The sequence below is a fragment of the Puma concolor genome, chromosome B2, assembly GCF_028749965.1.
Source record: "Puma concolor isolate L17-30 chromosome B2, mPumCon1.1.hap2, whole genome shotgun sequence".
In the NCBI taxonomy this organism is placed as follows: domain Eukaryota; kingdom Metazoa; phylum Chordata; class Mammalia; order Carnivora; family Felidae; genus Puma; species Puma concolor.
The window spans coordinates 51306382-51377366 of NC_141671.1; the positions used below are offsets into that span (position 1 = coordinate 51306382).

The window sequence follows — 70985 nt, forward strand, 5'->3', positions numbered from 1 at the left end:
TGAGTGACTTAAAATGAATATTGAAAAGATGTGATTTTATTATATGTACATCAGGCTCATAGAGCAGGGTGTATGGCTGCACTTCAGTGGCTCCCTATTTTCCTTGGAACAAAATCCAAACTTCTTGCCATGGCCTTCAAAGTCCTTAGACTCTAGGCCTTGTTCCCTCATCTCACCTCATCATTGCCCTTCCCCACCTGTGCTGTCATGCTACACCCAGACCTAATGACTTCTGTTTCCTCCAATACAAATACTCAGTCTCTCTCTTGCATGGTCAGTGATCCTGCTGACCTCCTGCCTGGATTCCATCCCTACTGCCCAACCTAAGCTCCCCCGACCTTACCTGCTGCAACTTGGCTCCTCAGATCTCACATCAGCTATGACTGCCCTTCATGACAGACCATGAAGGACTCATAGATTCAGGCAAAGGTGTCCCAATTAGGTTCATGCTCAGCATTATCTTGTGCCCCAGCATGAGGTTGTAGATTAAATTATGTCCCCCAGAAAGGATAGGTTGAAGTCTTAACCCTGGGTACCTGTGAATGTGACTTTCTCTGGAAATAGGGTCTTTGGAGTTTCAGTCAATTTAAGATGAGATTATACTGGATTAGGATGGGCCCAAATTTGATTACTGGTGCTCTTATAAGAGGAGGAAAATCTGGATAGACACACACACAAATGTGTATGCCATGTGACAATAGAGGCAGGAATTGGAGTTATGCATCTACAAGCCAAGAAATGTCAAAGACTGCCAGCAGCCACCAGAAGCTAAAGAGGCATGGAAGGATCCTTCCCTAAGCCTTCAGAGACAGCATGGCTGGCTCATACCTTCATGTCACACAAAGAACCTCAAAAGTGTGAGGGAATACACTTTATGGTTCTTAACACTAAATTTGTGGTCATTTGTTACAACAGCCCTAGGAACATGATATACAAGGTATGCAGGATTTTGGATTAGAATTACCTTTTTTTCTTTTTTTCTATCACTATAGTAACCTCCCATAGGCCAAAGACTATATCTGGCTTGTTCATCATTAATAACCCAGCTCCTGGCACACAAAATGTTCTATATTAAAGGTAAACTAAATATATGCTCCATAACTAAACAGGAAAAAAGATTCATCAACTGAGGGAAAATGGTTCTGTACAAAAAAGAAAAGAGAGAAAGAAAGAAAGAAAGAAAGAAAGAAAGAAAGAAAGAAAGAGAGAAGGAGGGAAAGAAGGAAAGAGGCAGGCAGGAAGGAAGGAGGGTGAAGGGAGGAGGAATCTTTTAGGCTGCATCACAAAAACAGCAAATACAGGGGCGCCTGGGTGGTTCAGTCGGTTGAGTATCCAACTTCCCCACAGGTCATGATCTCACACTTCATGAATTTGAGCCCCATATCAGGCCCACGTTGGTCTCTGTGCTGATAGCTCAGAGCCTGGAACGTGCTTCGGATTCTGTGTCTCCCTCTCTCTGCCCCTACTCTGCTTGCATTCTCTCTCTCAAAAACAAATAAACATTAAAAAAAAATTTTTTTTTTTTCCCTTGTATCTTTAAAATTTTTTTTTTTTTTTCAACGTTTATTTATTTTTGGGACAGAGAGAGACAGAGCATGAACGGGGGAGGGGCAGAGAGAGAGGGAGACACAGAGTCGGAAACAGGCTCCAGGCTCTGAGCCATCAGCCCAGAGCCCGACGCGGGGCTCGAACTCACGGACCGCGAGATCGTGACCTGGCTGAAGTCGGACGCTTAACCGACTGCGCCACCCAGGCGCCCCAAAAAAAAATTTTTTTTAAGAAATACAGCAAATACAAAGGAAAAAAAAGCATTTTTTGTGTTACTAAATATAGGTCACATGAAACTTTCTACTTCAATCTTTTTGACAAGGTATATGATAGCTGTTATGACAGTTTTTTAATACATCAAAGAATCCATTAAATTTTTTTCTCCCTTTATTTATTTTTAAGTCCAAGAGATGTCCTAGGGGCTGATCATGATTTGATATTTGGTAAAAACAAAATAAATTGCTTTGTAAATCTTCATGTAGATGAAATTATATACTTTTGAGAACTTTACTAGCCTCACAATCATCAGCATCTTACATCAGGTAACGCACGTAATTGTTGGAAACCCCAGATGCAAGTGCTGGCCATCCATGCCCGCTTCATTTAATCCTGAAAATCTTCCTTGCTTTTTCTAAATCTTCCTCACTGATAGGAGGCTTCCTCTGGCTGCCAGGCTGCAGAAACTTCTTCACGGGAGGGAGATTGCTGATTCTGGTCTTCAGGGCCTGCAATACACAAGGGCACAGCCTCAGACGGAGCCAGGGGAGCCCCATCCGTGGCACAAGCCAGAGACGCTCCTAGACAAGGACCAGCTGAGTGCCCTCCATCAGCACCAGTGTGAGGCTGGGAAATGCACAGCCAGTGAGACACGAAGACAGGAGGAAGAAAAGACAGCTCGATCCCATTTTCCCCAAAGATGTCTTTCTTTCAGGCTCTATTGTTTCAGGTCTTCCCTATCTTCTTCCCTACATGAAAATCCTGTAGCTTCATTGCTTTTGTGCAATACAGGGAAGAGGATTGTGTCTGTCAGAATCCACACACATCAAGTCTCCAAACAGACAATGAAAATGTAGGAAAATTGCCCTGGACGAGAGACAGAAAATATAGAAAGCTGAACCATGAGACTGGTCAAAACCAGGCATCCCACTGAGAGAGGGGCCGAGAGAGGGAGACTCTGCCCAGGGAAACATGATGTCTGCTCTTAGGAGCAGGTGCGGAGGGAAGAAATCAGAAGGCAGGAAACCTGCTCAGACAGGCACAGGAAGGAAAGAGAAGGACACAGGTGGATAAGGGAAATCCCAGAGAAACCAAGGACAAAAGCCACAAAGCAATGGGGATGGGGAGACTGATGCCGAGCCCTGGGTCCTTCTCAGGGTAAAGACAAAGTGTTCTTCTTGGGGAAGCATCCACCTCAGATGTTCTGGGCATGACAAGATTCTCTGCATGCCTCGACCAGCACCCAGGAGGTAATTAATGCTGGAGACGTGGGGACAGCCAAGTCCTGGGCAACGATGGGACCCGAATGTAAATGTTAGATTCTGGAGGGGGAGATGCGAGCCTTCCCTCCTGAAGGCTGTGAGAGAGATTACCTTCAGCAGAGGGAAGTTGGCCATAAGGCTGGGGTCAAGCTCTTCCACATAGTACAGAAGTTCAACCAGGTGAATGTCAGCCCTGCTCAGCCTGTTGCCAACAAGGTAGTCTTGTCCGTGGCTCTTTAACACCTGGCAGGTTTGAGGAATTACATCATGAGCACAGGCATGGTCAGGCTGGGTCCCTCTGCCCCTCCCCACACTCTCCAACCCAACCTCCCCACCTCTGCTGCCTCACTGAGGGAGTGTTGGCTGCAGACCCTCTTCGCTGTGCTCTGACTCAGTGTGACAGCAGGTCTCTGCTGTTCTGTCCCTGCTCCTCAGCTGAAGCCCCAGCTACCATTTCCCTGAAACGTGTGCTCCTGTGTATCCCTTTCAACTATTCTGATGTATGCAACTTTTCCTAATAAAATGTTGGGGAAATTCACAAAATTTATTAAAACATCCCAATAATATGCAGATGATAACGTGAAGAGAAAACCCCACGGCATCACCAGCTTAAGGCAATTTGGGTAAATACCCTTTCACACTATGTACACATACAGAAACATGGATAATTGTTATGCAAAGAATATAAGACCACTTTAAATGCCCTATGGTAACATATGTTTTGCATTTAACTTACCATAGGGCGCTTTGATTTCAAAGTATAGGCTTGCTCAAGTGGGATGACTGTTCAGGTCTTTGCAATGTGAATGCGCCCCAACTCTCAGCACCACAAAGGTCAGGAAAGAGAGTATTTTTTTTAAGTTTATTTACTTACTTTGAGAGAGAGAGAGAGAACGTGCACGAGTGGGGGCAGGGGCAGAAAGAGAGGGAGAGAGAGAATCCCAAGCAGGCCCTGGGCTGTCAGCACAGGGCCCAGTCTCACCAACTGTGAGATCAGGACCTGGGCTGAAATCAAGAGTGGGATGCTTAACCAACTGAGTCACCCGGGTGCCCCAGCCCATAGTTTCCATTTAGCATGATTTCAGGTAGTTTGGATCTTGAAACATTCTCCTCTTACGTCCAAGGAGAAACATTAACTGAGATAAGCACTGTCTATAATGATGGAACCTTATTTCCTTAGTTTGCATGGCTGTCCTCTGAAGTGTGAGAGCCATGCCTTCAAGTAGGTCAATTCTTTTCTCCCTAACATCTCTCCATCTGTATCTTCCTCTTCATCACACTGCCCCCATCTCTGACTAGACACACCTCATCTGTCCACCCCCAAGACACTGCCACTTTCTCCTGAAGGGCAGCTGGCCTCATGTCTCCCTATCTCCCTACGCATGTTGCCACAATATCTCCTGATGCATTGCTCTCACTGTGTTCCTCTTGGATCAAAGCCCCTACGTGGTGCTCTGTCTGCAGCACCTACTCCAATGTCCAGTGTGGCTCTCAGAGCCTTCAGCAGCCCAGGCTCTAACTATGACCATGAAAGTCTGCCAAATAGAGAATTCTCGATTGGCTCCTGGTAAGTTGAAGTCTTGCTGGAAAATTAAAACTTGGGTATCACTGGTGCAATTCTTCCTGCGTTAGTATTCAGGAAGGCTCACTGGAAGTGAAGGTAAAGGTTCAAGGGATGCCAGACGCTGTCTTTGTTTGTCCTCTATGTCCAGCACCCAAAGTGCTCAATGACTGTCCACTTACTTTTTCAAACACGGGGAGATAACGATCTGTTACTTTCTCTTTGATCTGGGCAATCTTGGCCTCTTTCTGATCAGGTGGACACAGAGGCAAAACGAGGATCATTTCATTCAAATCTGCCATACCTTCTGTGTACATATCTATCCTGAAAGACAAAATGACCAAATTGTCAAATGTCTTCTGCCTTGATTTTAGAGTTGAAAAATGTATGAGAATGGGGCATCAGGAGGTGGCAAAGTAATTCAGCTCCATTTTATGCATTTTTATATACCAGTCATTCAGTCAAATCAAATTTTTACTTGATTTGAACATTTCATCCTAGAATAAGCCATCAAGGTAGATATGTGTCTAAAACTTTCATTATACACATGATGAAATAGAGGGACAGAGAGCATTGGTGACCTGTCCAGAGTCACAGGGAAATTGGTGGAATCCTGCAAATACCTACTGGGACCATACCTAGGGTCTGTCACCTCCATGGTGGCTTGTTCTGGGCACAAACGGAGTGTGACTCCATGTGGCTGACCTGCCCCCTAAGTGATCTCCAGAGAGAGTCCCTGGCACAACCATCTCAGTCATGTCCCCTTCCTCTCTCATCCTGTTACACCACCCAGGCCTGTTTAAACCAATGTCAGCAGGTTTTCCAATAATTTCCCACAGCACATGTTTCTACACTCTGTCCACATACAGTTGCCCAACTCTGGCCTTGTTCGCATTTCTCAAGTCTTCACCTAAAATATCTCCTGAAATGGTGAAATACTTTGTACATTCCAAGTAGCACATATTCCAGCAGAGTAGTTTTGAATGTTCCAAGTTGGGCTTTCTGTAAGAGTTTTTTTTTTTAATAAATCTTTATTGGCACATAATTCAATACCATAATGTGTATACTTCAAGAGTGTTTAAGTTTGTGATTTTTATAGTAAAGACACAGAATTCTGTACCATCACCACACACTAATTACAGAATATTTTCCTAGTCCCAAAAGAAATGCTGTATGCTTTTACACCCATTCTAATTTCTTCCCTCCTCCACCCCTGGCAACCACTAAACTGCTTTCTGTTTCTATATATTTGAATGTTCTGGATATTTCATACAAATGGATTCACACAATATGTGCCCTTGTGTCTGGTTTCTTTCATATAACATGATGTTTGCAAGGTTTATCCATGTTGTAGCATGCATCAGTACTTCATTCCTTTTCATGGCCAAACAATATTGCATTGATAAGTAGACTAACCACTCATCAGTTGATGCACATTTGTGTCATTTCCACATTAAGAATTTTAAGAACACCACTGCTATAAACATCTGCGTACAAGTTCTAGCGTGGATGTGTTTTCAGTAGTCTTATTTGCATACCTAGTAATGGAGTTGCTGGAATATGGCAACTCTATGGTTCACTTTTGAGCAACTCATAACAGTTTCTGAGATTTAAATTTCAATCATGTGGTCCCATAACCACAGAGAGAACCCACAGATATGGTTGTATTGACTAAATCTGGCTACTTCGGTCCTGTATCAAAATGCTCGTGATAACCCTGGCATCTTGAGGACCATGCTTTGCTAACCCTTGTCAAGCGGCCAGTCCATATAACAGGCTGATAAGTGAGGTTCTTGATCATCATTTTGATCATTTCTGAACCTTCAGAGTCAGCGCCTTTGGATCCTTCTGTTCCCTAGTCTTATCTGCCGGACACTCAGACTCATCCTTTGTCTCTAGCTGTTGGCTGATATCCAGCTCCTAAAGGCCTGAGTACTGAGAATAGTGACTCCACCATCTTTCTGGCTTCCTAGTTCATCAGCGTTAGCAAAAGACTGTCATCATATGTGCTCTATATGTGGACCACTTCCTTTTCTGTAATCCCACTTGGTGAATCCACTCCTAGGGGAATCCCTCATCCTCACAGCTCTCTGTGGTTTTGGACCTCAATCTATACCGCCAAGTCCTGTGCTGCTGCTGGCCATGATCCCCCCAACGCAGTCCTGCCTGCCCAAGAACCCAAATTTTTACATTAATTGCTGATGAAAGAATAAAAAAAAAGTACTGTACAGAGCTCTCTCCTTTATGTCTTTTCCATAGAGGTTGTATTTGGTGGCAACGTAGTTGAGAATGGCTCTGGTCTGGACCATCTTCATTCCATCAATTTCAACCATTGGCACTTGCTGGAACATCAAATTTCCATCTTTTGAAAAAAGAAAGAAGAAGCAGAGTGACATATTTTATGGATCATACTCTCTTAACATGAAAAACGTTTGTTGCCATGACCGAAGATATAAAAGGAAACAAAAATTATTGCCTGGTAACATTTCACCATATCTGTATTTTGGTTTTTGCATCCTCTAATCCTCTTTGATCTCAGTCTGCATTTTACTTTTCACCTATTATTTCATTTATCTTTTTTGGAAAAATTTTTAATTTTTTTTTTTTTTGAGAGAGAGAAAGAGAGGTGAGCGAGAATGGGGGAGGGGCAGAGAGAGAGGGAGACACAGGATATGAAGCAGCCTCCAGACTCTCAGCTGTTAACACAGAGCCTGATGTGGGGCTCAGACCCACGAACAGTGAGATCATGACCTGAGCCAAAGTCAGACGCTCACCGACTGAGCCACCAAGACGACCCTCATTTATCTTTTTATTTACCATCCAGATACATGGTAGGTTCCTGTATTTTTTGTGGTTGATTTACTTTCATGGTGTTTTAGGAAATGTTGAGAGAGGCTACACCAGGGCCAACATCGCATTCAGTTCAAATGAAACATTCCAAAGTAAGTCTCTGGGTTCATGCCATTAAGGCGAATTTGAAGGGAGATTTCTATGTAGGGTGTTTTGCTTGTTCCCCCAGTTCTACCACTGGACAGTGTGTATCGGGCAAGCCCTGGTTTCCTGACTCTGCTGATGCGAGTAGTGCTTGAACTTTGTTCTTCATCTCCATCTTCATACTGTCACCTGGCCTTTCAATTAATCCAACTAAACCATCTTATTATCTGAGTCTATGATATTGCTAGGATATAAGCTTGCAATAATCGTCAGAGAAAAGAACTCACACAACTGCTGGCCTATTTCTACTCTTTTCATTCTACTGCATGGGTTTGAGAGTCCTTGCCTGGGCAGGCTATGTGGGATCCTGAACTGACCCAGCTCACTTGGGGGCAGAAAAGCTGGAGAGTGCAAGGAGAGGGCATTCACAGGACATGGCGGGGGGGGGGGGGGGGGGGGGGGTGGTAGGGGACAGTTCCTTTAGCAAACACTCAGAGTTCAAGCCCCCCCCCCAGCCTTGAGTGAGGTGGAAGATCTGCCCAAGGAGCCCCGCCCCTTACCTTGGAGCCACTCCTCTTCCATTCCACCACCCCCAGCTCCCACCACACTCACAAGTAGGTGTTCAAACCCTAACTTATAACTTCTACCTGATCCCCTCATCTGAGAAATTAGATACTTGGTCTTACCATTCTTTAACTTATCCAAGTCTTCTGGAGTTTCTATAAATTTCTCTTCAAACTGGAAAGCAGAAACAGTGAATTAGCATATCTAAAATATCAAGGATGCTTCTTTAAAATCATCTGATATTTGAAAAAGATTCATGTTTCTAATTATTGCACAAATGTCAAAAATGATATTTTGTAGATTGCTTAAATCAAAATCCAGATAAGGCTTACACATTATGCTTAGCTTCTGAGTTTAAGTTCTTTGATGAGAAGAAATTTAATAATATATTAGGTGAAATCTGTTCATCTCTTAATAGCTGACAATTTTTCTTTTAACATAAAACTCTTGACAGGTCATTTATAGAAGTAGAAGAATCTCCTAGCTTATGTGAGAAACGTATTCTGATAGAGTCAATTTTTGGTCTAACTTAGGATGACAAAACTCAAATCTAACCTCTACTCCGGCTGAAGCCAGGAGCCACCGGATGGACTCCATTCTGCCACGTCCATTAAAGTAGTGAAGCTTGGGCTTCCCTGCCATGATAGACTCTGAATGTCTCTAAATATGAATGAAACAACAAACGAATGAATGAATGAATGAATGAACAGATGAGCGATATCACAGAAGCAAAAACATACTTTTTGATGTTGGTCAAATAGCACCAACAGTGCTTAAGGAGTACCTGCCTTCCTCATGGAAGAATTAGAAGAGACCCTAGAATGTCTTTCAAGGCCCAATTCTCATACATCATTAGCCAGTCCTGGGAAACTCTTCCAAACCCTGCTTGTTACCTCCACTAGGTAAAGTCTGATTCTCTTGGCAGGCTAATAGGTGAGAGTGTGTGGTAAGGATGCAGGTGTGGGTGTAAGGAGGAGGGAGAAGGATTAGAGAATTGTGATTTGTTGAAACTCTGCTAATGATCCTGACCCAATGCCAGTCCTTTTGGATACATTATACCTTCAATCATCATAATGGCCCCATGAACTATTTGTTATCAGACCCATTTTTCAGTTAATGAAACCAAGGCTCAGAGGTGAAAAGGCTTGTCCATAGTCTTCTCTAGTTAGTGATGGACATGGAAATCCACACCTAGGACTAAAAAGAGAGCAGGCTTGGAATCCACTCCAGTGCTGGCGCTGGGAGCCTATGAGGGACACTGAAAGCAGAGGACATCTCTGACAAGACCAGGATGAGGAGCAGAGTCAGGCTTCCACTCCTGACTGTTATGCTGCTTTTGTTTAAAACAAAGTTAGGACTAAGACTCGCTTAACTGCAGCTCAAAAGACCCTGGTTCTTTTTAAAAAAAAAAATTTTTTTTTAATGTTTTATTTATTTTTGAGACAGAGAGAGACAGAGCATAGCGGGGGGGGGGGGGGGGGGTGGGGGCAGAGAGAGAAGGAAACACAGAATGCGAAGCAGGCCCCAGACTCTGAGCTGTCAGCACAGAGCCTGACACGGGGCTTGGACTCAACGAACCGCAAGATCATGACCTGAGCCGAAGTCGGAGGCTTAACCAACTGAGCCACCCAGGCGCCCCGACCCTGGTTCTTTCCATAGACACAGGATGCTAATTGCTAATTTCCTTCGATTCCCTTCGATTTCCTTCCTTTTTTTTTTTTTTTTTTTATTCTACATTCTGCCTTTACTTGGTGCACTTTATAATCTGAAAAATGGGATATTACCTTATTAACATTACAGTCAATGGAACAGAACTAACATTTCTTCAATGTCTATCATACAATGGGTATTCTCGCCTATTTATCTTCAATTAATCCTACAAAAATCACCTGAGATACATTCTGTTATTAGTGTCATTTTAAAGTTGAGGATACTGAGGTTTCTTGAGTAACTTGCCCAAAGTAAGTGGTGAAGTTGGGACTCAAACCTACCTCTAACTCAAAGACAAAGGCTTTATTTTCTACACTGGTGTTTTTAAAAAATGTGTGACAATCCTTCAGTGGATTGTGAAATCTACTAATTTTTAAAATGAAGTAGGAGAAAATAGAAAATATCAGAGTGCATTCATGTAGAAACACAAACTTTGTTTCATGAGGCCTTAGCTTCAATTATGTGTTTGTTGTGTATAGGGGCCTGTGCATGAGTACACACTCATTTGATCAGTATAATGGTACTTTGTGATACTTTGTGTCTGGTCAATGAAGTTTGAAAGCCCTTGGTCCATCCCAGGCTGGGTGGAAAGTGAACAAAGCAGGGAACCAGATAATAAAACTCAGTGGCTCAAACAATGGATGTGCTATCATAGGTGTGAATGGAAACACACAGGACTCATTAAAAGGTGAAGTCCCCAAGGCAGGTCTTAAGGAGGAACAGTTGCCTTTTCTATGCAAATCCCAAGCTCTGTTTGCAAAACGTTAAGATTGTCTTGCAAAATTTTGTTGTGGAGTTTGGGACAAAAATATACCTCCCTTACCCAGTGTATACATCTTTGAAAAACTGTGTGACTTGAATTTTAGAATTTTAGATATCAAAATGTTTTTCATGTCCACATTTTTCATTTGGGACTCAACAGTCAAATCTTTAGAAAGTAAAGAACCATTTGGAAACATAGTTACTCAAGTCATCTGTAATTAGAGATTTTGTTTATTGTACTTTTTTACCACAGGGAATAGAGGTACTATGACTCAGCAGAATGAAAAGAATAGCGCTCATGCTATGTGTGTTTTGAACTACAGGTCACAGAGCTGTGATTCAAACCCTCACACTGCTTACCCATGGACTGAGGATCAGGTTACTAAAGGAAATGATATTTACCTTACGTAATATTTTATCATAGGACTCCCCCTGATAAGCAACTTTGTTCACCTTCTGAAGGGGAGGTCTCCAGAGGCCTGATAAAGGCTGGGGCAAAGGTTATCAGAGAACTTCGCCTGATCAAGACAACAGCAGATTTCTGGTTCTGCCCCAGCCATGTGCATCCCTTATGTCTTCCGTGTCTGGCCCATCCCCCATGCCACTGGCTCCCTGATCCAGGCACTATGGAGTCTTTCCTGCCCCAGCCCTTTGCATGGATTCCAGCCACTGCTTCTCCCTGCAGCTGGTCACAGCACTAGCACAAGGCCTCACTGTCAACTCGGGTTGAAAATGATCCCTTCTCTCCCAACATCCTGTTTCTTACCTGGTAACAGACCTTTCACTGCTCCTTCTTCAACACTTTGTTTCTGGTGACATGTAACGTATATCCTGCTTTCAAAAAGTTTCCTTCAAACTTTCTCGACTAACATCATTGATCAGTTTCATGTACTAAGAAATGATGGTTCACAGGAACAAGACAGGAGCCTGATTTGGTGTCTGCCCTAAAGGGTTTAGAGATAACTGGCAGCACACAAAAGGCCCAGTGGTGACTCCAGTTTAATTGGGTCCAACCCCCAAATCATGATTGTCTTACCCAAGTAATTCAGAGCAAGGTGAAGGTTGCCAGGCTGAAAGCCAAGGCTCCTGCCTCCCAGGACAGCATGACATGTTCATGCTCATTGCCTCTTTGACCACCATTTGTCTGTTTTCCTGCTCTTCAAATTAGGATTGTGCCTTATCCTTGTCAACCCTGCTCTCTTTTTTTTTTTTTTTTTTTTTTAATTTTTTTTTTTTCAACGTTTATTTATTTTTGGGACAGAGAGAGACAGAGCATGAATGGGCAAGGGGCAGAGAGAGAGGGAGACACAGAATCGGAAACAGGCTCCAGGCTCTGAGCCATCAGCCCAGAGCCCGACGCGGGGCTCGAACTCCCGGACCGCGAGATCGTGACCTGGCTGAAGTCGGACGCTTAACCGACTGCGCCACCCAGGCGCCCCAACCCTGCTCTCTTGAGCATCTTGCAAAGTGCTTTTCTTCACTGTCATTTCAGTGTCTTCTGCCATACATGCTATATCTTTTCCCGTGGATTCTGTTATGCCTGGACAACTTCTGGATTGTTACAGTGATGTCACTGAAACTCTAGTCTCGCCTGTCCAAACCTGTCTTTCCCCACCAATGTTAACACTTAAGACAGCACATCGTTGACTCTTATATTCTGATTGCAATGACTTGTGCATTCTAGCTAGGTGAATTTCTGTGCCTTTTAAAGGTGAATTAAGTGTTCTGCTGATTACCTACTTTTCCCATCAAGATTTCTTGAGTTTGGGAGTTGGAGAAGTCACATAATCTAGTGATTCTTAAGTAGGGGTGATTTTGCTTCCCCACACCTTGGAAGACATCTGATCATGTCTAGAGACGTTGTTAGGTATCAAAACCAGAAAGGAGAGTGTTGCATTGTCAGCTGGGTAGGGATCAGAGATGCCTCTGATATGGCATGAGACCATGCTTGATGTGCCTCCGAATGCTTTTTGTCTCCTACTAGTCATTCTGCATTTTATCTGCTTATTTTTCATCAACGTGTTATCCTAACAGACACATTTAATGGATACTTAGTTGAAAATGTCTTATGGTTGATTGCAATTAGCTACTGTACCTATGTAGTCTTTCCAGGATAGGATGCACTGCCATTTTGGGAAAACACAGTAATTCTCCATTATCCATTGGCACTTATTCTGTTCCACAGGCTGCCTGTCACTGGTCCTAGGGTGGAGCCTGACCCCTGCACTGTGCTCTTTCTAGAAGTACTGGGTGAAACAGAAAGAAACCATGAGAATCTTTTTTTTTTTTTTTTTTTAATTTTTTTTTTTTTTTCAACGTTTATTTATTTTTGGGACAGAGAGAGACAGAGCATGAACGGGGGAGGGGCAGAGAGAGAGGGAGACACAGAATCGGAAACAGGCTCCAGGCTCCGAGCCATCAGCCCAGAGCCCGACGCGGGGCCCGAACTCACGGACCGCGAGATCGTGACCTGGCTGAAGTCGGACGCTTAACCGACTGCGCCACCCAGGCGCCCCGAAACCATGAGAATCTTAACTGTGTCAACAGTACTGCTGAAGTAACCATTTCTTGCAAAACTTGTAAATAAGCTCTCATTGTAGATATTTTAAAGGTCGAAGTTCACAAATTTGAGAAAATATGTATGTTAACACTATTGACAAGTACATTCTTTAATTAAATGTACATTTCTATAACAAATATTTTTAACTAAACAACAATGGCAACAAAAGAACAATTAACAGGACAGCTCCCCCACAACACAGAATAAGCCAGCCTAAAGTGTCAAGAAGTCCAAGCTTGTGAAACCCTGTTCCAGCCCTTCTCTAGGTTTGCCATGAGTTGCCCAGAAAGAGAATGGGGCTTGCCAGTCAGCTAATCAGAGCAGAGGCTGACTTAGAATCTAGTTCTGCTGACATTCAGATTAATTTTTTCTCTTATATTAAGTCTTAATTTTTAATTTTTACAGCCTACATCACATCACTGTATCATAATTCACAACTATTGCGTGTTGACTATAATGGTTCTCTGTGTCTGCGCGGGATACATTCCAAGACCCCCAGTGGATGCCTGAAACCGAGGAGAGTACCAAACTCTACATATACTATGTTCTTTTCCTATATATACATACATACGATGAAATTTCATTCATAAATGAGGCACAGCAGATGACCAACAATGACTAATAATAAAATAGAACAATTCTAATGATACACTATAATAAAATGATGGGCAATTTATAACATACGAATATTTTTCTTTCTGGAATTTTCCATTTAATGTTTTCAGACTGCAGTTACCACAGGTAACTGAAACCGCAGAAGGCAAACGACACGTAAGGGGGCCACTATGCTTCCACAGAGAAAGTAAGTCTGGCAAAACACTCGCACTCTCTCCTGCACTAGTCATATTCTCAGATTGCTGAAATGGTATCGTTCTTTTTTCCCCTTATATCATTCAGTTTTTTCTACCTAAATCCTTATGTCCTAGGTTTCTAATCTCTTTATTTTTATATTTCTGTAAAGATGTATCCAACAGCAAGTGAATAAACATCTCTTGGGGCACCTGGGTGGCTCAGTCGGTTAAGCATCTGACTTCAGCTCAGGTCATAATCTCACAGCTCATGCTTTTAAACCCTGCATCAGACTCTGTGCTGACAGCTCAGAGCTGGAGCCCGCTTCGGATTCTGTGTCTCCCTCTCTCTCTGCCCGTCCCCTGCTTGTGTTCTCTCTCTCTCTCTCTCAAAAATAAATAAACATTCAAAAAACAAAACAAAACAAAACAAAACAAAAAAGCTCTTGAACTGTTCCCCAGACACACCAAAAAGTGTCATGTGAGTATAAAACAGGCTTTTCCTTGTCCTAAGGACACATTTGAACGCAGTTTTCTGGTGACCTAGAGAAGAGGATGGAAGGCAATGTCTGAAAACTTAGAAAAGCAGTACTTACCTTACTGAGGTCTGTTTCCCACTAGGCTCAGCAGCTGCGTGCCAATCCTTCCTGCGTTTATAAGCTCTTTGATAGTTAGTAACTCCTCCTCTGTGAGGTGGGTAGAGTTCAGTGGGGGAAAAGTCACTCCCACAATGTTCAGGGCCTTGGCTTCTATGACAGATTTGAAGGAAATGGCGAGTCACCTTCTTATGAAACAACTATTTAATATGTTCCTTTTCAAGGTTGGCAATTCAAAGATTAAACAATTTCTGACTGATTGGACTCTCTCTGCTAGTTAGTGAGGTATGGCTTTGGGAAGAAATTTACAGTGAGGCTTTCATGAATTGCATACTAGGACCAAGACAGATGAAAAACCTCTACCACGAGGCTAGCAGATCTCGGGAATGCCTTTTATATTGGGGTTTTTTTTTTTTTTTTTTTTTCAACGTTTATTTATTTTTGGGACAGAGAGAGACAGAGCATGAACGGGGGAGGGGCAGAGAGAGAGAGACACAGAAGCGGAAACAGGCTCCAGGCTCTGAGCCATCAGCCCAGAGCCCGACGCGGGGCTCGAACTCACGGACCGCGAGATCGTGACCTGGCTGAAGTCGGACGCTTAACCGACTGCGCCACCCAGGCGCCCCTATATTGGGTTTTAAATAAAATACAGGGCACCCAATTGAATGTGAATTTCAGATACATGATACATTATCTTTTGGTACTGGCACAAAAATAGACATATAGATCCATGGAGCAGAATAGAGAGCCCCAGAAACAAACTCATCATTATATGGTCAGTTAATCTTCAAAAAAGGAGGCAAGAATATACAATAGGAAAAAGAGTCTCTTCAACAAATGGTGCTGGGAAAACTGGACAGCTACATGCAAAAGAATGAAATTGGACTACTTTCTAACACCATTACAGAAAAATTAACTCTCAATCGATTAAAGATCTCAATGTGAGACGTGAACCGGGAAAATCCTAGAAGAGAACACAGGCAGTAGTTTCTCTGACATCAGCCTTAGCAACATTTTTCTTTCTTTTTTTTTTTTTAATTTTTTTTTTTAACGTTTATTTTTTTTTGAGACAGAGAGAGACAGAGCATGAACAGGGGAGGGTCAGAGAGAGGGAGACACAGAATCTGAAACAGGTTCCAGGCTCTGAGCTGTCAGCACAGAGCCTGACGCGGGGCTCGAACTCGCAGACCCTGAGATCATGACCTGAGCTGAAGTTGGCCGCTTAACCAACTGAGCCACCCAGGTGCCCCGCAACATTTTTCTAAATATGTCTCATAAGACAAGGGCACAAAAGCAAAAATAAACTGTTGGGACTGAATCAAAATAAAAAGCTTTGCACAGAACAGAAACAATCAACAAAACAAAAAAGCAACTTCCTGAATGGGAGAAGATATTTGCAAATGATACACCTGCTGAGGGGTTAATATCCAAAATATCTAAAGAACTTATTTATACAACTCAACACCCAGAAAACAAATAATATAATTTAAAAATGGGCAGAAGATACCAACAGACATTTCTCCAAAGAAGACATCCAGATGGCCAAGAGACACATGAAAACCTGCTCAACGTCACTCATCGTCAGGGAAATACAAATCAAAACCACTATGAGATATCATCTCACTCCTGTGAGAATCGCTAAAATCAAAAACACAAGAAACAATGAGTGTTGGTGAGAATGTGGAGAAAAAGGAAGGCTTGTGGTTGGTGGGAATGCAAAATAGTACTGCCCCTGTGAAAAACACTATAGAGTTTCCTCAAAAATTAAAATTATAATTATGGTATGAGCCAGTAATTCCACTGCTGGGTATTTACTCAAGGAACATGACAGCAATGCAAAAAAAAAAAAAAAAAAAAAATATATATATATATATATATATACACACACACACACACACACACACTCCAATGTTTATTGCAGCATTATTTAGAATAGCCAAGATATGGAAGCAACACAAGTGTACCTGGACAGATAAATGGATAAAGAAGATGTGGTGTGGGGTGCCTGTGTGGCTCAGTTGATTGAGGGTCCAACTCTTGATTTGGACTCCGGTCATGATCCCAGGGTTGTGCGATCAAGCCCTGCATCAGGCTTCACACTGAGTGTGGAGCCTGCTTAAGACATTCCCTCTCTCTCTCTCTCTCTCTCTCTCCCCCTCTGCCCCACTTCCCCACTCACCCTGTCTCTCTCTCTCTGCCTCTCTAAAATAAAATAAATAATTAAAGCAAAGATGTTCTGTGTATATACACAAAAAAATATTACTCAATCATAAAAAGAATGAAATTTTGTCATTTGCAACAGCACAAATTGACCTAGAGAGTATAAAGCTGAGTGAAATAAGTCAGTCAGAGAAAGACAAATACCATACGATTTCACTCATCTGTGGAATATAAGAAACAAAAGTAAAAAGAGAAACAAAAAAAACAAAAAAAACCCAGACTCTTAACTATAGAGAACAAACAGATGTTGATCAGAGGGGAGGTCAGTGGGGGATTAAGAGTATGAGTAGTGTGATGAGCACTGAGTAATATATAAAATCTTTGAATCACTGTATTGTACACCTGAACCTAATATCACACTGTATGTTAATGATGCTAGAATTAAAAAAAATTTTTAATTACAAAAATAAAAGCTTTCAAAAAATAAATACTCATTTAGTATAAGTATGCCCTTAATGTTGTTTGGAACATACTTAACACTAAAGAATTATTGTTTAGGGGCGCCTGGGTGGCGCAGTCGGTTAGGCGTCCGACTTCAGCCAGGTCACGATCTCGCGGTCCAGGAGTTCGAGCCCCGCGTCGGGCTCTGGGCTGATGGCTCAGAGCCTGGAGCCTGTTTCCGATTCTGTGTCTCCCTCTCTCTCTGCCCCTCCCCCGTTCATGCTCTGTCTCTCTCTGTCCCAAAAATAAATAAAAAACGTTGGAAAAAAAAAATTAAAAAAAAAAAGAATTATTGTTTACTTGAAACTCACATTTAACTGGTATCCTGAATTTTTTCTGCTAAATCTAGAAATCCAGTTCATATGCTTTTTTCTCACTGTCACACTCCAACCAGCCTTCCTAGCCTCTGGGCCTTTGCACTTACTATTTGTTCAGTTTGGAATACTCTACCTAAAGCTACTGTATTTATCCAATTATGTTCTTTCTAACAGTATTTTTTTTTTTAACTTTTTTTTTTTTCAACGTTTATTTATTTTTGGGACAGAGAGAGAGACAGAGCATGAACGGGGGAGGGGCAGAGAGAGAGGGAGACACAGAATCGGAAACAGGCTCCAGGCTCTGAGCCATCAGCCCAGAGCCCGACGCGGGGCTCGAACCCACGGACCGCGAGATCGTGACCTGGCTGAAGTCGGACGCTTAACCGACTGCGCCACCCAGGCGCCCCGACTTTCTAACAGTATTTTGACATTATATGTTTACTACCAGTTTCCTCCATGGACTACGAACTCTTGGAAAAGAGTCTTCATCTTGTTTTCAGTCAAGCCCCCATTGCCTGGCACAGCATCGGACACACATTGGCATGTAGAGCTCAATAAATAATATGCTGTTTTAAAATAATTAAATGGAAAATTTCTAGCAAATGCAAAAGTAGAGAGAACAGAGTAATAAATCCCGATGTACTCATCCCCCTGCTTCAGCAACTGCCAACAATCTTTTTTCATCAACACCCTGTAATGGGTGGTACACCAGCCTCCTAAAAGGATAGGTCCATGTCCAAATCTCTGGAACCTGTGAATGTGATCTTATTTGGAGAAGAGGTCTTTGCGGATGTCATGAAGTTCAGGAACTTGAGATGAGATCATCATGGATGATCTAAGTGGAACCTAAATCCAATAACACATGTCCTTATAACATAAGAAAAAATACAGATATGCAGAAGGTGAGGTGGTACAAAGATGGAGGCAGAGATGCAGACGATGTGGCCATGAGTCAAGAAAAGCTGGGAGTGCGAAAAGCCACCAGAAGCTGGAAGAGGCAGGGAAGGATTCTCCCCTAGAGCCGCTGGAGGAAGAGCAGCCCCGCCACCATCTTGACTCTAGACTTCTGGCCTCCCAAAGTGTGAGTTCTGTTGTTTTAAGCCTTCCCTCTGTAGTACTTTGTTAGAGCAACCATAAAAAACCACTGTATGCTCCCATCTACTGCCCCCCAATATCATGGGAGTTTGTGAAGAAAACCCTAGACATTGTATCACTCCATCTATCAAACATTTAATACATTATCTCTAAAATGTAAACAGTTCTGGGGTGCCTGGGTGGTTCAGTCAGTTAAGCATCTAACTTCGGTTCTGGTCATGATCTCATGGTCTGCAGTCCATGGGTTCCAGTCCCACTTTGGGGTCTGTGCTGACAACTCAGACCCTGGAGCCTGCTTTGGATTTTGTGTCTCCCTCTCTATGCCCCTCCTCTGCTGGCATTCTGTCTCTCTCAAAAATAAATGAACACTAAAAAAAAATTTTTTTAAAGAAATACAGCAAATACAAAGGAAAAAAAGAGCATTTTTTTGTGTTACTAAATACAGGTCACATGAAACTTTCTACTTCAATCTTTTTGACAAGGTATATGATAGCTGTTATGACAATTTTTTAATACATCAAAGAATCCGTTAAATTTTTTTCTCCCTTTATTTATTTTTAAGTCCAAGAGATGTCCTAGGGGCTGATCATGATTTGATATTTGGTAAAAACAAAATAAATTGCTTTGTAAATCTTCATGTAGATGAAATTATATACTTTTGAGAACTTTACTAGCCTCACAATCATCAGCATCTTACATCAGGTAACGCACGTAATTGTTGGAAACCCCAGATGCAAGTTCTGGCCATCCATGCCCGCTTCATTTAATCCTGAAAATCTTCCTTGCTTTTTCTAAATCTTCCTCACTGATAGGAGGCTTCCTCTGGCTGCCAGGCTGCAGAAACTTCTTCACGGGAGGGAGATTGCTGATTCTGGTCTTCAGGGCCTGCAATACACAAGGGCACAGCCTCAGACGGAGCCAGGGGAGCCCCATCCGTGGCACAAGCCAGAGACGCTCCTAGACAAGGACCAGCTGAGTGCCCTCCATCAGCACCAGTGTGAGGCTGGGAAATGCACAGCCAGTGAGACACGAAGACGGGAGGAAGAAAAGACAGCTCGATCCCATTTTCCCCAAAGATGTCTTTCTTTCAGGCTCTATTGTTTCAGGTCTTCCCTATCTTCTTCCCTACATGAAAATCCTGTAGCTTCATTGCTTTTGTGCAATACAGGGAAGAGGATTGTGTCTGTCAGAATCCACACACATCAAGTCTCCAAACAGACAATGAAAATGTAGGAAAATTGCCCTGGACGAGAGACAGAAAATATAGAAAGCTGAACCATGAGACTGGTCAAAACCAGGCATCCCACTGAGAGAGGGGCCGAGAGAGGGAGACTCTGCCCAGGGAAACATGATGTCTGCTCTTAGGAGCAGGTGCAGAGGGAAGAAATCAGAAGGCAGGAAACCTGCTCAGACAGGCACAGGAAGGAAAGAGAAGGACACAGGTGGATAAGGGAAATCCCAGAGAAACCAAGGACAAAAGCCACAAAGCAATGGGGATGGGGAGACTGATGCCGAGCCCTGGGTCCTTCTCAGGGTAAAGACAAAGTGTTCTTCTTGGGGAAGCATCCACCTCAGATGTTCTGGGCATGACAAGATTCTCTGCATGCCTCGACCAGCACCCAGGAGGTAATTAATGCTGGAGACGTGGGGACAGCCAAGTCCTGGGCAACGATGGGACCCGAATGTAAATGTTAGATTCTGGAGGGGGAGATGCGAGCCTTCCCTCCTGAAGGCTGTGAGAGAGATTACCTTCAGCAGAGGGAAGTTGGCCATAAGGCTGGGGTCAAGCTCTTCCACATAGTACAGAAGTTCAACCAGGTGAATGTCAGCCCTGCTCAGCCTGTTGCCAACAAGGTAGTCTTGTCCGTGGCTCTTTAACACCTGGCAGGTTTGAGGAATTACATCATGAGCACAGGCATGGTCAGGCTGGGTCCCTCTGCCCCTCCCCACACTCTCCAACCCAACCTCCCCACCTCTGCTGCCTCACTGAGGGAGTGTTGGCTGCAGACCCTCTTCGCTGTGCTCTGACTCAGTGTGACAGCAGGTCTCTGCTGTTCTGTCCCTGCTCCTCAGCTGAAGCCCCAGCTACCATTTCCCTGAAACGTGTGCTCCTGTGTATCCCTTTCAACTATTCTGATGTATGCAACTTTTCCTAATAAAATGTTGGGGAAATTCACAAAATTTATTAAAACATCCCAATAATATGCAAATGATAACGTGAAGAGAAAACCCCACGGCATCACCAGCTTAAGGCAATTTGGGTAAACACCCTTTCACACTATGTACACATATAGAAACATGGATAATTGTTATGCAAAGAATATAAGACCACTTTAAATGCCCTATGGTAACATATGTTTTGCATTTAACTTACCATAGGGCGCTTTGATTTCAAAGCGAGTGGGGGCAGGGGCAGAAAGAGAGGGAGAGAGAGAATCCCAAGCAGGCCCTGGGCTGTCAGCACAGGGCCCAGTCTCACCAACTGTGAGATCAGGACCTGGGCTGAAATCAAGAATGGGATGCTTAACCAACTGAGTCACCCGGGTGCCCCAGCCCATAGTTTCCATTTAGCATGATTTCAGGTAGTTTGAATCTTGAAACATTCTCTTACATCCAAGGAGAAACATTAACTGAGATAAGCACTGTCTATAATGATGGAACCTTATTTCCTTAGTTTGCATGGCTGTCCTCTGAAGTGTGAGAGCCATGCCTTCGAGTAGGTCAATTCTTTTCTCCCTAACATCTCTCCATCTGTATCTTCCTCTTCATCACACTACCCCCATCTCTGACTAGATACACCTCATCTGTCCACCCCCAAGACACTGCCACTTTCTCCCGAAAGGCAGCTGGTCTCATGTCTCCCTATCTCCCTACGCATGTTGCCACAGTATCTCCTGATGCATTGCTCTCACTGTGTTCCTCTTGGATCAAAGCCCCTACGTGGTGCTCTGTCTGCAGGACCTACTCCAATGTCCAGTGTGGCTCTCAGAGCCTTCAGCAGCCCAGGCTCTAACTATGACCATGAAAGTCTGCCAAATAGAGAATTCTTGATTGGCTCCTGGTAAGTCGAAGTCTTGTCGGAAAATTAAAACTTGGGTATCACTGGTGCAATTCTTCCTCACAGTCAGTTTTTATGAAATGCCTTGAGAGTCAGGGTGCTGCATCAGTATTCAGGAAGGCTCATTGGAAGTGAGGGTAAAGGTTCAAGGAATGCCAGCCACTGTCTTTCTTTGTCTTCTATGTCCAGCACCCAAAGTGCTCAATGACCGTCCACTTACTTTTTCAAACACGGGGAGATAACGATCTGTTACTTTCTCTTTGATCTGGGCAATCTTGGCCTCTTTCTGATCAGGTGGACACAGAGGCAAAACAAGGATCATTTCATTCAAATCTGCCATACCTTCTGTGTACATATCTGTCCTGAAAGACAAAATGACCGAATTGTCAAATGCCTTCTGCCTTGTTTTTAGAGTTGAAAAACATATAAGAACGGGCATCAGGAGGTAGCAAAGTATATCAGCTCCACTGGATTCAATTTTTAAATGTTTATTTTTGGGAGAGAGAGAACAAGTGGAAGAGGGGCAGAGAGAGGTGGGAGAGAGGATCTGAAGCAGGCTCTGTGATGACAGCAGAGAGCCCAATGTGGGGCTTGATCATGACTGCGAGATCATGACCTGAGCTGAAGTCAGATGCTTAACGGACTGAGCCACCCAGGCACCCCTGGATTCATTTTTATATGCCAGTCATTCAGCTCTGATTTTTACTTGATTTGACCATTTCATCCTGGAACAAGCCATCAAGGTACATATACATGTCTAAAATTGTCATTATACTCATGACCAAATAGAGGGACCGAGTCACAGACAAATCAGTGAAATCCTGCAAATACCCACTAGGACCATACCTAGGGTCTGTCACCTCTGCCTTGGCCTATTCTGTGCACAAATGGAGTGTGACTCTATGTGGCTATGACCAGCCCCCTAAGTGATCTCCAGAGAGAGTCCCTGGAACAGCCATCTCAGTCATGTTCCCTTCCTCTCTCATCCTGTTACACCACACAGACCTGTTTATGTGCCCAACGTCAGCAGGTTTTCCAATTATTTTCCACAGCACAAGTTCCACACTCCGTCCATATGCAGTTGCCCAACTCTGGCCTTGTTTGCATTTCTCAAGTCTTCACCTAAAATATCCCCTGAAATGGTGAAATTCTTAATACAGTTTCAACCAGTGCATATTATAAGGGATCTCTTTTTCTTTTGTTTCAAACTGGCTTTTCTATCTTACTTATAAAAATACCAGTTCTTGGGGCGCCTGGGTGGCGCAGTCGGTTAAGTATCCGACTTCAGCCAGGTCACGATCTCGCGGTCCGGGAGTTCGAGTCCCGTGTCGGGCTCTGGGCTGATGGCTCAGAGCCTGGAGCCTGTTTCCGATTCTGTGTCTCCCTCTCTCTCTGCCCCTCCCCCGTTCATGCTCTGTCTCTCTCTGTCGCAAAAATAAATAAACGTTGAAAAAAATAAATAAATAAATAAAAATACCAGTTCTGCTGAAATATATTCACTAATTGTCACCCTTTACAATGTATTTCTGTAATTTTTAGTACATTATGAAACCATCAACACATTCTAATTCCAGAACATTTTTATCACCCCCAAAACAATTCTGTGCCCGTGACAGCCACGCACCATAATCTCATCCCTCTAGCCCCAGGCAACCACTCAACTACTTTCTGTTTCTGTTGATTTAAACATCTGGACATTTAATACAATTGAAATCATACAATATGTGGCCTTTTGTGTCTGGTTTCTTTCATATGGTATGTTTTCAAAGCTCATCCTTGTTGCAGCAGGCATCAGTAATTTATTTTCTTTGTGGTTAAATAATATTCCATTGTATGGATATTCCACCTTTTGCTCATCCATCAATCGTTGATGGACATTTTATTTATTTCACCTTTGTGACTACTAAGAACAGTGCTGCTATAAATGTTTGTGAACAAGGTCTTGCGTGAATATTTTTTTTAATTCTCCTGGGTGCATATGCAGCAGTAGAATTACTGAAATATGACAACTATGTGTAATTTTTGTGTACTTGCTGAGAGTCCTTTATAAGATTTAAATTTCAATCATGTGGTACCATCACAACAGACAGGAGATTGCCCAGACAGCATATTGACTAAATCTGGCTGCTTCAGTCCTGTATCAAAGTGTTCAAAGTAACCGTGGCACCTTGAGGACCAGCCTCTGTTAACTTTTGTCAAATGGCCAGTTCATGTAACTGGCTGATAAGTTAGGGTCCTAGTCATTATAATTTCTGTAATTTCTGAAACTTGTAATTTCTTAATTTGTAATTTCTGAAACTTGAGAATCCAAAGGATCCTCCTTTGGATCCTTCCTTTCTCGAGCCTTATTCTCTAGACACTCAGACACTTGTCCCTTGTCTCTAGTTGTTGGCTATCTTCAGCTCCTAAGGCCTGAGTACATGAGTCATGTTGCACCATCCTCTTGGTTTCATAGTTCATCAGTTTTGGAAACCTCTGTCATTCTGCTATACCTCTAGACACACCCCCTTATATAACCACACTCACTTGAGCCCACGCCAAGTTTACTATTTCCTCTCCCTGGTAGGTCTCTCCTGTGCTAGACCTCGGTTATACCACCAAGGCCTCTACTGCTGTTGGCCATAAAACCTGTGAGCACAGTCTTGTTCATTCAGGGAAGGAACTAGATTTTTCCTCTTAACTGTTGCTGAAAACCCAGAAAATGTACCAAACAGGGCTCTCTCCTTTATGTCTTTCCCTCAGAGGTCATATTTGGTGGCAATGTCGTTGAGAATAGCTCTGGTCTGTACTATCTTCATTCCATTGATTTCGACCATTGGCACTTACTGGAACTTACAGACTTCCATCTTTTGAAAAAAAGAAAAAAAAAAGCAGAGTTAAATGTTTTATGGATTATACTCTTTTTGGATGAAAAAAAAAGTTTGTGGAAATGACTAGAGATTTTTTTAAAAATGAAACTAAAATGACCTGCTAACACTTTAACAGAATGGCATTTTATTTTTAGGTTCCTAGAGTCCTTGTTTTTCCTCTCAGTCTTTTACTCTTTACCCTATTATTTCATTTATCTTTTGATTTCTCATCCAGGTCCATGAGAAGTCCCACATAATTTTGTGACAATTTATCTTCATGGAGACTTTAGGAAGATGTTGGAAGAGGGCTACAAGGCTGCCAACCAGATGTCATTTCAGATGGGAAGTTCCCAAGTAAGTCTGCAACAGCACTCCAGCCCGTCCTAAAGGTTAACTTGCTTTGAGTTAATACATTCCTTCCTTGCTGACCTAAGTCCCTGGATCTGTGACAGACTGGCCACGGGCCTTGAGGAGTGAGGGATCAGACCTTTCCCAGGCTGCAGAAGCCAGTGGGTTTGTTTGAAGATGCCTTGGCTTTCTGATTAACACAGCAATTTGTTTTTTTCAGCAAAATAATTTTTATTTTTTAGGTCATACAAATGATTTTACTAACCTCCCTTTGTGTATCTGTAGACCTTAACCTCCTCTGCAGAAAGAACAGCACTCCTGCGTATTATGAAACAGGAACTAGACCCGCTCACACAACTCTGAGCAGTGAGATGACATTTGCAGCTGGCATCAAGTCTGTGCGTAATCGAGAAATGTTGCAGACTGCTGCATTCCCTTTACTGATTAACTACCCTGACCCCCCTGAAAAATTCCTTTGGAAACCTTGGAGTCGGCTTTTGGACAAGAGTCTGCTTCTCCCCATGTGTCCAGCCTCCTGAATAAAGCTCATATTCCTTTCCAATCAAAACCCACCTCTTGAGTATTGGCCTTTTGAATGACAGGCTTGGAGCTCATAAACAAAGCTCATGGTGTTCATGGCACTTAAATGAGTTTTGAAAGAGAGTTCTACGGAGGGGTTCCTTTCCCTGCTCTTCAAAATCTGCATTATTTGATAGGATATTAGCTTGCAATAACCCATCAGAGAAAAGAACTCACATAACTGCTGGCCTATTTCTACTCTTTTCATTCCACTGCATGTGTTTGAGAGTCTTTGCGTGGGCAGGCTATGTGGGATCCTGAACTCAGCTCACTTGGGGGCAGAAAAGTTGGAGAGTGCAAGGGGAGGGCATTCACAGGACATGGTGGGGGGGGGTAGGGGGGTGGGGATAGTTCCTTTAGCAAACACTCAGAGTTCAAGCCCACCCAGCCTTGAGTGAGGTGGAAGATCTGCCCAAGGAGCCCCGCCCCTTACCTTGGAGCCACTCCTCTTCCATTCCACCACCCCCAGCTCCCACCACACTCACAAGTAGGTGTTCAAACCCTAACTTATGACTTCTACCTGACCCCCTCATCCGAGGAATTAGATACCTGGTCTTACCATTCTTTAAGTTCCCCCAAGTCTTCTGGAGTTTCTATAAATTTCTCTTCGGACTGGAAAGCAGAAACAGTAAATGAGTTCTTGTTATTTCATTCCATAACATTATAGAACTTTGAAACCTGAATGGCGCTGTCTGGTACATACTATGGAGAAGGTAAGATTTCTGAGTGTGGCCAGGAATGCAGAGGAGCATGATCATGGCCATTTGGAAATTTAGATTAGACCCATCAAGACAACAGCATGGGCTGCAGCACGTAACAGCTTATTCTTGTCAGTTCAATTGACCTCCACCCGCTTGGCGATGGGGTTGTCACTGGCAATGATTAGGTTGTGATTGGGAAGGGGGATGTCATTTTGGAGGGAAGGAACTGAGAAGTCCTTCTAGTTATGAATTTAATACCTCAGAAAAGCCAGTCTCACCACATGAGACAGACAGGACATTGCGTGTGCCCCAGTGTGGGCTATGCCACTGGGAGCCGTGACCAACTCAGATGTTGCCACCAGGGGCCTCTGAGGCCATTTATATCACTACATTCCATTTTATATTGAAAGAAAGAAAGAAAGAAAGAAAGAAAGAAAGAAAGAAAGAAAGAAAGAGAGAGAGAGAGAGAGAGAGAGAAAGAAAGAGAAAGAAAGAAAGAAAGAAAGAAAGAAAGAAAGAAAGAAAGAAAGAAAGAAAGAAAGAAAAACAAAAGTATCACCTGGAGAACTTGTAGAAGCACAGATCCTGGGCCTCCTTGAGGCAAGATTCTCATTTAGTTGGCTCAGATGGAGTTCAGGAATTTGCACTTCTACCCAGCCTTTCCACCTCTGGGTATATACTCAAAAGAATTGAAAGCAGGGTCTTGAAGAACTACTTGTATGCCCACGTTTATAGGAACAGTATTCACAACAGCCAACAGGTGGAAGTACCCAATGTTCACTCAGAGATGAATGGACAAACAAAATATGCTGTGCACACCCAATAGAATATTGTCTAGCCTCAAAAAAGAAGGAGATTCTGACACATGCTACAGCATGGATGAACCTTGAGGACATTATGCTAAATGAAAGAAGCCAGACACCAAAAAAGGCAGGTACTGTATGATTCCATTTACATGAGATGCCTAGGGTAGCCAAATTCAGAGAGACAGTGGTTGCTCAGGGTGGGGGAGAGGAGAATGGAGAGTTGTTTCACAGGTACAGAGGTTCAGTTTTGCAAGATTAAAAGGAGTTCTGGAGATGAAAGCTGGTGATGGTTACACAACAATGTGAATGTGCTTAATGCCACTCAACTGTACACTCAGAAATCAGTAAGATAGTAAAGTTTATGTTATATGTATTTTGGCAATCAATCAGTCAATCAATCAATAGCATTCTAAGCTCCCTGATGGAAATGCGGCTGGCCAATGAACCCACACAGTGGAGCAGCCTTACAAAGAGGACTCCACCAGCCATAAAAACATTGGCTCTGTATACAGATTAGCTCTTGGGGATATCAGCTTCCCTCTTTATCACTTGGTAACTTGGTGTTTGCTCTCAATAGAGCAAATCTCTTAATCTCTCTGGGTCTTTGTTTTCACATCCATAAAATGTATGAGAGCCTGGACCAGGTGATCCCTGTTTCCTTTGGACTAGGTGAGTGCATTCTTCGAATCTAAAAGTGCTTCCAGGAAAGAGCTCCAGTCAGCAGATGGAAAGCCTGTGTAGTATATACAGTGTGGGTCTAGGACAGTCCAGACTTAGTCTACAGGGAAGAAACAAATTCTTTAGGAAAATTTGGTTCAGTCAGGTTCTGAAGGTTTTGGATCATCTTCAACATGCCTGGAATCTGACAGCTGGTCACTGGAATCTCTGATTTCAATGTTTGGTCATCTCCAGAAATGTAGAAGTTTAGTACAGAAGGAAAGCTACAAAAATGACAAATTACCATTAAGGAGACTTTTATCCAACATTTTTAGAGACATATACTAAGGCAAAAGCAAACAATGGCCTCATTTGATCACTTTTTCCCATTATGTTTAAAATTCAACTTGTCTGCTCATATTACAACAGGAACAAAAAATTCCAAATTCATTTCAATGAAGCGAGTGTTTATTTCAATACATCTTCCCTCTGCTACAGCCTTCTACTTTGAACACAAACCATTTGAAACTCATCAACAATGAAGTTGCACCTCTGTTAAAGCCCAAATGGCTTTAGGTTAAGATTAACCATCGGATCTCTGCACACCAGGTCTGAAGCACTGTGAAGAGGGCCTCTGTCCCTCCTTAGAACATGTCTGGAATTATACAGAGGGTAAAAGTGGCCTACTGGCACAGAAGGAGTATGTTGGTAATGATGAGCAATGCAAACCTATGGAGACAAATATCTGTGTGGACAAAAATACAGCCAGCTGAAAGCCAAAAACCACAACCAAAACCTTAAATGAGGAAAAGCAAGCAGATATAATTTTAATTTTGTTAATTTTAATTTAAAATTTTTTTTTTAATTTTTATCTTTTTTTAATTTTAATTTTAGTTAACATGCAGTTTTTTATTAGTCTCAGGTATACAAACAGAATTCAATAATTCCATATATTACCCAGTGCTCATAGCAGATGTAACTTTTAAATCCCACCTCCTCTTTCTCATTATTGTGAAATATTGTTTCTTTAACTGCGATGAGACCCTTACACTGCATGTGCAACAGTAATGGTTGGGGCTAGGGCTTGCTGCTAATTTGACTTTAAAATCCAAGTGAGGGGCGCCTGGGTGGCTCAGTCGGTTAAGCGGCCGACTTCGGCTCAGGTCACGATCTCACACTCCGTGAGTTTGAGCCCCGCGTCGGGCTCTGTGCTGACTGCTCAGAGCCTGGAGCCTGTTTCCGATTCTGTGTCTCCCTCTCTCTCTGACCCTCCCCCGTCCATGCTCTGTCTCTCTCTGTCTCAAAAATAAATAAACGTAAAAAAAAAAAATTAAAAAAGAAAATCCAAGTGAACTTTCAGGGCACCTGGGTGGCTCAGTCGGCGAAGTATCTGACTCTTGATTTTGGCTCAGGCCATGATCTCACAGTTGGTCAGACTCTGTGCTCACAGCTGGAGCCTGCCTGGGATTCTTTCTCATTCTCTCTCTGCCCCTCCCCTGACTCACTCTGTCTCTCTGTGAAAATAAATAAATAAACATTGAAAAAAAAATCTTCTTAAACTTTAGAGGCAACACACTTCATAAAATTGGTACTTCTTTGCCTTTTTGATTATTCAGCCATATCAGATATACATACAGCTTGTGTAATAAACCTAGTAAAAATAACTATTGTTTGGATACAGCCATTTAGAAAAATTCAACTTCCCCTCTCACTGAGCTACCAACAGGCAAAGATCATTTGAACAGAATGTGCCTTCTTACTTCTGCTGACCTCTAGTGATGTCAACAGTAGTGCTTCAAGGAGCAAACAAAAGTGGAAATGCAAAGGGAGAAAAAGTATGAGGTGTTTGTGGAATGCATGGAATTTATAATACCCCAAACATGTTTTTGTTAGACATGCAATTTATACCACCAAAATGAGGGGGTGCCTAGGTGGCTCAGTTGGTTAAGCGTCTGACTCTTGGTTTTGGCTCAGGTCATGATCTCAGTTTGTGAGTTTGAGCCCGGTGTCTGGCTCTGGGCTGCCAGGGCAGAGCCTGCTTGGGATTCTCTGTCTCCCTCCCTCTCTCTCTGCCCCTCCCCCACTAGCGCTAAATAAACAAACAAACAAAAAATGATGAAAACTCATCCATTGGTGATGGTTAAATACTGTTTCCTCTCAAACAAAAAGTTGCCACAGCTGCCCATACCAACCATATGATTACCACACTTTGCTTGTAAGCAACTTGAGTAAAGGATCTCATCCTAAATTTGCAACCCGGGAACTGCCACAATCAGAGCTGAATTCACGGCAGCCCAGTAATGGAAGCCACATGAGGATGGCCCAGGTCTGTATGGAATTGTTCACATCTGATTCTCTGGAGTTGATACCGGAAAAGGGTAGAGACTCAAGGACAGGTGGGCCGTGCCTGCCAAGGCTCTGGTTATCAAGAGATAACTAAAGCCAACCAAGGACGTTGGGCAGGCAGATGCATTCTGTCCCGGAAACTCTCTCTGTGGTACTGAGTTTACAGATAAGGAGACAGGCTTAGAAAGAAAACTTGCTTAGTCACGGGGTTGGCACAGCCAGCCCCAGGTCTTTCTGATGCCAAAGTCAATGCTATTTTCACCATCTGCCTCTCACCCAGAGTGGAAAGAAGGAAGCAAACCATGATCTGGGGCTTGAAAACATGAACCAAAGCCACCACCACTGGAAGCAATTGAGGGTCTGAAACCTAAAGCAGGCGGCGGAGGAGGTGGGAAACCGTCAGAGCAGCCTAGTACTTTGACTCCTACATAGTGTTGCCAGATAAAATACAGGATATATGTAACATTTGGAACATACTTATACCAAAAACCTATTCATTGCTTATCTGCAACACAAATGTAACTAGACATCTTGTATTTTTATTTGGTAAATTAGCAACCCTATTTCTGAATGCCTTTTGTATCTGGTTTGAGTTGGAGACAAGGCCTTGAGGTTGTTCTTATTAAGTAAATGTTTGATTACACCCATGGTATAGACAGCAAGTAGGGGATGAAAGGAAATAGAACATTCTCACACCTGGGAAGGATAGCATTCTACATGTGGAGCCAAGACTGTGTTTGTTTGGAAAGACAAGTATTAGTACAAGGCCATGTCAAAAACTTTAGTGAGCAGGGGCGCCTGGGTGGCTCAGTTGGTTAAGCGTCCAACTTAAGCTCAGGTCATGATCTCACAGCTCGTGAATTCGAGCCCTGCATCAGGCTTTGTGCAGAGCCTGCAGCCTGCTTCAGATTCCCTCCCTCTCTCTCTGCCCCTCCCCTGCTTGCACTCTGTCTCTCACGTCTCTCAAAAATAAAAAAAACATTAAAAAAAAAACTTCAGTGGGCACACAGATCACCCAGGATCTGGTTAAAATCCAGATTCTCATTCAGTGGGTCTTGGGTAGGGCCCACGACTCTGCATTTCTAACATGTTTCCAGGTGCTATCTATAGTGCTAGTCTGGTTCCATACTTTAAGTAGGAAGTGTAAACCATGTAAGCTGAACGAGGAGTTCAGACACAAGTGCCCTCTACAGATGGAGCCTTCCACACTAGGATGGGGGATACAGGCACTAGGGAACAGCCACTGAAGTGCCACTGGAATCTCTGCTTCAGACACAACAGTCTAGAGTATGTCTGTTATTTTCTGCTGCTGTTACAGTCCAGCTGTGGGCTTAATTGTTTACTTTTGGCAAAAGACCTACAAGAACTGTTGACCTTGGAGGTTTTATCTCTTTTCTATCAATGGAAAGGTTTCTACAGTGGTTGGGCTGGCCTTGGGGTTTTGAGGGGTTATTTTTGTCAAAAGATGAGGAGGGTCTAATCTTTCCAAATCAAAGGAACTCCTTTCCCACAATCTCACTTTTCAAAGCTTCATTGTTTTTGACATAGGGAGTGGCACCAATTGTGGGGCCAGACCCAGAGAGGCTGGTAAGAAGCCAGCTGTACCAGGACTGAGCCAGCATCTGGGAGCAGAGAGGTTTCCCCACCCAACATCAGCAATGATGATGCTACAGAGTGTAACTCTGTTCTGGATTCCAAGACCTCCCACCTCATATTTGGCAAACTCGAAAACAGATATTGGCTTTGGGGTTATCAGAAAAATCTCTACTTCTCCTTTCTCCGTTTGGAAAGAAGGAGAAAAACTGCAATGCATCAAGGGGCTGCTATGTGCAGGCATTGTGCCTAAATCTGTCACTGGATTCACACACATATAAACACACACACACACACACACACACACACACACACACACACACACATCCATGTCAAAGTAAGAGGCAGAAAGCAGCTGGTTTTTAATTTTTGTTGAATTCATTTCATTTGTGAGAATAAATATCTATCTTTAGAGTCTACAGATGGACACACTCTCCAAATCTTTTTGCTTTTGTTGATGTGGATGTCCTGATTAAATAGAAAATTTGATTTTGGAAATTGGTCAGGTAGGGTATAAGCTTACATGAGAAAAAGACTTTGCAATTCCATTCCGTAGAAGAGACTGGGGCTGCCCGCCTATTCGAGGGGGCCTGTCTCTGGAGGCATCATCCAATTCAATTTAACTCCAGCATCTCTTCTTGTCCCTTGACTCTTGTTTGCTTCTTTCACACTTGACCAGATGCTTTATGACTATATAAAGCTGTTCTCTATGATGCCTTCTGGGAATAAGAAATACAACTAAATTATAGTTTTTAATTTGGCCACAAAGACCCAAAAGGAAAAACAATCAAATTAACTAGATTCTTGAATTCTTTTGCAGTTGTAAAGAGACAACAGGGGCCTTCAGACTTTGGGGAAATAGCAGCTACTTCTAGGTATGCATTACAGGCCTGTGAAGAGGTGATCCGGCTTTAAGTAGAACCTGAGAGTTCTCCACACACCCCTTTCCACTGGACTGGTTTCCCTGGTATGCACAGTCTAATAACAATGGCGGTTCTTCCTGCCCCTGCCCTTCCCCTACTAGTGAGACTGACAATATAAGGTGTTTTTGAAGATTAAGTAACAGATAAAAACTGCCTTGCATGAAGCTAGACACAAGGAAGGCACTCAAAGACAGTAGCCATTACGATGACTGCATCAGTATAAATAGCAGAGGTTATGGGAAGAGAATTTAAAAGCACTGAGGAGAGAAAATAAAAAGTGGAGATGAGAGAGGAAAGTCAATTGCCTCCTCGAATGGCTGCTGTCTCAGGTAGTTAGAAATCTAGACAAGAAGCCAACCTCAGTCTACCAGGCAGGTCTTGGGGGATACCACCAGTGAGAATGGGGCCACATACACCCACCACCCAGGATGCCCATAGTTAGGTACCATCACTACCAGAAAAACAAAATAGAATTGCCTCTCTGGCCCCTTCTGGGGTCACTGGCCTGGTGGACCTGGCTTGTTAGAATGCTCTCACCAGAAGGCTTGTCTGACCAAGGGTATCCCTGCAGGACTGGATTCCTTGATGGTATTAGAGGCCATGCAGGGAAATAAGATGAAGTAATCTCTCCCCAACCAGGGTCTGGATCTTTTTAAAGCCTTATATTTTAAAATCATTTGCTCTCAACCCTGGAAAAGGAAGGCACCTTGGGCCTGGGATGGGCAGGCCTGGCTCTTACACTAGTCCTGGTCCTGTCTCTGGGAACCTGGGTCCTCCGGCTTCTCAGGGCCTCAGTTTCCTCGCTGTACAATCTCAAATGACCCTATGTCTCCCTAAAGTTGTCTAAGGATTAAATCACATAATGAATGTAAAGCAAGTAGAAGAGAGCCTGGTCCGTAGAAAATGCCCAGTAAATGTTACTTTTCACTCATGACAGTTGTCTAAAGCAATCTCTATGCTGTGTAGTTTCACTATGAAGGAACTTTGATCCCTGATATATCCATACCTGTTTCCTGATACCTGAAATTCCTCTTAGAAGGGACAATTTTTTTACAATTAAGTACGAGGTAGAGCATACAAATTGTGCAGAGGGAGGTTACATAAAGCTGAGAACTAGTTGTGGAGGGGAAGAGTGTTGTGGCCAGAGAAGCCAGAAAGAACAGGATCCCAGCCTGCTTCTCAGACAAAGATGGCGGCGTCTTGTATGATCATGAGCCCAGGGTCTGTGTATCAGCTCTTCAGGTCCTAAAATACAGTCGTGTAAATGTGCCTCCAGAGGTAATACAACAGGAGAAAACTTCCTTTCATGAAAAATACACAAGACAGCCTTTAAAAGAATGAAATTCTGACACATGGATGAACCTTGAAACCAAACACAAAAGGACAAATATCGTATGACTCCACTTATTTGAGGTACCTAGAGTAGGCAAATTCATGGAGACAGAAAATAGAACAGTGTTTAACAGGGGCTGGCCTGATGGGGCGGGGAGGGAGGGGGGATAGGAATTTATTATTTAATGGGTATACAGTTTCAGTTTGGCATGATGAAAAAATTTTTTTAATTATTTTCATGTTTATTTATTCATTCTGAGAGAGAGAAAGAAGAAAGCACAAGCAGGGGAGGGGCACAGAGAAGGAGAGACAGAATCCCAAGCAGGTTCTGCACTGTCAGAGCAGACCCCGATGCAAGGCTCAAACTCATAAACTGTGAGATCAGGACCTGAGCTGAGATCAAGAGTCAGATGCTTAACCAACTGTGCCACCCAGGCTCCCCAGGATGATGAAAAATTTTAGATATGGATAATGGTGATGGTTACACAACTATGTAAACGTGCTTAGTGCCACTGAAATGTACACTTAAAAATGGTTAAAATGGTAAATTTTATGTTATGCATATTTTACCACAATAAAACACACCCAGGAGACATATATACAAACCAGAGATACCTGTTACTTTACAAGAAGAAAATTATTGCCCGGAGGATCTGAAGGTTCCTGATAACTGGCCAACACACCCACACCCAGAGGGGGGAAAAGAAGTCTGTAAACGAAGCTCTGATGAAAGCATAACCCAAGGTAGGAAAGTGGGCTGATGTTGAGAGCCGGTTTGACTCATGACACTATGAACTCAGAGTCTACCACCTGCACTCCCCAGGGCAATTTCTCAACCTTTCACAAACCAGTAGAGAGAAGAAATGGTGGTATTTGTAAGCCCTGGAGGTAAACCACCACATGGCTCCAGCAGCCCCAAGGACTGAGCTGATTAATTCCTGGCTTCCTGCAACCCATCCAGGACACACAGATTGGGAAGCTCTGTGCCCAGCGGGCCCAGAATAGTCATGTTCAAGTGTTGGAACAGTGTGTGAATTCCTGTTCTATGCACACTGCTATATAAAACTGCTAAGTGAATTATAACTCACTTTTGCATTAAATCCTGTTTCCTTGAGGTTACACCTCAGCATCCTTAATTGACTTAGTGTCTGAGGTTTCCTCACAGGACCTTGACATTCTCTCTTTGCCCAGTGATGTCTGTACTACCTTACTTCATTCACTGTTGAGAGAAGGAGATACCGATTCGGGTAGGACAGCCTCTCACTGAAAAGGGCAGGTCTGCTGGACCTTTCTGCAGGAAGAGACAGTCACAGGAAGATGACCCAGGATTATTACCTTTGGCATTGGGGGTTCATGCCAGTTTTATCTTGGAGAAGCGAATGGGCTGTGACAGAAAGCAGATTAGGGATGGCCTGGCACTGGAATGGGGGCAGCCTTTGACTAGGACAAAGAAACTTTGTGGAATGGGAGCATTCTATGACTAGAATGAGAGTCATTAGAGTGAGGTGATGTTTGCAAGATTATATAGGCTAACTAAAACTCATTGAACATTTCATATACAGTATCCTCAGCACTGCTTCCTATTAAAATACAGAAATGTGACATTTGTAAGAACAAAAACAATGGACATTGAGCTGTAAATGTAAGATTTGCCTCCTTCACTTCCATAAAAAGCTTTACAAAAATAATAATACAGAAAGAAAGAAAGAAAGAAAGAAAGAAAGAAAGAAAGAAAGAAAGAAAGAAAGAAAGAAAGAAAGAATCGGTTGCCTGGGTGGCTCAGTTGGTTGAGCATCTGACTCTTGATTTTAGCTCAGGTCATGATCTCATGGTCATGGGATCGAGCCTCACTTTGGGCTCCATGATGAGGTTGGAGGCTGCTCTCTTCCCTCTGTCCCTCTCTCCCACTCACCCACTGTCTCTCTCTAAAATAAAAAAATTTAAAAAATCATCAAGTTCCAGTAGTGTTACAATCTGAAAGAAATAAGCTTTATCCTTGCAAGGTTTTGGGGAGGGTCCAATAGATACTGGATAGAAAGGGCCATGGGAAAAAAACAAAAACCAGAAAGTACAATTTACTGACTCAGCATTGTAATGGCTACTGAGGGCGAGGCATGGGAACACTGTGTCCAAATCTGCCATTCCTTAAGCAATCAGGAAAGACTATCTCCTACCTCTCCTCAATCTCGCAAAATGAACACCAGGCTCCTGCCAGTCTATTTAAAAGACCATGGATCCATGGTCTGGGCTACAGTTCAGCCACTCATCAGCTTGTGATCTTAAATGAATTTGCCTCCTCTCTGTGGGCCTAATTTTTCCCATCTCTAAAGCTGGAAGGTAATTCCTACTGGTAGCACAACATAGTGGGAGCCTTGTGTATGGGGTAACAGACTTGCTGAGCCTCACTTTCCCTCTCTGTAGACTGGGGAGATAGTAAACCTTTGTGGGTGTGTCTGCCCAGCATGTCTCCCCTCTCCTCCTTGCAATACCAGCCCACTCCTTTAAGGAACCTCCTTTGCCTCCTCCCTGTGGTTCCACTGTGGCTGCAGCATCGCCAGCCCCAGGGCCCACCTGGGATGAGGATGAGCCAATCACAGAACCTCGGAAGAACCTAAGACCAACACAAAGTGAAATATGGGCAATCCTGATGGTCTGAAAGTCTCTGGATTCATACTTGTTCTTTCAGATGTATGAGCTAATAAACCTCCTTCTTTGCTTAAAAACTACAACTACACCCTCTGACATGCCCCTGCCCCAAATGAAAAAATCAAAAAACCAAAAAAAAAACCCTTTCTCCCAATTTTACAAGCTAATGGAAACAACCATCTCTGGCTGTGTCTTTTTGCCCTCTGGACCTATCAGAGAAACTCATGCAGCAATCCCATGCTGCAAAGTCCAAGCTAGAGTCCAAAGGGAGGATTAATGATCAACATCCAGTTAGGAAGGGTCATTATGGGGTCACTGCCTGGGTCTTAATTCTTTGTATGCTGAGGTCTAAGCAAACAAAGCAAATAGGCTTTAACTGAAATAGGACAGATTCAGTCACCAAGGAAAGAAATTCTCACCTTTCAGAGGGCTAACCTTTTGAAATGGGCAAAGAAAGATGGTTAGAGGGTCTTCATCCCAGAATCTTTTGGAAGAGAAGACCAAGGACCTTTGAAGCCCTATACCTCCCTTTCTATGGGTATACTGAGCTGACTGTCTTCACTTGCCCATCTTTTTCTGTCCAAAGCTACGACTCCCTAGTGATGGAAGAGAAGTGGGGCCTTGAATGTTGCTGACTGCTATAGACTCTCTGAGGCTCACTTCCTTGGACACCCAGAGTTACCTCTACTAGTTTGGGTAGCTAGGCAGTTGGCCCAAAGAGAGCCCTATAGGGAAGGATGAAGGGATAAAGACTATTACAAGAAAAACAGCAACTTGTATGTATTATAATGAATCATTCTCTGGCACTGGTTGGATGTGCCTTTATTAGTTGCCTTTAGGGTGTGCTCGGAGAATGTGCTGGGTTGGGGTCAGACCTAGGGTTTGCTTTCATAACCCAGGAAGTAAGACCCTGGGCAACACAGGCTTAAGGCTTTGGGAACTCAACCACATGGTGCTTGGTTCTCAAGGGAGACATCAGGGCAGGGAGTGAGGACCCAGGAAGTGCTTGTTTTTAAGAACAATTCAGGGAGGGGAGGATTTTATTTTTCACTGTGTAAGCCTTCTAAACTATTTGAATTATTTACCAAGACCAAGTGATTATAACAAAAAGAGATTGGCTTACCATTTTGAATCATGAAAAAATAAGTTCTTTTCCTTTCCTTACTTAATTTCTGTCAGGTCAGACTCTTGGCTTTGGCGGAGGTCAGAGGAAAAAGTCATCCCACAGAGAGAAGGGCAGAGTTTCCCTGTGAGAAGTCTTTTCTCCCACTCTGATTCATCATCTGGTAGTGACCATGGCCTTGCCAGAGTGGGGAATGAGACAGGGCGATTAGCTAAATGAGAATCCCCAGGTTGGGATTTGACTACGCTGGGAGCAAGAGCTCAGGTCATACACAGGCTGGGCTGGGGATGCTGAATGGTCTACGTGGTTATAACTCTGTTGACCAATCTGTCATCTGAGTTGGGGAGGTAAAATGGAGAGGTGAGGTACAGTGTAGAGATGGTGAGGTACAGTGTAGGGATGCCCTATGGTGCCCTTCAGTCTGGTGAGCCATTAAGTCATTTCACAAGTAAGGACATGTACCTGGATACATACTCAGAAGCTGATCAAGTGTGTGGCTTGGGCAGGATGGCCCAGCAGCAGTTTAGAGCTGATAGAGTCATGTACCTCAAAGCATTGACAGAAGCCCTGCTCCAGACCACAGACCACCCATTGGAAAGCACCACCATGCTTGTAAGATCACCCTGGACAGCTGCTCCATCCCCCACCAAACAGGGCCCTGATGTGGAGCTGAGTTCCAAATACCCAACGCATGTTTATCAAGGACAGGGAATCTTTGGGTCAGTTTGTACAAATATTCATCGGTTACATCTTAATCTTAGTGTTACTTGGAATTGTTTCAGCAAAGCAAAACCCAGACTAAGGAGGCTCTGTTAGGGGAAATAGGGTTGTCTAATTGTCCAAGTTCTTTCTGGGGCCACAGAATGATGTTCCCTGGACATTCTCTGTCCCCCATCCTTCCTCTTAGGATTCACTAGCATCAGCCATCATGTCACTCCTGATTTGTCTTTTGCCACTTTTTATCTAACCCAAGTACTCAGCGTCAGTGTGGGTGTTGGAGAGATCCTGGCCCCCAAATCTCTCTGTTCACTCTTCCAACAGTGGTCCTGATCTTGGTACAGACAGCGAGAACAGTGCCTTATGTAGGCCGCTGCCCTAAATACACACTGCCTCTTATTTAAAAAAAAACAACATTTTTTAACATTTATTTATTTTTTAAGAGACAGAGTATGAATGGTAGAGGGGCAGAGAAAAAGGGAGTCACAGATTCAGAAGCAAGCTCTAGGCTCTGAGTTGTCAGCACAGAGCCTGACGCAGGGCTCGAACTCATGAACTGCGAGATCATGACCTGAGCCGAAGTTGGATGCTCAACCAACTGAAACATCCAGGCGCCCCATACTGCCTCCTATTTATTTACACACAACACTGATTTCATAAAGGTTGTAACCATCATCCACAATCGACAAGCTTAAAAAAATTTCACACATCAGAATGGTTTCGTATTGCATTTAATCAGTGTTTGCTGTTCCTAGTAGTATGGTTTTGTTCTTTTCAGACACTTTACTCTTAGAATCTATAGTTTGCTTCAGTTTGCAGCGTCCCATACTGATCCTGCGACTGGATCATGGCTGTTTGCCACTGTAAGACCTACTTTCATCAGAACTGCAGGATGCCCCTGACTACCTCCACATAGTGGCTATCTGGGGGCGGCTTCCTCGGACTCCCAGGCTGCAGGAACTTCTTAATTGTAGGGATGTTGCTGATTCTTGCTTTAAATGCCTGAAATGAGAACCAGTAAAATGAAAGCCTCCATAGCAGCCACAACCTTTAAGAAAATCATAACTTTGTCATGGAAGGAGAGTGCTTAGGCTGCCAGCTTATGGAGCTCAGTGTGTTGAATCTGAATTAATTCTTAAGGCCTGTTTGCTGGATGTTCCCAGGATGGTAATACAATTGCTAGTGTGTTTAGCCTGAATAAACTGTTTTGTTAAACAATCATTCGGGTGCATGTGTGGCTCAGTCAGTGTGTCTGACTCTTGATTTCAGCTCAGGTCATGAACCCAGGGTCGTGAGATGGAGCCCCCATGTTGGGCCCCATGCTGGGCATGGAGCCTGATTAATATTCTCTCTGTCCCTCTCTCTCTCTCTCTGCCCCTCCCCACCCCCCCCACACACACTCTTTCTCAAAAATTGAAAAAATAAAAAATCATTGTCTCAAAGAGGTTCATATTAAAAACTCTAAAAAATTCATACTCTGACCTACTGATTCCTGTTCTAGGAATTTCTTATAAGGGTGAGCAAAGAAATAACATAACGTATGAGCGAAGAAATAATGATAAGAATGTTAGCACAGTGAAAAGTCAGAAATAACCTATATTTCCAAGAACAGAAAACTGGTTATATAAACTATGGTACATCCCTACAAAGTATATAGTTCAGTAATTTAAAATGATATAATATATAAGAAGAAGAGGAAGACCCCTGTATTGACAGGGAAAGAGCTCTAGAATGCACTGTTTAGTTTAAAGGGAAAAAAGGGAAGGGGCAAAAAAAGAGAGGGAGAGAGAGAATCCCAAGCATTAGCAGTTGGCAGCATGGAGCCCGATGTGAGGCTTGATCTCACGAACTGCGAAATCATGATCTGAGCTGAAATCAAGAATCAGATGCCTGGGACTCCTGGGTGGCTCAGTCAGTTAGGCCTCGGAGTTCAGGCCAGGTAATGATCTCACAGCTCACGAATTTGAGCACCGCATCAGGCTCTGTGCGGACAGGCCAGAGCCTAGAGCCTGCTTCCGATTCTGTGTCTTCCTCTCTCTCTGCCCCTCCCCTACTCATCCTCTGTCTCTCTCTCAAAAATAAATAAACATTAAAAAAATTTTTTTTAAGCAGTCTTCTTTTAAGATGACCTGGAGATGCATTTTGTTTTAGTCTTTGTTTCTATTCACTTTTTCTTGGGCTTCATGTGGATATTAATACACTACCTTCAGTAGAGGGAAGTCAGAAAGAACAGAAGCATCGAGTTCTTCCACCATTAAAATCGCTTCCAACAGTTGTATGTCTGCCCAACTGAATTTGTTGCCAACGAGAAAATCCTCTCCGTGGCCATTCAAAATCTGCAGAAAGAAAGATGACAAAGAATATCATATAGGGGCGCCTGGGTGGCGCAGTTGGTTAAGCGTCCGACTTCAGCCAGGTCACGATCTCGTGGTCCGTGAGTTTGAGCCCCGCGTCAGGCTCTGGGCTGATGGCTCAGAGCCTGGAGCCTGTTTCCGATTCTGTGTCTCCCTCTCTCTCTGCCCCTCCCCCATTCATGCTCTGTCTCTCTCTGTCCCAAAAATAAATAAACGTTGAAAAAAAAAATTAAAAAAAAAAAAAAAAGAATATCATATAAAAGTAAAGACTATTTTGCCTGGCTAAACACTTATAAAAGCAGGGACTCTTTTGTAAAGATCATATGTACTAAAGAATCTTTTTCTTGATAATCTCCAAGAATGTTAGAAAGGGTCGGATGAAACCAACTCTTAAATACTCTTAAACCTGCTGCAAACTGGCACAATATTGTTGGAAAATTGTCAGTGATTATCAAGATATTTGGGGTAGTAAAGTGTTAGAACGGAGTTCTCTCTTAAAAGCTTAGAGCTGGTTAAGTAAAACTGAACCCACTAGTATAGGGAGACACTAAGGTCATGATTAACTAGAATCTGGCTACTATCCCACAAGTAGAAATAAATCATCAATGGGATATCAGAAGCCCAAACCTGAGCCTTCTTACTATCCAATGAAAAGTGAATATAAAAATCCCTCAGGTGTAGCTTTGAGTGGCAGATGTACAAAATATGGGTTTACTCCATAGGTAAGGAACAAAGATAAATTCAGGCACCACATCTCTTCCTGTGATACATGAATAAAAATAAAGTATTAGTATGGATGAATAAAATGACTTGAATCAGTGAATTCTAGAGTATTCCAGCCATGGCAAACATAAAAACAGTTGATGGAATATATCAAATATGCCAAATATAGGGAAAATTATTTCTGCAGAAGACAAGCTCACAGACACAAGTTACAAAGCACATGATTTGTACTTGAGATAACTCTTTTATAAGACAGAGGCAGCACACTGACAAAGAAGAATTTTGGGTCACAGAGCCAAATGTAAGAGTGGAGTCTTAAAATTTTTTTGTTTAATCTTTATTTATTTTTGAGAGAGAGAGAGTGCAAGGGAGGAACAGAGAGAGAGGGAGACCCAGAATCTGAAGCAGGCTTCAGATTCTGAGCTGTCAGCACAGAGCCCAATGCAGGGCTCGAACTCATGTACCATGAGATCATGACCTGAGCTGAAGTCAGATGTTCAACTGACTGAGCCACCTAGGTGCCTCAAGAGTGGACTCTTTAAGGAGTTAAAAATGCTTAAAATGTTCAAAGAGAAAATGGGGGAGGAAGGCATGTGGAAAAAAAAAGAGCATATGGGTTTGAAAAAGAAATAAATATTATTAAATGAAAAATATAAATGGTATAAAAATATTCAATAGAAAAATTGAAAAAAATAATTTGGCATAAAGATCTGAGGAAACCCACAGAAATAAAGATACGGAAAATATGAGAGAGAGGTTAAGAGACATGTAATATAGAAGGAAGCTCCAACCTAAGTCTAAGAGGAGCCCAGAAGGACAGAACAGAGAGAATAGGGAGGAAGCCATTTTCCCTATTATTTGGTGGAGGATTTTCCAGAATCTTTTTAAAAAGAAGGACATTCTTGTTAACTAACTTGGATTTAAGTAAAATTAAAAAATTAAAAAAGAACAAATCAGGACACTATAGATGCTGGAGAGGATGTGGAGAAACGGGAACCCTCTTGCACTGTTGGTGGGAATGCAAACTGGTGCAGCCACTCTGGAAAACAGTGTGGAGGTTCCTCAAAAAATTAAAAATAGACCTACCCTATGACCCAGCAATAGCACTGCTAGGAATTTGCCCAAGGGATACAGGAGTACTGATGCATAGGGGCACTTGTACCCCAATGTTTATAGCAGCACTCTCAACAATAGCCAAATTATGGAAAGAGCCAAAATGTCCATCAAGTGATGAATGGATAAAAAAAATGTGGTTTATATATACAATGGAATACTACGTAGCAATGAGAAAGAATGAAATATGGCCCTTTGTAGCAACATGGATGGAACTGGAGAGTGTTATGCTAAGTGAAATAAGCCATACAGAGAAAGACAGATACCATATGTTTTCACTGTTATGTGGATCCTGAGAAACTTCACAGAAACCCATGGGGGAGGGGAAGAAAAAAAAAAAAGAGGTTAGAGTGGGAGAGAGCCAAAGCATAAGAGACTCTTAAAAACTGTGAACAAACTGAGGGCTGATGGTGGGGTGGGAGAGAGGGGAGGGTAGGTGATGGGCATTGAAGAGGGCATCTTTTGGGATGAGCACTAGGTGTTGTATTGAAACCAATTTGACAATAAATTTCATATATTGAAAAAAAAGAGAACAAAAAAAAATTTTTAAAAAAAAGAGGGAGATTCTTCAGACTGAAAAAAAAAAAGGGAGGAATCAAAGATTGCTGGGACCATGTCAAAAACCAGAAGCAAACTTGACGAAGCTACCACTGTCCAAAAGATAAGATACTTGAGCTTCTATAATCACTTGCATAATTACTGAAACTAATGTAACATTGTGTGTCAACTATACTCAAATTTACTTTATTTATGTATTTTTTAAAAATTTATTTATTGAGAGAGCGCACGTGGGCATGCATGTGCACATGTGCATGCATGGGGGAGGGGCAGAGAGAGGACAGAGGGAATCCCAAGCAGGCTGCCAGCTGTCAGCACAGAGCCTGATATGGGGCTCAATCCCATGAACCACAAGGTCATGACCTGAGCTGAAACCAAGAGTCGGATGCTTAACTGACTGAGCCACTCAGGCACCCCTATACTCAAAAAAAAAAAAAAAAAGAAGAAGAAAAAGAGCTCTAACATTAATCAAAGCACAGCCAATGTTTAAATTCATGGCAATAAACAGTATCATCATGTTATTTAAAGAACAAAAACAAGAAGGAAAAATCAATAAACTCATTAGTCCCCTTTGAAGATGCTAGGTAACTAACTCATTTTGAAAAGCAGTGAACCCAGAGCAAGAATCAAGGATTTATCCTCCTTTCCTAACATAAACCACACCCCAAAGTAACTAAATATATTATGATGGGGAAGATTCATTTTATAGAAAGTATTCCAGCTAATAAATGAAGAAGGGTTAACAGATTTGGGTGTCAGTATTTTGCATTCACCAATAAATCAGTGGGTCTAGGCATTAATCATCAGTCGCATTTAGTTGTAAGAAGAGGGAAAACCAGATAATGTCTGCTTCCTAATGACCTTCACAACATCACCTACGACAGTCTGGCCAAAATAATCACACCTGGACACGATTAGGCTTCTAATTCTAACTTCCAATTGACAGGAATTTTAGAGAATAAAGGAGTATGCTGCATTTAGTAAAATCCAGGCTATGGGAAATTTGACAAGATAAATACAAGAGGAATAGGAGAGAAAAAGGGGAGCCTGAGTGGCTCAGTCAGTTGAGTGTCCAATTCAACTTGATTTTGGCTCAGGTCATGACATCATGGTTCATGAGATCCAGCCCCGAGTTGGGTTCTGTGATGACAGCAGGCAGCCTGCCTGGGATTCTCTTTGTCTCTGCCCCCCTCCCTTGTGCACTCTCTCTCTCTCAAAATAAATAAATATTTAAAAAATAGAAAAAAAGAGGAAGGGACCTTATAGATTAAAAGAAGCTTAAAAATGTAATTGACTAATGACAGAGAATGAATTTGAGGATTTTTTGTTTCATTGTTTTCGGGGTTATTTTTTTTTTTAATTGAAATACACTTGACACACAATGTTACATTAGTTTCAGATAAACTTGAGTCTGATCCTGATTTGAACAAATACATTATTTTAAGTGTTTTGAGGAGTACTGGATTAGGCCACACAGATTTCAAAATCTGTAGTATGATAATGTCCATTTAACATTATAACTCAAGTAATCACACTAGTTTGTTTGTTTGTTTGTTTTTTACATGAAAGGCATTTCAACAACACTGTACATTGTTCCAGATAAAGAGGAGCTTGCTTGTCTAGTTCTGAGGTACTGGCAGAATCCTTCATTGTGGTTTAATCAGTAATAAATCATTTTTCCCCAAGACTAAGACTGAGGAGAAATACCACAGAATTCTTCTGTCTGACAAGCCTTTATTTATGGAACCCTATGCATACATGGTACCTTACCATTTGTATTTCCAGGACATTCCTAATGATTCACTCCAAAATGACTTCGGAAAAGTTGTAACTTTAAGAGACCTTATCTTTTTACTGAGGCATGATTACCCACCAGTATTACACGTAAAGAAACATCTGACAGGAAATTTAAGGCGAAGATGCCTTGGGCTGATGGCTTTTTAAAAAATCAGAACAGAAATGCTGTACCTTTCATTGCATTTGGCTTATTCCCATTCAGTTTTGTTAGAGGTTCCATAATTACGTAACCCTTATTAAAGTTTTGCTCCAGGTGCAGTAAAGCTCTACCACAGCTTCTGTCTTTTTAACATTTTTAACAGGTAATCACGCCTGAAATAGTCTTCTTAGCAACAGGAAGTAAGTCCGGAATGCCTGCATCCTGCAAGTGCAGGTGGGAACTTGCCTTGCCCGCGCTCGGCTTCCCAGTTCTCGTCCGCCCCGCCCCCAGTTCCCCTCTGCCGTGGGAAGGCGTACCGGCCGGCCTCTTGAAGATGCCAGCCCCTCCCCCTGCTCCCCTAGCAGGACCTGCGCGCGCAGCCGTCGCGGAGCGCAACCCTGCCTCTCGCGAGAGCACCCTGGCACGTCTGGCCCGCCTGGCCCGCCTGGCCCGCCAGGATAAGGCCTCAGTGAGGTCCAAAGTGGATTGTTCCCCCCACTACCTTTTCAAAGGCGGGGAAGTAACGGGTTTTAGCTTTCTTCACGATTAAAGTAAGATTCTCCTCTTTTTCCTCAGGGGGTTTGAACGCAGCCTGCGCGGTCATCAACATGAGGTCCAGGGTGCCGTCAGCGTACATGTTGATCCTGACAAAACAGCGTGTTGACTCTCATTCCGACGCGACCCTTTCAGTATGGGATTCCCTAATTCGCCACAGTGGTGGTGCAGATCAGTATTGGGGCAAATGACTTTTCATGCCCCCTCCCTTAAGATTCCATGCTCAGGAATGATTTCTGCCAACAGAGCCATCCTAGTGACCAGGGTATACTAGCATCTCTGGAAATGTTTATCGAATGAAGGGATGTGTGAAAAAAATTAATAAGTGCCTCTAAGTTGATATCTGCCATAAAGAAATCGATTATTGTGGTTTTAAAAACCCAACTGAATGAAGTTTACCAGAAGTGCGAAACTATTAGCACCAGAACCTCTTCAGTTGTTTAGGAAAGATGCATAATTTAGCAGGTCTTCCCCTGACCTGGCAACTGAGAAGGAAACGTTTGCTTTCCTAGTCAGATCAGACAAATACCTTGATTCATTCTCTAAAAATTTCCCTTGCATTGACAAACGCAAAAAAAAAAAAAAAAAAAAAAAAAAAAAAAAAAAAAAAAAGTTAAAAAAACAACAAAAAAAACTAAGAATGGTAGATATATGACCATCATTTATTAGACTATTGGTGAAGTTATGCTGTGCAAGTTCTCTCTACAACCAGTTTGCAACCATTAAGGGTTGTGTGTCTGTGTATCCCCCACTATATGCTAACTGCCCAACAGATTTGGTTCAGTGATCATCTCTATTTTCAACATATATAAAAGCATAATTTACTTTGTTGTCCTATCCGAATTACAAATCGTTTTTCTTACATGTTCGATTGTCATCTAGCCTGTCACCTTTAATTGTAAAAAACAAACACATGCATCAAAACAGTGAGAAACAGATTGCTTTTGCATAGTATTACTCATTTACATTGTTACAAAAGGATGCTTTTCATACACTGTTTGAAATTGCTTCTCTTCCCATAAACCTTTGGGACTGCAAGTTAGGATGACTAAATTAATTTAAAAAAAATCTTTTTTTCAACATTTATTTATTTTTCGGACAGAGAGAGAGACAGAGCATGAACGGGGGAGGGGCAGAGAGAGAGGGAGACACAGAATCGGAAACAGGCTGCAGGCTCTGAGCCATCAGCCCAGAGCCCGACGCAGGGCTCGAACTCACGGACCGCGAGATCCTGACCTGGCTGAAGTTGGACGCTCAACCGACTGTGCCACCCAGGCGCCCCAGGATGACTAAATTCATTTTAAAGGTGGATCTAAAGAAGAGTTGGGTGCGCTGCTTCTGGTTATGGACTTTTTCATTCCTGTTATACTCTCTCTCCTTCTTCTGAACAATTGAACTTAGGCCTTTGTCCTACCATGTCTTCTATGTATATGTACAGACCACCCATAGTGTTCATGCTTGTGGGGATAAGATTTCAAGGACCACTGAAATGGCCCTTGGACCCCAAATACAGATAAAACCTTTATAGTTATAAGTCTTTGTTTTGTCTGTAGTTTACTTATCTCATGTGAAGCTGAACTATGTATTCCTGGGAGTAATAATCCAGCCATCCTCAGCCAAGCCTAGCACAGTGCCCAGCATGGAGTAGATGCTTGTAGTATATATGTGCAAAACAATGGACACAAAACTTCACCGTTCAGTAATTGTGATAAAACTTGACAGTCCCTTCCATCATTAGTTGTGGTGTGTTTTCTGGAATGACTTCATGACTTGCTTTGACAAATAGAATGAGGTGGAACTGATGACCAGTTCTGAGCCTAGAACTTAAGAAGCTTTGTATGCTTTTACTCTCTCTTAGAACCCTCCCTAGCTGCTCCAAGAACAAGCTTGGCATGAGAGCATGAGAGACACATGGCCCATTTACCCCTCAGTGGACAGTCAACACCCCAAACCAGAGCCCCCTGACTGACTACTGGTTGACTACAGACATAATAAGTCCAGCCAAGAGGAGTCAAGCCTGGCCCAGATATGCCAATGCCCACGTGACATATAGACTGGTGAGGAAGAATAAATGCCTACTGATTTAAGTCACTGTGGTATGTTTTACAACAGTATTTGTGGTAATAGATCATTGATACAGTGCTCAGTGTTTGCTGAATCAGCCATTTCCACCTTACATAGAATGAAGTTTACTAGGTCATTTTATGAGAACCTATTTTGTGAGGAGTGGGGAGAGGATACGAATGTTGAATGCAGACCACCATGAGTAGTAAAAGGGGAAACCTGGAGTATTCAGAGTTATGCACAGCACATGTGGGTATAGCAAAAGCATCTCCCCATTTGTTCCCCTTGCCTTCTCCTCCTAGCCCAGGCAGAAAGTCTACATCTGAACTGAATTTCAGCTGGTGCAAAACTACAGAGCTTGGATAAGAGTCCAGTACAGACATGAACACTGTGGTACCTGACTGTCTCCTTCAGGTCCTTCCCATACAAGTCATACTTGGCAGCAAGGTAGCTGAGGATGGCTCTAGTCTGTGTCAGCACCATTCCATCAATTTCAACCATAGGCACTTGGCCAAATAGCAGGCGTCCGTCTATGGATTGAGCAAAGAGAGGTTAGGGTACTCTCCTTCCATGGTTGTGGTAAGCCTGCAGGAGGGTCCCTTCTAATTTTGTTGAGTAGTTTTTAGTTTTCATCCAAAGTGGTGAGCTAACGATGCCAGTTGTTGAGGAAATTCCTACCATTTGCTTTATGGAAAATCTGAGACTCACTTGATGGTTTCATGCATTTTTGTGCATTGGTTAATCACGACTATTTAAGACACTATACATTTACTATGACTGTATTATAATATAAATACTATGAAAATCATCTCAGGGAGATGGATTGTTAAAAATACTCACCCACTCCCCAGATAATTCTGATTCAGGGCTGGAGGCTGGGAGCCTGAATTCTTTGAAAAGCACATCAGGTATCACTCCAGGTCTACACAGCAGCAGGACGGCTGTGACAACAAGAACCCAGGAAGACTGGGTCCAAATGCCAGCTGTAGCCCTCCCCAGCCATGTGTCTTTAAGCAAATGACTTACCTGAGCTTCAGCTTCCTTTTCTCTAAAACAGTAATAATACCTATCAAGCAGGATTTTTGAAAAGATTAAATGAGATAGCTTTAAAAAAGCACTGAATACTGTCAATAATCAGTGTTCAGTAAAATTAAATTTTCTGCATTGTGAGTGACTGCCTATAAAAGTAATGCATTTAAAGGTGTACTATAATTAGTACTCTTTTCATAGGATAGGGTCTTGAAGAAATACATAACCTTTAAATTTCCTTTGCTACCTGCACATTGCTGAGAATAAGGAACTTTATCTAGAATAGGAACCAGACTTCACTAGTGCATTGGCAAAGACCATAATGAATTTCCCTACTTTCCAATATTGTTGCTGCTTGCTTTAATGAGAGACAGTAGAAGATGGTGGAGAGAAAACCACCACAGGAACTTTTCAGGGAGCCAGTGTCCCTATTTAATTGGATGATTCAGGCAAGTCTCTGTCTTCCCTAAACCTATTTTCTGATCTGTAGCAGTATTGTCTTGCCCATTTTAGGGTTTCCTTGAGCAGGAATAAAATCATGCTTGTGACAATGCCTTGGAAATATTAGTACAATTATTAATGGAGAGACTGAAAAATCTCCACTTCCTAAAGATAGTGCTACATTTGTCTAACACTGAATGATCATCCAAACTGGTCTCTGTGCTACTGCTTTTAAGGATGCAGAAGTCCATTAAAAATGATCCATGCTTCTAGGAACTGATGATCTTCTTCAGAAGGATTTTTAAAAATCTAGGATCAACAGTGCAGGGAAGGATCTTTGCAATCATTTAGTTCATTCATATTATAGACTATGGCACTATGGAGGCCAAGAGGGCAAACGTGACTTGCTCACACTCATAGGAGACAGCTAAACCAACAGAAGTAGGTCTCCCGACTCTCTGCTGAGGGCCCTCTCTGCTGTCCTTTTCTGCCTCTTATTCGCTAATAATAGTAATGCCCAGGAGGGTATCAGAAGCACAAGAGTAGCATCACAGACTCAGAGAGGAATGGAGGATCTCCTAGGCTGTTAGGGAGGATTTCCTGCCAGAATGATCTTGGAAGAGTTTCTGAAGATACATTTTATTTACTTATTCAATACATATGTATTTACTCCCTACTACGTACCAGTGACCGGCCTTGTTTGGGGTGGAGTAGGGCAGAAATAATGAGGAAGAGGAGGTTCAGGGATTTATTAAAGTTTCTGGACAAGAACTGGGGAGGGGTTAGCTGGCCTTCCCCATTTAATGAGAGCTACTGGCATCCTGCATCTGTGACCACAGAGATTATTTTTATTTTATGGTAAGGAGAAAGGACGCAGAGAAGTTAAAGGCCTTCTGCAGTCATACAGTTTGTAAATGGTAGGTCTGCGGATTACTAGTTGAACATTTTTCCAAAAAATAATTTGTGTTCATTTCATGACTGTTTATCAGCAATAATGGGAACATCCAGGTTTCCTTAGATAAGGAAAATAACTTTGTGGCGGTTAGAAGTTTAAGAAGCTCTGTGAAAGTACTAGTCTTTTGTCTTGGTGTGAAAAACTTTTCTAGGGCATTGTAAGGATGAAGGACTTCTTCCAAATGTAATCAAATTTTGATCTTTTCTATAGTCTTGGTTCTATAATTGTAACCTGATAAACAATGGTGTCTGTTAACCTGCTGAAACCATTAAGAGGAAGTGGATATGAGCCATGAGAACTAAAGAATATTTTTGGTCAAATTCCTCTTCCCTTTTACTCCCTCCCCTCCAACCCACTGGATCAGTATTTAAGAATTCTAAAAGGATTCTTTAGTGGGGTGGGGAGTATTGAACCAATTCGCTCAGTTAGCCCATGCTATCATATCTAATTGAGGTCAGGGTCATAGTCTACTTGATAAGCTTTTATGAAGTCTAAAGAGAAATGCAGATGATACATTTAGCTCTATGACAGGGATACAGTGAGCATTCAATCAGTGTTAGCAGTCCTTGTCCTCATAGTTGTCACTGTAGAGTTATGTGTTCCTGTATTGAAATGAGTATTTCCAGAAACAATTTTTTTCTAGTAAGATAGCATTGGATAAATCTAGGCTCACCCTTCTGCAACTTCTCATATTGTTCTGTTGTTTCAATAAATTCTTCTTCAAACTAGATAAAAGAAACGTTGTTATAACTTTAATGTCCTCAGAGAGAGAGAGGGAGAAATGTTCACAGTATAAAATGTCCAATGGCTTCCTGAATGAAAATTTTATTTTTATTTACTTTTTTTAAGATTTTATTTTTTAAAAAAATTTTAATGTTTATTTATTTTTGAGAGAGAGACAGAGCATGAGCAGGGGAGGGGCAGAAGGAGGGAGATACAGGGTCTGAAGCAGGCTCTAGGCTTTGAACTGTCAGCACAGAGCCCAGTGCAGGGCTCAAACTCACGAACTGTGAGATCATGACCTGAGCTGAAGTCAGATGCTTAACCGACTGAGCCACCCAGGCACCCCAAGATTTCATTTTTAAGTAGGGGTGCCTGGGTGCCTCAGGTCGTGATCTCACAGTTCATGTGTTGGAGCTCCAAGTCAGGCTTTGCACTGACAGCTCAGCCTTTGGCTCCCTCATTCTCTGCCCCTCCCCTGCTTGTGGTAGTGCTCTCTCTCTCTCTCTCTCTCTCAAATAAATAAACAACAACAGCAACAAAGATTTTATTTTTTAGTATTCTCTACACCCAGTGTGGGGCTGGAACTTACAACCTCAAGATCAAGAGTCAGAAGCTCCACTGACTAAGCCAGCCAGGTGCCCCCAGAATGAAAATTTTAAAAGGAACCACAAAGTTACCAATTTAGACACAGCTGAAAATTCTGCCGGCATGTGTGTGTAGGGGGCAAGGGGGCGTGTGTGTGTAGAGGGTTTTGTCTACTTAACAGGATATCCCCAGCCCTGTTCATATTATTTCCTTTTCTTCACATTAGCTCTTTTTTCTCTCCAAATTCTTGTCCTTTTCTCTAACTTCCCCCAATAATTTCCCTCTCCTATTCCTCTCTTTCCCTTCTTCTCTCTCTTCTGTGCCATTCTCCCTCTGTATCAGGTCAAATTAAATTTCTCTTCGATACTTGTACATTCAATGAAAGGGATCTGCAGATTATTACTCAGGTGGGGTTATCATCATTTACTGATGGAATCTCTGAAGCTTCAGTGGGAAAGTGTGACTTTTTGTCCCTAAGACTTGAGATGAGGGTAGGATAAGGTGAACAAAACAAAGAAGGTCATGCATGAGTCCTTGTTTTAAAGAAGATGTCATTCAAAGAGGGAAAATGAAGTCTACACCTGCATGAAACCAAACAGTTTCAAAGCACTTGTGAAAATCTATGGAAAAGTCAGTGGTTAAGGAATTCAGAATTAAGGACAGATCCAAGTGGGGCAGACTTTTCTGGGCTCAAGAGGAGACCAGATCGCAGCTGGAGGTAAGGTTTCAGTGGGTAACCATGGGTAGAACATGGTGCCAGGCCAAAGCTGGAAAGACCCCAGGAAATCAGTTCGTTCCAGTGAAAACAATGATGCAGATGTGGGTCTCCTCTCTCTCCTTTGTCTTATGAGTCATCATGATCTCTCTGCCCCTACAAAGTTTCCAGAACACCTCCCTACACTTCCACCCTCCCAACCCTGCTTAAACAGAGGACTATGATCCCTCCCTCACCTCTTACAAAGGAAGACAGATGGAAAGGGAAAGAGTGGATCCATCTCTAAAGACCACCCTGAATTATGAAGTGGGGAAGAGGACCACTCCAGCCCACCCAAATTACCCTCCTTCCTTTTCCCAGGAAGGAACCAACCTCCACTCCAGCTGCAGCCAGCAGCCAGCGGATCGACTCCATCCTGCCCCTGCCACGAAAGTAGCAGAGCTTGGGCTTGGTTGTCATGACTCCTGGCTCAGGGTTTTCTGAAGGGCAAAATAAGAAAAGTGAGAAAAGCAAGAAAACAATGATCATAGAAGCAGGATTGTGGTTACCTCCAAGGAGGAGATGAGGGTTGTGATGGCGGGGGGGGGGGGGGGGGGGGGTGAATGACGGTGAGTCTGGAATGCTATTAATATTGTTTCTTTTTTTTTTAATTTTTGTAATGCTTATTTGTTTTTGAGAGAGAGAGAGCGAGCAGGGGAGGGGCAGAGAGAGAGGGAGACAGAATCTGAAACAGGCTCCAGCCTCTGAGCTGTCAGCACAGAGCCCGATGCAGGGCTCGAACTCACGAATTGTGAGATCACGACCTGAGCCAAAGTTGGATGCTTAACCGACTGAACCACCCAGGTGCCACAATATTCTGTTTCTTAAACAGAATTAATAATCGGTCTTTATAATTAGTCTTTAAACTGCACATAAATGCACTCTCCTGTATGTATGCTCTATCTCACAATTTAAGAAAAAAGAACAAACTATACTTATGAAAGTATCAAGTTATCCATAGATTTGAGAGACTGTCTCTGGTATTTTGAGAAAGGATCCAGGTGTTAATATGATGGTTTCATGAACAACCTTGCAAAAGAAAATCTTTTCTAACAGTGGCAAGGAGCTGGGCCGTTTTGGACTGAGATGTTCTGTGGGAGTTGGGCCACTCTTTCATTTCTGTCACAAGGCTTTTCTGAGTGTTGGGACAGGCACAGATGTATGCCTAGTCAGGACCAGGATTCTAGTCCTTGCGTGACCACCAGGGAGCCGGGCAACCTTAGGCCCAGTTCAGTAGGTCTGTCCACCTGCACGTCCTCATCTGTAACTGGGAAGGATTACACTAGGTGACCTGCAGCCTTTTCAAGAAAAGTATCGTGATAACGCAGGCACATGTGATAGCACTTTCTACCTCACTGCTGCAAGGGCCACAGTGGCTATTATGCTAGTGACCTCTGCCTGTTGCACAGGATTATTGAACGTGTTTTGAGAATGTTAACACTCTATACCAACTCAGAGAACTGCCTGGTCTCCTTTTCCCACATCTGCCTCTCTGACCCCATAGGTAACAATGCATGCTCCAAGAAAACAACAAAAATAGCCAAACTACTGGCACAGTGCTCATGGTGCTGTGGCTGGGAGGGTGCTCAGATGACCTGGACAGAGAGACCGACCTCAGCTTCCCAAGGCAGCCCTCACCATAGTCCTCTGCCCACCAACCCCCAGACTGCCAAACAGCATGTCCTAGCCAGGATTCCACTCAAGGACGCTGCCTGTGCTAAGAAAATTCACAAGAAAGTAAAAAAAATCAGAACATCAGTAGCTCAGTTCATGATGAAGAATTTGGCTGTTAATACCCTATATCCTATGACAACAAAGTCACTCAGGTTCACAAAATCTTGCAGGTGTTTTGAGGCCATGTTGCCCTCAATCATTCTATTTTCCTCTACGTTGGATTTACAGTTTAACTCTTGGAAAAGCTGAATCCCTTTCTTTTTGTAATATGGAGCGTTTCACAAATTTGCATGTCATGCTTGCACAGGGACCATGCTGATCCCTGTATTCTTCCAATTTTAGCATATGTGCTGCCAAAGCCACACAATTCTTTTCTTGTTGTGGTCTTGTCACCTCTTGGGCACTGCCCATGTTGGGTTGCTTTTAAGACTCATTTCTTTTAAGTTGCCTCTTTAGCTATTGAGTATTGAAAGTGTCAGGAGCTTCCTAAAAACCCACTTCTTTATTGTCTTGGGAAACAATGATTAAAAAGGCACCCGAATTCTCTGATTAGAAAAACATGTTCAGGTCTAGTAACTTACTACTAACACAACTTAGAATGAGCCTTACAATAAAAACAGCGTGGAAAGAATATGGCAAGAGGGAGAAGGGAAATGGTGCCTTTTGTTTAACCTCTCCCCCCAGTGAGATAGCTCTTGAATTCTCTGGTCTCCTACAGGTCCCACGTAGGATGGTTAAGGAGCCAATGCAAGTGCTGTTGGAAGTCAGAAAGAGGAGGCATAGCAGTTCACCAGCATGCTAAAGACACGGCAGGACACACATGCCCAGTGGGTGTCAGCACTAGAGTAATTCACACCCACATGGGCCATTTTTCAGGTATTGACCAGATGTCAGGAAGGCAGCAAAGCAAACAAACAACAACAATATTAACAACAGCAAACCCTGGGTGACCGACAAATGATTCAAGCCCTCTGAGAACCCCGTCCAAGTATCTGTCTGTCCTGCTGCCTTCAGACAAAAATAAAGCAACACTGGTGAAGTTAAACATCAGTGTCTAGCTTGAGGAGCTTCATCTTTCCACTCTGCTTAGTGCATGGAGCTCTAACTAGTTTGACCCCTCTCCACCTGCTCTGAGAGATGGAGATGAGGCTGTGAATCTAGCTGTGGCTGGTCTCAGGTTAATTCCTGTCATTTCATCTCCTTGAAACCTTCAACGAGTCCAAATTCTGTTTGAAATAAATCTTATGGTGAAAGAATATGGGACATAGGAACTCCTGCTAAAACCTTTTTTTTTTTTAAGTTTATTTATTTTGAGAGAGAGACAACACAAGTCAGGGAAGGTCAGAGAGAGAGAGAGAGAGAGAGAGAGAGAGACTCCCAAGCAGGCTCCCCACTGTCAGTGTGGAGCCCAACACAGGGCTTGAACTCACAAAAGCATGAGATCATGACCTGAGCCAAAACCAAGAGTCAGACACTTAACCGACTGAGCCACCCAGATGCCCCAGCTAACACCCTTTTATAGTGATTATGTCCTACCCCCCACATCCCTACCCTCCACCCCCCTACCCCCAGTTAGACAAGGCTGAAAGTTATCCTTTGATTTAGACCTTGAATCCAGAAAAGGTCATCTCTGGTAGCCTCCAAAAGCTGTTTCTAAACAATGGTCACTTAAAATGTTGGCGGGATGGTCTTTCTTCTGATTATTCTCTTAGTTACTTGAAATCTACAGAGATTAAAATTCTGGCCCCAGATTGCCCATGAGAGACAGATACCTAACACAACTACTGAGTGTCATAATGTGGAGGCTCCAGACATTGTATTTGTTCCAGAGACCCAGTCAAGAGTCAGAGTAAGATTACTGGTACTGTGCCTGGTACCAGTAATGGTGAAATCTCTCAGATGAAAAGAGGGGCAGCAAAATGTACTCCTAAAACGATCAAGAAAAGGCAAGCTTCTTGGTGGCATGGGCAGAATCAACACTCAAAGAGATGGCAGGCATATGAGCCTTTGGAGGTGCTGGAATGAAACAATGGGAGCACAGCACATCAGGTGTGCAGGAGTCTAGGTGCCAGGGATGGAATGTGGTGTTTTCTGCTGGGAGGGGCATTGTCAATGGGTAAGAATGGAAAGCTGTGCTCCTTAGGGTATATAATCAAGAATATGGATTAATAGCCACCCTTGGGGCACCTAGCTGGCTCAGTCAGTTGAGCGTCCGACTCTTGATTTGACCCAAGTCATGATCCCAGATGAGCCCTGAGTCGGGCTCCAGACTCCTCAAAGAGCCTGCTTAAGATTCTCTATCTCTAAAAAACAAAAGAAAGAAAGAAAGAAAGAAAGAAAGAAAGAAAGAAAAGGAAGGAAAGAAGGAAGGAAGGAAGGAAGGAAGGAAGGAAGGAAGGAAGGAAGGAAAGGAAGGAAGGAAGGAAGGAAGGAAGGAAGGAAGGAAGGAAGGAAGGAAAGAAAGAAAGAAAGAAAGAAAGAAAGAAAGAAAGAAAGAAAGATAGATAGAAAAGCCACCTTAGCTTCACAGAGAGTGAACACGGAAAAAGTTGAGGGCTCAGATGTGGATCTAGTACCATTCATTTACATCCCATTCTGCCAGGCATGGTACTCAACTATGTCCAGTCCTCAAAACAGAGATGACGTGTGTGTGTTACTATCTCCATCTTTCAAAGCTAGGTGCTCTTGGCTGCAGAGTCACAAGTCCTCACTAATGTTGTACAACTTTTTTCCACCCCTGTAAGCCTCAGTCTCCTAATCCTTAGAATGGGTATGGTGGTTGTACTACTCACTTCAGAGGGCTATTGCAAGGATCGAGGACAAAATAATGGATAGAATACATACTACAGTATCTGGTCCATAAACAGAGTCCTCCGTGCTTCTTTAAATGAATTACAAACAGATTTAATGTTTTCTTAGAGTTTCTAATGCTGATTGGCTTCTCTATTAGTTTTATTTGTGATCTATAAGTTTTTGTTGCAAATGATACTGATATTTTGTAAAAGGGAGTTAAGACAAGACTTTTGTAAATTTGACTCAATATTGCAATATAAGACATTTTAAAAGCAAATTAGGATGTGACTTTTGCCTTCACTTTTTGATTGTGAGCATCATTGGAGCTTTTTCGTGGTTTGCTGCTGTATGGAAGAGAATTTGGGGATTTTATGTGATGCTCTTGTGCCCATCACTTTCCCCCACTTCACTTCTGCCAGGCTCTTACTCATTCTCAAGGCACGTGGGAGATCGAAGGATGAATCTTTGGAATCCAGAGTTGAATTACAAGGGACAGGATCACTCCCCTCCCTGCCACCACCTCCAAACCTTCCCTGTTGTTCAAGGGAGCCCTAAAAGCCCAGGGTTACAATGGACACCCCACCTCTGAAAAACAGGACTGTAGCCTGCAACCCTCCCTTTCCAGTCCAAAAGAAGGAAACTTTTTCCTCTAGTTATTAATAACCAGGCACTCAAATGATAACCCGTTACCACTTCTTGTAAAAATCTTGATGTTTGTGCACCCCATGAACAGCTGGTTCTGGCCAACCAGCCACCACGCCTCACCTCTCAGCCTCAGTTCTGGTGTTCTAAAGTGGGCTGTTGGGTCCAGTCCCTATCCCCAACCCTTCCCAGGAACAGCTGTTTCTTCTGGAAGAGTTGAGTACAGGAAAGGAGCCCAATACTGCTTACAATCTCACCCCAGCCAAGAACCAACTTCTCCCCCTAGATTCTGCACTGCAAAACTCTAACAAGGTGGCAAACTCTTGGAAGGCAGGGGTCAGGGTGTCTTCCTTCCATCTCCCAGAGAACCAGCCCAGTACTATCCCAGACACATGGCGGTTGTACAGAATATAGTTATTACCTCAGTGTGCCACTCTGAGATGCCAGTTTCTAAACTCGCCACAATGTCTGTTTGATCTTTCATTCTTTCAACATCAAACATTTATTGAGCTCCTATTACGAATACAGTACTAGGTAAAGTACTCCAAGCATACAAAGATAAATAAGATATAGTTCCTGCAATCAAAAACCTTACAAACCAAGGGGCGCCTGGGTGGCTCAGTCAGTTAAGCGTCTGACTCTTGGTTTTGGCTCAGGTCATGATCTCACAGTTCATGAGTTCAAACCCTCCCTTGGGCTCCACGCTGACAGTGCAGAGCCTGCTTGGGATTCTCATTCTCTCTCTGTCTTTCTGTCTCTCTCTCTGTCTCTGCCCCTCCCCTGATTGCACTCTCTCTCTCTCTCTCTCTAAATAAAAAAATAAACTGAAAAAAAAAAAAAAACCCTTACTAATCTGATACCTAGTGATGGAAACATCCAGACTATCAAGTTGTAAGAAGCAAATAGTGTTTAAAAAAAATACAATATGGTATTATAAGAATTGGACAGAGCCGTACAGAATGAGCATATAAATATAAGTTTTTCTGAGCCCTGCCCCTTCCAGCCCCATGACATTATAGGTTAAGGGCCTAAACCAAGTCTTTTAATCCTTTTCCTTTGACCTCTAATGAATTTCGACAAAGATTAGAATGAGCCACAGCTTGGTAATATAGAAGACCAAGTTTGTTTGTGCTTCAAGAAATAAACTCAATTATTCTCATTGTTAAAAAAAAAGTAAAAGTACATTGTCAAATCTGAAAGGAACAGGTGCAATGGAAATATTTGTGCCTTTCGTGCGAAATAAAGGGAACAAAGGAGCAGTGTGTTCTGGATTTCACCCAAAATGCAGACATTTTGCAAACACAGCTGCTGGAAGACCCAGAACCTGAGGTGTTGAACTCACCATAAACTCAAACCCCAGTCTTCAAGTCTGCTTTTTGTGCCGCTAATATTGACCAACATGTATGTCCTTAATTAAACAAACCTGGTGCACCAGCTAAGATTCCCAAACAGGGCTTATTACATTGGGAACTGAGGGCCACCTTTTCAGGCTCGCAAACTTCACTTGTGTGATGAGCCGTTGGATGCACTCCCCCCACTCAGAGCCCCGGGGGCCCATGCCTAAGACAGGGTCAGCAGAAGACAGTAATGGGATGACATCACAACATTCGCATAGTCAGGGTGTGGACCTGGGTAAAAAATATGCCCCAAATCTTTTAGAAAATGTGGAAGAACTCATATCTGAGTTACGCCCTGGGTACCAATAAAAGCAAAGGCCTAAGTTCAAATTTTAGCTCTGTTTCTCACTTAAGCAAGTTTTTTAACCTCTCTGAGCCTCACTTTCCTCATTTGTACAATAAGACAAATAGTTCCTAATTCACGTAGGTAGTTAATGAGAGGGAAATGAGATAATGTGTGCAAATTGCTGAACACAGTAAGGACTCAAAAAATGACGTGCACACATGCATGCACACACACACATAGGCACATACACATTCCCTATCTCCAGATTGTAGTAACATTCACATGCGAGAAAAGAAGTCAAATTTGCTTCTGAAAGAAGGCATTCTCCACAAGTGGGATTTTGGACTGGCAGCATCAGCTTCACGTGGGAGCTTGTTAGAAATGTAGACTCTAAATTCCTGGGTCAAAGCTACTGAATCAGAGTCTATGTTTTTCATAAGAGACCCAGACAATTCAGTTGTATATCAAAATGAACTTTGAGGGGCGCCTGGGTGGCTCAGTTGGTTAAGTGTCCGACTTCGGCTCAGGTCATGATCTCACAATCACTGAGTCCAAGCCCAGCGCTGGGCTCTGTGCTGACAGCTCAGAGCCTGGAGCCTGTGTCTCCCTCTCTGTCTCTGCCCCGCCCCTGCTCGCACCCTGTCTCTGTCTCAAAAATAAATAAACATTAAAAAAAATTTTTTTTAATGAACTTTGAGAAGCCAGGTCTGGAGTGAACACCCAACACAACTGCATCTGGGGCTCCGTGTATGGCCCTAGGTCATTCTTCTCAGGAACTGTCGTGCAGACATAAATTGCAGATACTTAAAAAGTAGGGTGAGCAAATGGTGAAGTGCTGGAGTGGCATGTGGCTAAGAATAGAGAAAAAGAAGGGCAAAGGGAGTTTGGGATAATTATAAGTGAATTTCCCATGCTAAATAAATTTTTATTGACCCCCTTTGAAGAGATATAATGCTTCTTCCATCCCCAAGTTTAACCGAGTACCAGATGTGTAGCTTTCCTCCAATCCTGGGGTAGGTCTGGAAGAAATGTCACTTGCCTGAACTATCAAACGGGGAGTTGGCTTAGAATTTGATAATCTCCTTCATTTCTTTCAGTTTTAACAGTCTTTCTGATCTTATTTTTCTTCACTTGTCTTCATTCTTTGCCATACACTCCTAACTGTCGAACACATGCCTTGAGAAAACAGGCAATCTTTTTGAGGTGAAATTCTACTGACAATGTTAACAGCCATTCTGGATAACTGGGGCAAAACAGCACATGATTTTCTCAGTTATTTGAACAGTTAGGCAAAAGGCAGGCTTTTATTGAATTTTCAGGATAATGAAAATTTTAAGGGGTTAATTTAAGAAGCTGCCAATTTTAGCAGATGTTTTGGGCCAGAATTCAAGATGTTGATGCCAAATCTATTATTAATGGAAATATCTGTAACATTTACTTTGGCTTCTCCAGTGGATCAGAATGGCCTATCTTCATTGTAACCAGTAGATCCAAATGTATCATTGAGACAAAAACAAAACAAAACAAACAAACCCAAATCTCTCCCACATAACCCTGTATTCACCCACAGAACTTAAATGTGCTAGACTGGAAAGATGTAGCATCAATTTAGCCTTAAGTTGACAATGTTTCAGACAAAGAATATGTTAAAGTTGGAAAACAGCAATATTAACAGCATAACCAAGACTTTCAGTGTAGCTTTAAAGTATAGTTAAATATAGGCTTAAAGTTACAATCCATTTGTAATTAAGTAGGAATTATTTCTCTTCTATTTTCCTAACATGACATATTAGAAAAATATTTAATTAGTTGATTTGACACATTGGTTGAATTTGACATGTTATCAAAAGGTAAGCCTCTTACATGGAATTAGCCCCTCCGAAAAATAGCTCAAGTATTTCTCTGACATTTTTAATACACAAACCACCAAACCACATTCCTGGGTAGGGTGGGGGTGGGAGTTACTTCTGTAATAGGGTGGTTAGGAAGGTAGCTCTATTCCAACCTCACATGCTAAGCAGTTTCTCCAAAGAGCCCTGTATTTCAGAAATATATATTTCCTAAATATTTCAGAAACTGTAGTTCCTTTCCATTAGGGTTTAATGGGCCTAATGGATTGGTTCATGTTGCCAAAACTAACAAGAGGTCGACTTATACCCCCCAGGTTTATAAATTTATCTTGGTGAAATACATACCTGAGCCAAGGAAGAGACATTCAGCTGCCCAGGTGATTCAGGCTGTTGAGGGAATGAACAAAGTAGGCCACCACCTGGCCTATTGCTGTTTAAAGATCTGGGCAACACCTAGAAAAACTGTGCCAGGGTTGACTAGAGAGAGACACCTGTTTTTCAACTTAGCACAGACCATCAGGGATGCAGGACCTCGGAGGAAGACCCCCGTGTCAGACTGGATGATTATATCTTCCAAGCCTACATACAGTAGACACCTAGATGGAGGAGATTTACTCTGTTAGCCACCATGGCACAGAGTGGGGGGCACCTGTGTTCTTTTCAACTGTGTACAAAAGTAGGAGATTTGCCTGAGGGGAAAAGAAGCAATGGCTTAAAAATTGGTAAATGTTTCAATTCTACTTAAGTGTGTTATTTCCACCAATCAACTGAAATACCACTTGACTCTTACATACTTATTTTTTAAATTACATTTAATGTGCAGTATGGGCCTGGGGGGGGCATTTCAATGTGTGATATGTATGTCATACATAGGCAATTAAAGTCTCCAAAAGACCTGTCTAGATGAAAATTTGCTATCTCTTTTCCATGTACAGATCTACTCTGCAGAAAAAATGTTCCTTTTATTTGATATAGGCAAGTTTAAAATCCTAGGCATTAAATTAACCACAAAGTGGGGCGCCTGGGTGGCGCAGTCGGTTGGGCGTCCGACTTCAGCCAGGTCACGATCTCGCGGTCCGTGAGTTCGAGCCCCGCATCGGGCTCTGGGCTGATGGCTCAGAGCCTGGAGCCTGTTTCATTCTGTGTCTCCCTCTCTCTCTGCCCCTCCCCCGTTCACGCTCTGTCTCTCTCTGTCCCAAAAATAAATAAACGTTGAAAAAAAAAAAATTAAAAAAAAAAATAAAATAAATTAACCACAAAGTTAAAACAATTGCTGACTGTAAGCTGCAAATTTGGCCACAAAATAGAACTATCCAGCCAAACCCAAGAACATCATATAAGAAATTCACCACTATCCTTACCTCTTCGTGGCTCTTGTCTTGGAGTGTTGCAGGAAGTTCAACTGAGGGTTTATGACCCTTTCCTTTCCCACTGAATGCTCCACCCAACTCAAGGGATTAGCCAACGAGCATTCCAGTTTGTACACACCTCTGGGGCTTCACTTTACATCCATTGTTTGTGTATTTGAGAGCGCATCAGGTTGCCCAAGTAAGAAGAAAGTAAGATACCACTGGTGCATTGGACAAATATTTACTGAGTACCGCTCTGTGCCCGTCAGTGGTTTAGGCCTGCAGTCTACAGTGGCAGGCATGATAACCCCAATTCCTGCACTCGTGGTGCTTACATTCTAGTTGGGAGAGACAGGCAGTATAAATATATGAACAAGTAAATGTAGTGTGTTAAAAATAACAGTAGGAACAATATGTCAGATGATTATAGCTTGTGGATAAGTGACATCTATGACAGAAATGTTATAAGGGACCAGAGGAAAGAATCGGGAATACTCTAAGATACCTGCACTATCCATCGGGCAGTATAGTGTTATTTGAAAGTGGTCTTTGCATAGTTGTAAATCTGTATTGCAAACTTTGAGTGGCTTGTGCTGGGTCCCAAGCTCATTAAGTGCTGCACCTTCTCCTCTGTCCAGACACCAGAGCCTCTGCAACTGGCCCATTTAGGGCTAGGCACTTTTATTTGTTCGTTCACCTGCTGAGGCTTTAGTTGGTGAGCCTCTTATTCCATGGGCTTGGGGTCAGCCCTGCACCCTCTACCATACTGCTGTTTTTGAGAATAAACGATTTCTTGTTCCTGACCTCTTACTCTATTACCAGAGTCTCGTGGCTCATGAAAATGGGGGCGGAGTGCTGTGGGCTGAGACCAAAGGGTAGGAGCCTGGACCAAAAATGGACTGTGACAAAATGGGTAATGCCACCTGAGGCAAAATAGGGGAGGAGGGAAAGTTGTTTTCAATACAGGAAGAGAACCACACAACTTAAGGTCATGTAGCCCTGAGCAGGAAAGACACAGGAACCTGTCTTCATTTGACACCACATGGTCTCTTGTATTTATTTTTTCTAATCCTCTAATTCAGAAGCCAACCTTTCTTTCTGGTTGTTTTCTCAGAGCCCTGAGGGCCCTCTAGTGTTGAAGATTAAAACCCACCGGTTACAAAAAGGCTTGAGGTCTATGTATCACCAGGCAATGGTGCATAGTAAATCATACTATCACTGCATAGTAAAATCACACCACAATAATAGTACAAAATAGTGCAAATTTGCTACCATCCCACAAAACCCAATCATACAGACCCTGGGTGTTATCAAGTCAATGTCTGGTTCCTATGCATAAATTAATCTACACATGAGTATAACATGTTTCTCTTCCCTGAAGAGGTTAGAAGGAGTAGTTCAAAAGACCACCCTCACTTCTGACACCAGCTACAAGTTGAAGGGTGCCCCCAAACCAGCCTAAGTTCCACAATCTGCCGACAAACTCACAGAACACATTGAGAGCTATTATACTCACAGCTGTAGTTTATTATAAGGACAGGATACAGATGAAAATCAGCCAGGGGAAGACATGCACAGGGCAGAATCCAGGAAGGTTCCCAACATGGAGCTTCTGGATGTCCTTGTCCTGTGTAGTTGTGGAGAGCATTAACTCCTCCTGACAACCATGTGTGACAATGGAGTATAATTAACCAGGACAGCTCCTGGAGCATTGAGTCCAGAATTTGGGGGTGGGTATGAGGGCTCTATCATATGGTCATGATTGACTGTCCATATGGCTGATCTGTCTCCAGCCTTGTTGGTGTGGTTCAAGGGTCTCACCCTAACTCATGTAGTTATGATCTGGCTGGCCCAATTCCTCCAAACAGGCGTTCCCATCAGGCATGATATTCCAAGGGCTTAGAGATCAACTCCCAGAAGCAAAGGGCAGACCTGTCTTTGGGTGAGGTGATACTGTACTATAAACTCCCCCATTTTCCTCTTACTGGCTTGTGCTCTTGCTCTCAGGAGCCTAGAGGGAGCCTGGGCCTCTCCCTCAGAAGCAGCAGCCTAGCCCATCATTACTCCTCAGGCTTGCCCGGCACTGTGCCTGCCACCAAGCCATTGCTCCTCCAGCAATTCTAAATATCATAGTGATAACAGAAGCCCACACTGTGGACATGAAAACACAAATAATCACCCTGATGGCTGTACTTGATTTTCCTCTAATAAAACACTGAGGTACTGGCATTGATTAAGATAGGCATTAATGATCACCTCATGGCTGCTGTTTGCTTTTTACATCTGGACAAAAATTCCTCTGCAGTAAGAAATGAGTTTGTCCCCTCTAAGACTCTCATCAAAAACTTGCTTTTCCTTAGTTTTTTAATTCTTGAAATATCAGGGGCGCCTGGGTGGCTCAGTCGGTTAAGTGTCTGACTTCAGCTCAGGTCACGATCTCGCGGTCCGTGAGTTCAAGCCCCGCGTCGGGCTCTGGGCTGATGGCTCAGAGCTTGGAGCCTGCTTCCGATTCAGTGTCTCCCTCTCTCTCTGCCCCTCCCCCGTTCATGCTCTGTCTCTCTCTGTCTCAAAAATAAATAAAAACGTTAAAAAAAATTTTTTTTAATTCTTGAAATATCAGATACTCTAAAAGCAGCAACTCTTCCTTTTCCAAAGTTACTTCAGCTGTTTACATGTCTATCTCCCTTACCGTGTGGTGGATTTTTCCAGAGCAGGGGCTCTGTTTTGGGATTCTGCCTCCTGACACCCTCCCTGGCACATAATAGGTACTCAGTATCTGAGCAATAAACCAACACATGTTTAAAGCAGTATTTTTTTTTTTAATTTTTTTTCAACGTTTATTTATTTTTGGGACAGAGAGAGACAGAGCATGAACGGGGGAGGGGCAGAGAGAGAGGGAGACACAGAATCGGAAACAGGCTCCAGGCTCCGAGCCATCAGCCCAGAGCCCGACGCGGGGCTCGAACTCACGGACCGCGAGAGCGTGACTTGGCTGAAGTCGGACGCTTAACCGACTGCGCCACCCAGGCGCCCCATAAAGCAGTATTAATACAGTGGTTTAACAAGGGTATACGTTCTTGGCATAAAAATTATTAAGTATAAAAAGTAAATAGAAAAATGTGTATCATATGATTGCACTATATATACAAAAACTATTGAGAAGAGACATTTGGGGGGTGCCTCTGAGGTGTTGATGTTTTATTTCTTTTTTTTTTTTTTTTTCAACGTTTTTTATTTATTTTTGGGACAGAGAGAGACAGAGCATGAACGGGGGAGGGGCAGAGAGAGAGGGAGACACAGAATCGGAAACAGGCTCCAGGCTCCAAGCCATCAGCCCAGAGCCCGACGCGGGGCTCGAACTCACGGACCGCGAGATTGTGACCTGGCTGAAGTCGGATGCTTAACCGACTGCGCCACCCAGGCGCCCCGATGTTTTATTTCTTGATTTGAATGGTGGTTACATTGGAGTATTCACTTTGTGACAATTCATTACACTTTAAAATTACAATATGCTTACCTTTGTGTGTGTATTATACTTTAATTAGTAAGTTTACTTAAAAATAGGGGCACCTGAGTGGCTCAGTCGGTTAAGCGTCCAACTCTTGGTTTCAGCTCAGGTCATGATCTCACAGTTCATGAGTTCAAGCCCCTCATTGGGCTCTGTGCTGACAGTTTGGGGCCTGCTTGGGATTCTCTCTCTCCCTCTCTCTCTGACCCTCCCCTGCGCGCTCTCTCTCTCTCTCTCTCAAAATAAATGAATAAACTTAAAAAAAAAGTTTACTTAAAAATAAAAAAAAAAATAAAGGAGTATTAATAAACAGTACTTTTAGTTTTGAAATGCAAAAAGTTACCAGTCTACAAATAACCATTTGGGTAGTAAGAAGATAAATAATATATATTTATATTTTCATATACATGCATCAAATACAACTGGAGGGATATACAAATGATAAGTGTGTTTACCTATGGGGAACAGAACTGGGTAGCTTGGGGGCAGGGCTGAAAAGAACACTTCCAACTCTATACCCTCTTATGCTCTTTTGATTTTTGAACCATGAGAGTGTGTTATAAATTCCAAACAACTTAATTAAAAAAAAAATTCTGGAAACAGGGCAATGATTTATAAATTCTTTATTTTGGCTAATACTGACTGCCTTCATTACTACCGCAGACTTATTATAGCAGAGAGGAATTATTCACTAGATATTCTGTTGTTATCAAACACTAAACATTAGGAAAAGATTGGAGGGCATTTAGAATGGGATAAGGAAAGGAGAAAAGAAGCTCAGAGGAGAACATGAGGTCCTGCCCGTCCTTGGTATTCAGGAAATGAGTAACCACATCAGATCTAACTTAAATGTCAGCCTCTTCAAAAAGGTTTTCAGAAAAAGGTCACTTAACAATTATTCACTGGACAAAAAAAAAAAAAAAAAAAAAAAAAAATCACTGATTCTAAAAGAGATCTTGACATGAAAGACCCAACTGAAGAACAATCATACATAGCACCATGACAGAGCTGGGATCGCAGTGGCCCAGCATCAGTGAAGATGCTATTGTGGAGACAGCAATCTCTAGGGACTAGCTCGCACTCACAGATGGGTGTGATGTCTTAGGGCATAAAGATGTTGTAGACGGTTCTCACGTAGATGTCATCTGGAGGAGGCTTCTTCTTGCTGCCAGGTTCAAGGAATTTCTTAATTGTAGGGATATTACTGATTTTCACTGTGAACTCCTGAAAAAGGAAAACACAATAATTCAAGGTTAACAGCAAAGGTAATAAGTTACTATGAAAATACAGTTGTGCAAAATGGCCCATGAAAGTTTTTGCAATACATATTTGTTACAGGAACCCAAGCAGAAGTGTTGGTGTGACTATTTACAATCTCTGCCCACAATGGCTGGGATCTATCCAGGCTTTATTCATGCAAACTCACAGCTCAGACCAAAATGTGAATTCTTTTCAGACATAGAAAAATAAAAGATACTTAGATTAGGATTATAATGCTTGCCTAAAGAGAAAAAAGGAAGGAAAAATCAGTACCTTAAATATACTATTCCACTCAGAGAAAATGCATGAGTCATTTGAATAAAAGTATTTAAAAAAGTCATCATATGGCACAACTGAAATTCAGCTTCCTTGGACTTGTTTTACTCCTATTAGCAAATGGATCCTCTTTATGGCTATGAATGGGAGACGGACAGTAGCATTTTTTACGGCCTGGGGTTCAGACCCCAGATACCAGATATTTATGGAAATCATATTTTCCATTCATACAGTCAAATTTTACCAATTCTCAGTAATTGAGAAGAAAAGTCTATTCGATCTAATAAAAATTTTGAACCATATGAAGAAGTGTATATCTATCATATATAATTATTCTAATAAAATTTTTCAGAGGTCATTTATTCAAAAAGTTACTATTTACTAAAAGTCAATAATATACAAAGCATAGCCTTAAGCATGCACACAGAGATACAGAAACATACATACATATTTCACTATTAACAAAAGCTAATAATTATGTCAATTAAAGCTATGCAAATGACAATTTTCTCTTTTTATTACTTATTTTAACTCTTTATATCATCTAATTTCAAATACTATACTAACATTTGGAAACTTGTTCTATAGGATTATCATTTAAAGATTTACCTGAGATTCATATTTGTCACATATAATAAAACTTTTGTGACATCTGACTTTTATGCCCTTTAACCAATGCAGGAATGATCCTCATTTCAACTTAGATCTGGTGTTAGATTCTGAAGTCCTTTAATACCAAGGGGTCCCTGGGTGACTCAGTCAGTTAAGTGTCTGACTTTAGCTCAGGTCTGGAGCCTGCTTCAGATTCTGTGTCTCCCTTTCTCTCTGTCCCTCCCCTGCTCATGCTTGGTCCCTCTCTCTCTCTCAAAAAATAAAATAAACATAAAAAAAAGTGTTTTAATATTGATGCCCAATCTCATCAGAGATTAAAATTGTATTTAAGTGCAGCTGCTATGGAAAACAGTAAGGAGGTTCCTCAAAAAATTAAAAATAAAAATACCATACAATCCAGTAATTCCACTACTGAGTATTTATGCAAAGAAAATGAAAACACTAATTTGAAAAGATATATGCACCCCTGTGCTTATTGTGCTATTATTTATAATAGCCAGATTATGGAAACAACCTAAGTGTCCACCCATAGATGAATGGATAAGGAAGATGTGGATATATAAGATATGTATTTATATATACAATGGAACACTACTTGGCCATAAAAAGAATGAAATTCTGCCATTTGTGACAGCATGGATGGATCTAGAAGGTATTATGCCCAGTGAAATAAGTCAGAAAAAGACAAGTATCATAGGATTTTTCTTATATGTGGGATCTAAAAAACGAAACAAGCAACAGAAACAGACACATAAATAGAGAACAAACTGACAGTTGCCAGAAGGAAGGTGGTGGGGTGGGGGCGGGATAGACAAAACGGATGGAGTGGGAGATAAAGGCTTCTAGTTATGGAATTAATAAATCATGGGAATGAAAGGTACAACACAGACAATATAGTCTATGACACTGTAATAGCGTTGTATGGGGACAAATGGTAGCTACACTTGTCATGAGCATAGCATGATGTGTGGAGCTGCTGGGTCACGGTGTTGAAACTAACATGGCATTGTGTGTTAACTATCCTTCAATATGGAAAAAAAACACCTTGACCCACGTTTCAAAAAATTACATTTACACAGATGTACCTGGGGTTTAAAAATAAGTCGTTAGTGTCATGGATGGAAAATGCCAACAGGTCCCTGAGTTATTTCAGGGACCTACTGGTATGAAAGTCAGGTTAAAGAATGTTCACCCCTGTGTCTACAAGAGGAAATGAACAGGCAGCTAAACAATATAATGGCTACTGCCTTGTTGAAGACTTCTATTCTTCTTTTCCAGGTGTATGTATTTAACTAGTGGTTGTTGTCCTCATAAGTATATCAAAGTGTATTTCCTAGGCTTGGAAAAATTATTATCATTTTTTAAGAAGCATTGGAGATTTTGGAGATCTAGTGTATTTCTCTTGACTTTTGGTAACTTAGTCAAATATGTGCCCATTTGGGTATATAAGGGATTGGCAACCTTTTCCTATAAAGGACCAGTTAGTAAATATTTTAGGTTTTGCAAGCCATATGGTCTCTATCAGAACTACTGAACTCTTGTGGTAGCACAAAAGCAGCTGTAAACAATGTGTGCATGAATGAGCCATGGCTTTGTGAAATTCAAACTTTACATAATTTCATGTGTCATGAAATATTATTCTTCTGATGTTTTTTTTCAACCACTTAAATATGTAAAAATTGGGGTATCTGGCTGGTTCAGTTGGAGGAGAGTGTGACTCTTGATCTTGGGGTCATGAGTTCAAGCCCCATGTTGGGTGTAGAGATTTCTTAAAAGTAAATAAAACTTAAAAAAAAAAATGTAAAAACCATTCTTAGCTCAGGGACCATACACAAACAGGTGGCAGGGTTGATTTGACCCGGAGGCTGCAGTTTGCCAAACCCCCATATAGAGGAAACCCACTGGACCTGGAGATAAAAAGCTAAGGTCCTAGACAGAACTGAGGCTCACTAACTAGGCCATCTTGGCTGCTGACTTCTTGACCTTGGGTCTCTATTTCCTCGTATCTACACCAAAGGTTCTGGATGAGATTAGTTGTTTAAAGCCCTTTTCTGCTTTGAAGTTCCATGATCAGTCTTACCAGAATAATACTGAGGAATAAGTGGAGACACACACAAGTCTCTCCTTGGATTTTCCAAGAAGGGGAATGTATGGTGGGAACTCTCTGGAGTGATATTCAGCGAGCCTCTTACTTGTTTTCAGAACTCAGGCTGGGACATTTCCAATGCAAGAGCACCTATTTCTGAAAATCGGGAGCCACATCCTGACAAGGAGACTGTTTTTGGTGTTGACCCTGAAGCCCTCCTGTCAGTATATATACAGCACGGACAGATGAGGAACGCCTCATCCCTGAGATTACCCCTAAGGCAAGTTTGTTAGCAAACTGTGTATGCGATTTTTTTTCAAGAGCATAGTTATGGGACAAAACTTAGGTAAAACTGCTTTCACAGATACGTTATCTTTCAGCTTGTAAGATCTGGGAACCAGAAAAACCATTTCAAGTTTCTACTTTCATTTCATTTTACTAACTAGAATCTAAAAAAGGACACATGCACCCCTAGCCAACCAACTAACAGACATTGAAGGAAGGAAGGTCTAAGAGATCTGAACCAATCTTCTAAAACATGGTTTTATTTACCTGGAGGTGAGGAAATGCAGACAGGATATTGGGGATTTTCTCTTCTAGAGCCAAAATGGTTTGGAGTAGAATCACGTCCGCAAGGCTCAGCTGGTTACCAACAAGAAACCTTTGCCCATGATCCCTTAAAACCTGCAGGATATAAATGTTTTGCATTGCTAACAATTCTTTACACAGAGAAACTGATGAAACTATTGAATCAGTGCAGTATCTCTGCATATAAGTAATATCAAGAGGAGGATCCCTATATCAGAGAGAGAGAACACACAAAGGGTGTAGACACAGAAGTACCATTAAATACCTGCTTTATATCAAACACTGAAAAGGGGAAGAAAATCTGAACTCTAGATTTAGCATCCAGTGCTTTAAAAGGACACATCTATTCCAAAATGTATCCTACAGAAATGATTAGAGGTGACAGATGCAGGAGGCTGGGGGATGTCATGTAAGTCAGCAACAGGTCCCCTCCAAGGACTCTAATCTCACTTGCTGACTCCGTATTTCTACAAACATGGGGACCTGCAGTCATCAACTAGACATGACCATAAAAAAAGCAGGTTTCCGAGGTGCCTGGGTAGATTAGTCCCTTAAGTGTCCGACTTTGGCTCAGGTTATGATCTCACAGTTCATGAGTTCGAGCCCCACGTCAGGCTCTGTG

The 70985-nt window shown here is 42.4% G+C and overlaps 4 protein-coding genes and 1 non-coding gene across 7 annotated transcripts in view; all 5 read right to left on the minus strand.

The window, feature by feature from the left end:
• Positions 1-1917: 1917 nt before the first annotated feature.
• LOC112862760 (glutathione S-transferase A2) lies at positions 1918-14628 on the minus strand. The gene is made up of 7 exons (XM_086707065.1): positions 14502-14628; positions 8641-8745; positions 8208-8259; positions 6817-6949; positions 4770-4911; positions 3138-3269; positions 1918-2273 (listed from the first exon to the last, which is right to left on the minus strand). Exons 2-7 carry the CDS (start codon positions 8725-8727, stop codon positions 2148-2150), a joined length of 672 nt encoding a protein of 223 aa, XP_086563191.1. The 5' UTR covers positions 8728-8745; positions 14502-14628; the 3' UTR covers positions 1918-2147.
• A 4475-nt stretch (positions 14629-19103) lies between these two features.
• Positions 19104-21987, minus strand: LOC112862759 (glutathione S-transferase A2-like). Its single transcript, XM_025925995.2, has 3 exons — positions 21853-21987; positions 20324-20455; positions 19104-19459 (listed from the first exon to the last, which is right to left on the minus strand). The coding sequence occupies exons 1-3, from the start codon at positions 21985-21987 to the stop codon at positions 19334-19336; spliced, it is 393 nt and encodes a 130-aa protein (XP_025781780.2). The 3' UTR covers positions 19104-19333.
• LOC112862317 (glutathione S-transferase A4-like) lies at positions 21918-52478 on the minus strand. 3 transcript variants are annotated; one of them, XM_086707068.1, is made up of 8 exons: positions 52376-52478; positions 50654-50705; positions 47953-48085; positions 45439-45580; positions 40457-40588; positions 25968-26020; positions 24459-24478; positions 21918-21994 (listed from the first exon to the last, which is right to left on the minus strand). In XM_086707068.1, coding segments are annotated over exons 1-7 (600 nt in total). In that variant the 5' UTR covers positions 52463-52478; the 3' UTR covers positions 21918-21994; positions 24459-24477. The 3 variants fall into 3 exon arrangements, with proteins under 3 accessions (XP_086563194.1, XP_086563193.1, XP_025781388.1); XM_086707067.1 differs by lacking the exon at positions 21918-21994 and adding an exon at positions 22652-22766; XM_025925603.2 differs by lacking the exons at positions 21918-21994; positions 24459-24478; positions 25968-26020 and adding an exon at positions 38966-39254.
• Positions 52479-53978: 1500 nt separating this feature from the next.
• LOC112862968 (U6 spliceosomal RNA) lies at positions 53979-54081 on the minus strand. The gene has a single exon (XR_015251760.1). It is a non-coding gene; the product is annotated as a U6 spliceosomal RNA (small nuclear RNA).
• Positions 54082-66147: 12066 nt separating this feature from the next.
• GSTA4 (glutathione S-transferase alpha 4) overlaps positions 66148-70985 on the minus strand; it is a 14930-nt gene continuing 10092 nt past the window's right edge. The window contains exons 6-7 of the mRNA XM_086707069.1: positions 70328-70459; positions 66148-66765 (exon numbers count right to left, since the gene is read on the minus strand). Of these exons, the coding sequence (XP_086563195.1) occupies positions 66643-66765; positions 70328-70459 (255 nt within the window). The 3' untranslated portion in view covers positions 66148-66642. The remainder of the gene's footprint in view (positions 66766-70327; positions 70460-70985) is intronic.

Coding starts and splice junctions, on each gene's coding strand:
- LOC112862760 (XM_086707065.1), bottom strand. CDS start 8,727: ATGGCAGGGAAGCCCAAGCTTCACTACTTTAATGGACGTGGCAGAATG. Junction 6,950..8,207: donor CTTGGATAAGTTAAAGAATG/GTAAGACCAAGT, acceptor TTTTTTCAAAAG/ATGGAAATTTGATGTTCCAG. Junction 2,274..3,137: donor CCAACTTCCCTCTGCTGAAG/GTAATCTCTCTC, acceptor TGTGTATTGCAG/GCCCTGAAGACCAGAATCAG.
- LOC112862759 (XM_025925995.2), bottom strand. CDS start 21,987: ATGTACACAGAAGGTATGGCAGATTTGAATGAAATGATCCTTGTTTTG. Junction 20,456..21,852: donor ATCTCCCCGTGTTTGAAAAA/GTAAGTGGACGG, acceptor CAAACCTGCCAG/GTGTTAAAGAGCCACGGACA. Junction 19,460..20,323: donor CCAACTTCCCTCTGCTGAAG/GTAATCTCTCTC, acceptor TGTGTATTGCAG/GCCCTGAAGACCAGAATCAG.
- LOC112862317 (XM_025925603.2), bottom strand. CDS start 52,462: ATGACAACCAAGCCCAAGCTCTGCTACTTTCGTGGCAGGGGCAGGATG. Junction 48,086..50,653: donor ATATGAGAAGTTGCAGAAGG/GTGAGCCTAGAT, acceptor CTCAATCCATAG/ACGGACGCCTGCTATTTGGC. Junction 45,581..47,952: donor GACCTGAAGGAGACAGTCAG/GTACCACAGTGT, acceptor CTGTTTTGTCAG/GATCAACATGTACGCTGACG.